This window comes from Vigna radiata, chromosome 9, assembly GCF_000741045.1.
Source record: "Vigna radiata var. radiata cultivar VC1973A chromosome 9, Vradiata_ver6, whole genome shotgun sequence".
Taxonomy (NCBI): domain Eukaryota; kingdom Viridiplantae; phylum Streptophyta; class Magnoliopsida; order Fabales; family Fabaceae; genus Vigna; species Vigna radiata.
The window spans coordinates 11,617,760-11,689,848 of record NC_028359.1 but is presented as its reverse complement, the minus strand read 5'-3'; the positions used below and the strand labels follow the sequence as shown (position 1 = coordinate 11,689,848).

The 72,089-nt window shown below is 32.8% G+C and overlaps 4 protein-coding genes across 4 annotated transcripts; 2 read left to right on the top strand and 2 right to left on the bottom strand.

Annotated features, from left to right (window-relative positions):
- Positions 1-1,089: 1,089 nt before the first annotated feature.
- LOC106772901 (cytochrome b5, seed isoform) lies at positions 1,090-4,114 on the top strand. The gene is made up of 3 exons (XM_014659529.2): positions 1,090-1,366; positions 3,424-3,490; positions 3,598-4,114. The coding sequence occupies exons 1-3, from the start codon at positions 1,277-1,279 to the stop codon at positions 3,846-3,848; spliced, it is 408 nt and encodes a 135-aa protein (XP_014515015.1). The 5' UTR covers positions 1,090-1,276; the 3' UTR covers positions 3,849-4,114.
- Positions 4,115-11,646: 7,532 nt separating this feature from the next.
- LOC106774190 (receptor-like cytoplasmic kinase 176) lies at positions 11,647-15,239 on the top strand. The gene is made up of 6 exons (XM_014661091.2): positions 11,647-12,049; positions 12,563-12,885; positions 13,111-13,246; positions 13,483-13,625; positions 13,722-13,845; positions 14,524-15,239. Exons 1-6 carry the CDS (start codon positions 11,998-12,000, stop codon positions 14,994-14,996), a joined length of 1,251 nt encoding a protein of 416 aa, XP_014516577.1. The 5' UTR covers positions 11,647-11,997; the 3' UTR covers positions 14,997-15,239.
- Positions 15,240-25,239: 10,000 nt separating this feature from the next.
- Positions 25,240-27,391, bottom strand: LOC106773520 (expansin-A4). Its single transcript, XM_014660205.2, has 3 exons — positions 27,174-27,391; positions 26,385-26,703; positions 25,240-25,650 (listed from the first exon to the last, which is right to left on the bottom strand). The coding sequence occupies exons 1-3, from the start codon at positions 27,319-27,321 to the stop codon at positions 25,341-25,343; spliced, it is 777 nt and encodes a 258-aa protein (XP_014515691.1). The 5' UTR covers positions 27,322-27,391; the 3' UTR covers positions 25,240-25,340.
- An 11,202-nt stretch (positions 27,392-38,593) lies between these two features.
- LOC106774033 lies at positions 38,594-64,198 on the bottom strand. The gene is made up of 16 exons (XM_022785917.1): positions 63,847-64,198; positions 63,145-63,301; positions 62,901-63,014; positions 62,726-62,803; positions 62,524-62,655; positions 60,998-61,219; positions 57,643-57,825; positions 55,639-55,701; positions 55,421-55,527; positions 55,183-55,332; positions 50,625-50,784; positions 49,530-49,925; positions 43,565-45,233; positions 42,820-42,872; positions 39,629-39,853; positions 38,594-38,719 (listed from the first exon to the last, which is right to left on the bottom strand). Exons 1-16 carry the CDS (start codon positions 64,071-64,073, stop codon positions 38,594-38,596), a joined length of 4,062 nt encoding a protein of 1,353 aa, XP_022641638.1. The 5' UTR covers positions 64,074-64,198.
- Between the last annotated feature and the right edge of the window lie 7,891 nt (positions 64,199-72,089).

Here is a 72,089-nt window from a genome sequence, read left to right as displayed (position 1 = left end):
AGTATATTTATTTTATATTCTATTAATTAGTTTCATACATGCAATGATTTTATTAATTATTTAAATTTTTTTAATTAATTTCATTATTTAAAACTCTCTACATTTGAATATTTCATCATGAATTATTATTTAATAGATTTTAAATTATTCTATTTCAACGTTATTAGTTCAATGAATTAAAACTGTAATGAATCAATTAATTATCAAACTTTCCATACAAATCGATAAAATTTTCAAATTACATTGCTTGTTTCACAATAATTTTTTTTAATTATTTTAAAAAAATACACCGTAATTCATAATGTAACATATGATTTCTCTCTCCCTTTCTTTTGTCTATTTTACTAAATATTTATAGACTTTTTTTATTAAATATTCATAAATAATTTATTATTCAAAACCAAAAACAATAATAGTTTGTTTATTTTAAATAATTTTAATGTTTGTTTATATTATTTTTATTTATTATATTATTTAAAAACTCTAAAAAGGAAATCATATTACATGTACGTCGTTATTTTTTCAAATTTTTAATATTTTTTTTCTTATATAATATATTCCTTAAATTTTGAAAAAAAAAATGAAAAATGTGTTTGAATACTACTTTCTAACAACCGAGTTCCAACCTATCTTTCTATATCGGGACATTATTCATGGGTTCAGAATTTTTGCTGTAAACATTGAATGAGTTTATTTGAGTAAATAAAATATTGGAGTTGTTTATAGTGTTTTTAATGAGTTTGTTCGGAAAAACAATTTCGAAGACATACTATGAATTTGAATAATTAAAAATATGTGCTTAAAAGACGTTTTTTATTTGTTTTGAAGATTATTGTGAATGGAGAAAATAGAATTATAAAAATTAATAATATCATAATATATTATAAAAATAAAAAATAATATTAAATGAGTGTAAAAATTTTAGGTTGTGAAAAGAATATTTTTCAATTCTAACGGAAAATTCACAATTTTTATAAGTAAATTTGACGCAAATTGACTTAGAAATTTTTTTATAATTCAAGAAAGTTTAGCTAAAATATTTTCGACCACAGTATTGAAAAGTGTCTGGGTTTGGTTGGTTTGAAAAAACCTTCCAGCCTCACCAACCCATTACTATCTTGTGCCAACCAACCAACCATATTTTACAATTCATTTCTCACCAACCACGTTTTTCAATTCCTTTCTCACCAACTACCTCTTATTCAAATCCTCTCAACTCTACCTTTTGGATTTGCTGAGAGAATTAACATCGAGAGCTGCTATTTTCTGCTCAACAATGGGAGGTGAGAGCAACAAGGTCTTCACTTTGGCTGAGGTTTCTCAGCACAATAATGCCAAAGATTGTTGGCTTGTCATTCATGGCAAGGTATTTTGTCTTCTGCTTTCTGGGTTTCGATTTTAGATTCTGTTGGGTTGGCTGATGCTGTTTCAAACATCTAGGATGTGTTAGATCTGTCAAAGTGCTGAGATTTGTTTCGATTTGAAGCATGTGAAGTGTTTCGTGTAATGTTGTTTTTTTTTTTTTTAATCATTATTCGTTTCTAAGCTGTAAGAAACCTATAAATTGTATCTGACTCCGGTAGTGATTGACGAGATTAACTGTCTGAAGGATATACTTGTGTTTTTGAAGTTCAGTTTCTGAAATTCTGTTGGTATTTCACTGTATAAATTGTATCTGACTCTGATAAGAAACCTATAAATTGTCTCTGACTCTGGTACTGATTGATGACATTAATTTTCTTAAGGATATACTTGTGTTTTTGAAGTTCAGTTTCTGAAATTCTGTTCGTATTTCACTATATATTCAGGTTGTGCATTTCTTGTTCTGGATCATGATTGGATGATGGATTGTTGGGAGTTTTTTGTTATGATTAATGGTGCTTTTAGTCCAATCTCTAAATTTTGGTTTTAGTTCCCTAATTTTTGAAACATTGGTTGTACAGGGAAAGAAGTGATAGCTCTAGTGACTGTAGTTTGTAGTTTTAAAAAAAATACAAGGACAAATTTTAAAGTAAGGGAGTAAACGTAAAACCAAGATCTGGTAATTTTCGAGGATCTAAAATTACCATTAATCATTATACTGAAAATGAACTGAATTTGGACGGAATATCTGGCAAATGGAGTGTCATTCATAATTAGGTAGTAGGTTACTTATACCATGTTGTGTTTCTTTAAGGCTATGTTTGTGAGTATAAAGTTGTTTTGAAATAGTATGAAAGTTCATGTCTGCTTTTATTCCTTCGTGGTTGACTTGTAAACTCTGGAAATAAGAAAATTCCTTCATGTTTTCTCTAAGTTGTGCATTCTGTCCATCCTACACCGAGAAAAAGCTTTGGAATTTTTATTGAGTTTTACTGATATTGTCTTTGTGCATGTCTCCCTATTTCCATTTTTACTGTCTTTGTCCGTTGAAATACACAGTAATAATATCTAGGAATGGTTTGGATTCAATTCCACATTCTCGTAAATCATAATAATTTCTAATAATTTTGTGATGCTAGGGAGTACTGAGTCATGTGCCTGTTAGGTTTAAGAAAATAGTCAGAATGAAATTGCGTCATTTGTAAACTTGTTAGGGTAGAGATTTAAGTTCAGATTAGATCAAGTTCTCTACAGGTACTTGGAAGAAGAAAAGAGAGGTAAAATAAATCACACTTTTCATATGTTAAAACCAAGTTTAATCTAAAAGAATACTAAAGTTTGAGTACCAAACAAGTAGCTTATCTTGTACATGAGACTCCTAACATTTTAAGATTCCTTTTAAGGGCTGATATCCAGGGAAGTTTTTACTCTATTGATACTGATCCGGTAGTAGCCCTTTCCATAGTCACTCTCAACAAAAACATCAATTGTTAGCACTTAAGTACAAAACGAGAGCCTAACCCACTAATCTATTAGGTGCGAGAACTTCACAGTTAAAGTACCTCATCACATCAAGTAGCTTATATTCTACTCAAAATGGGATTCCTAACATAGTATTTGAAAGTTAAGGTGCACAAATTATTGTAACTTCAACTTTAGATAAATTCTATTCATTTTATGATTTAATATAAGGTTATAAGGTTGACTTAATGATAAAAGTGGAAGGGAGGGTAGGAGAGCTATGGGTTCAACTCTTCCACTAACACTTAGGAATTACAAGGTTGGTTTTGGTGGGTTTGGAAAGAAAGGTGAGAGAGGTTCTGGGTTCAACTATCTGAAGACAAAGACTAACAACTAGCATTATCGATCTAAAAAGAAAAAAAATTATGATTTAATATACTTTTTTTCTTGCTCAAAGTGTTTATTAAAAAGCTTATCCAAATGGGCATTGGTGGATGGAATTAGATCTAAAAGCTTTCCGTGTAATATGTGCTAGTTGATTAGGAATCTTATGTTTTAGTGGCCATTGTTGCTCTCCCTCACCATATCTTTGTGAAACAGGTTTATAATGTGACAAAATTCTTGGAGGACCACCCTGGTGGTGATGATGTCCTATTGTCTTCCACAGGTATCAAACCTTGTCTGTTAATGCATTTAACTATTCATCATTCCTCATGATCGCAGTGAGGGAGATTTCTGCAAATGGCTTATATCCAAATGACACTTGTTTTGCAGGGAAGGATGCGAGTAATGATTTTGATGATATTGGTCACAGCACCAGTGCCGTAGCCATGATGGATGAGTTCTATGTTGGAGACATTGATACATCATCCATCCCCAGCAAGGTGGCGTACACTCCTCCCAACCAACCTAAGTATAACCAGGACAAGACACCAGAGTTCATCATCAGGATCCTCCAGTTTCTAGTTCCCTTGTGTATCTTGGGTTTGGCAGTTGGTATTCATTTCTACACCAAATCAAAATAATCATCCATCAATGCCTTTGCAATAATGTGTTTCTGCAGCAATGACGAGGGGATGTGGGATATATATTGTGCTGGTTTCTCATTTCAATGTAATCCGTTGTTAAATATCCACAGTCTTTCTGTCATTAGTTTTCTAAAGGAGTATTGTATGTTCACCATTCAAACTTCTAATTTTTTTGGTCATTCTCATAAACTTTTTTTGAAGAAAAAAATGTTATAATTAAACTTGTGGCCGTAATGAAACTACGAATCTTCTTTTCTATGTCATTTTAGTGAACAATTCCATTGGCATGCTCTATGCATGCATTTGCCAATAATGATGGCTAGTTATATTAAGAATCACCTAAAAAAGGTTTCCATCCTATTTCAATCTCGATTCTCTTGCAGAGAGATATTGTTTAACCATCCTTTCGCGAGGTCTTTAGAAAGAGCAAAAAGTAAACAAACTTAAGCACATGTATTTTGTTTACCAAGAAAAGCCAAATGATGTGTGTAATATCCTACCCGTAATTATCCTTATTACATACTCTATATCTTTTAAATCATAGGATTTTCAATATATCCCCTCGTGTCTTTTAGTGAAGTCTTAGTAAATGTAAGTGGTCCAATACATTGATATTAATATACGGCGATCAAACCTTTTTAAAATATACTGCATTTTAGTTATATATTTCTATAAATGTGGAATTTCTAACTTTTAGTGTCTTACATTGTTTATATTTCTATCATCTTTAATGCTCTCACATCGTTTATGAGTCGAGTTCTAAAATAATTTAAATATTTTTTCATTCTTCTATCCTCTGAAGTACCTTTTAAAGAAAAAATAGTGACAGTTTTATGTTCCAAAACAAATAATATCTCAAATTTATTGATATTTTAGGAGATCATGTTTTAATCCTCATTTTGATCTCTTCCATAATCTAGATTTTGACTCCCCTTACCATATTTTAAGTTTTTTTCTTTTCTGAATTAAAAAAATATAAAATAATAAGTACTAAAACATATTAATACAAATATAATAAATATAAACTAATGTTAGTATTTTAAATTATTAAGTCAATAATAACGATTTTAATATCTTTTTTAAAAGTAAAATTAGTTTTTCACATTTGATAATATTAATTGAAGTTGAGGTAACAGGAAACATTTTTTCCGATGCTAATGTTTGGCCATAGTTTTTGGAGATTGGATGATCCTCATGAGAAACTTAATTCTTAAGCTATAAATGTTATTTTGATAGATGTGTTTATGGTCTCGATATTTAGCTTATCTTCATAGCGTTTAGGAGAAGTAACTCTAGGGAAGAAGGTGTCTGTTAACAAGCGTGCATGTTAAGGATTTGTTTTCCACACACGGAGAACGCTTGTAAATCCAAAACATAACACACAGACATTTTATACTAGTTCACTCAACTAAGCTATGTCCAGTCCTCCTTTAAGATAACTTAGAGGGTTTCACTAGATTTTCAATGAACTACATTTGAGAATTCTTACCACTCTTGGTTTCTCTAGTCACTTCAAGTAACCGTTGTTACTTTGACTAGAACCAAGTTTTTTCCACTTCTGGTTGCGCAGTATTCTTCACCAGTCCTAGTACTCCTAAACAATCCAGATATCATCCTTATATGTTGTCTAGTTGAGTTTATCCCACTCCTAGTTGCTCTAGTCAAACTCAATATCCCCTATTATTGTGACTAACACTGAGTATCACTCACTCCTGATTGTGTAGTATTATTCACCACTTCTGGTATTTAACTCATTCCTATTTGTCGTAGTCAACCTAGTAACCTATGTTACTGTGGCCCTAATTGAGTTTTACCCACTTCTAGTTGTACAGTATTCTTCACCAGTCCTAGTATCCCTAGACACTCCTGGTATCCTCCTAATACAGTGTCTAGTTGAGTTTAACCCAATCCTTGTTGTCGTAGTCAACCTAGTAACCTCCTTTACTATGACCCTGACTGACTTTCACCCACTCTTAGTTGTGCAATATTTTTCACCACTCATGGTATCCCTAAATAATCTAGATATTTTCCTAATATCTTGTCTAGTTGAGTTTCACCCATTGCTGGTTGTTAGAAAGATATTGAAGTTAGAAGTTTTGATGATGACAAAATCAAGTCTTAATTGCCCAAGTTGCAAGAAGATCTTCCTAAAGACTTGTGTTATGTCTAAAAGCTTTTATAATAAGAAGATTTATGTATAGGGCTTTATTTGTGGTTGATTCCATGTATTGTATGCTTTAAAATGCATTTTGGAGTTACAAAAACTCTAAAATATTCGATTAACACTTAAGATAATCGATTATCACAAAGGGTTTTTTTAAAGGTTACTAAAATTTTGTCTCTATAATAATCGATTACCAGCTTATGATAATCAATTATCCATAATCAATTATGACTTACCATAAACGATTATCACGACTAGCCGTTGGATTTTTCAGGCATGTTTTTAGTCATTGTGCATTCATTAAATGCATAATTGATTACCATAAGTGGATAATTGATTATCACGCGAGAAAAAGCTCGCAATGGATTTTTGGAGGTGTCCTTGAGTGAGATCTTTATATATTGGTTTGAGACTTTCATTCAAATACACGTAAAACTTATCTGATTGCTTTTGAGTATTGATAAGTGTGATATATGGTTTTTGTAACATTTGTGTTGTGGTTTTGAGAACTTGGTGTTGGCATAGAGTGAGAACTTTCACTTGGAGTGTGATTGAGTGTGGTTGTTGTTGCTGATGATGATATATGGACAACAGTGGTCAAGATCCAGTTAGATAAGGACATTGTTATGCTATCTCAAGGCCTTGAAGGCTTCAAAAAAATTATGGCCTTCCGTTCCTTTTTCAAGGATCCTTGATGGAAGACCATCAAGGAATCACATTGGACCTCATACTAGAGTCATGGCAAAGAAGATTCAAGAAGAAGGATCACCTAACACTTTACTTCTATGGAAGGTTACTTATAAAAATCCTTCTTCTCTTGTCTAAAACATTTATACTATTGTTTTTTAAGGTCTAATAAAGCTTGGAGACCATGGTTGAGCCACCCAAGAAGCTTGAGAAGCCAAGGAAAGGAAATGAGCAAAACCCTAAGAAGAAAAACAAAAAATGAGAAGGAGAAGAGAAGTTCCAATTCTGATTTGGGGTTTTAAAAAACCTATGGACGAAAATGCCTTTCAAATGGGCTTTTAACCAAAAATAGGCCAAAAAGTCAAATTTGGTCAAAAAAAATGAAAATAATTATAATTACAACCGAAATAAAGTGATGTGGCAGCTCTCTTGAAGTTCTAATCATAATTCCAAAATTGTCTTGCAATTAATAACGAGAATAATAAGATTCAGATAATCCAAATTAATTAAAAATATGAATTACTAATCAAATTAAGCCCAATTAGAAAAACTAAGAAAACAATAGACAATTAAGCACAATTGACTAATAAGATTCAGTGCGAAAAGTTAAGTGAATAGTATAAAATAGTGATTCATCAATCATCCAGCCTCCACGGTACTCAAGGTCGTTCCTTATCCTCTAGGGTCGTCCAACCCCTACGGTACAAAACCCTTATCATTAGTTACAAGAAAAATATCATCCATGTATAATATAAGGAAACAAATCTTACTCCCACTAACCTTTTGGTATATACATTGATCCATAATGTTTTCTTCAAAATCGAATGAAGTGATGACATCATGAAATTTTAGATAACATTGGCAAGAGGCTTGTTTTAATCCATAGATGGATTTATTAAGCTTGCAAACTAAGTGGTCATTGTCTTTAGAAGAGAATCATTTAGGTTGTTTCATGTAAACCTCTTCTTCTAGATGACCATTAAGGAATGTTGTTTTCACATCCATTTGATGTAACTCAAAATAAAAATGAGCTACTAATGCCATAATTACTTAGAAAGAATCTTTCTTAGATACAAGAGAAAATGTCTCTGTGTAGTCGATTCCTTCTTTCTGAGTGAACCCTTTGGCAACAAGTTTTGCCTTATGTATGTTGCCTTGTCACTCTTTCTTGGTTTTAAAGACCCTTCTACATCCAACGAATTTTTCACTATTAGGCAACTGAATGAGATCCCAGACTTTGCTAGATGTCATAGAATTCATCTCATCTTTCATGGCATCATACCATAGGTCTGATTCTTTAGAATTCATGACTTGTGAAAACATTTCAAGATCATTTGCAGTTCAAATATTGTAGTCAACTTCTTCCAAATACATAATCACTAGAAATTGCTGATCTTTTGACTCTAGTAGATCTTTTCAATGTTGTCTCATTATTTTCTAGAGGAACTTGTTGCTCAAACAATTCGACATGTTATTCATAATTATTTTGATGAGAAAAAAATAGATGATCACGAGGATTTGGTCTTAATAAAAATTATAATTATTCTTTACTACTTTTACCTTTGTAAATATAATTAAAAATATTACTCACAATAAAAAATTTAAAATTATTATAAAATATAATAAAATATAACTATAATATGTATTGAATATTTAAAATTTTTAATATAATTTTAATAATATTTTTATTTTAATAATTACTATAAAAAGTAATCTCATGATTTGATATATTTTATCATATTAAAAAAAATGGATGCCCATCCCATTCCATTAGTGTAGTTCATACAAACAACAAAACCTAATGATATCAATTGAATTTATTTGAAAATTGGCTGACTCAATCCTTTACTGAATAGCTTGACTATTGCAGTAGACCTTTGACCAGCAATAATGCATCGGGCAGTCAGCAAAAGCATGTTGCGTGGAGGAAAGAACAACAAGAATTAGGAACAGGGACTTGGACCGTCATTAGTTGGTCTACAAAGGCACCACATGATAAGTTTTCCATACTAGATTACACCTATTTCTCTTTTTTTTTTCTTTAGAGAATGATATTTTGACAATACTTTTTGATAATTTTTTTTATAATGAAATATGTGTCATCATTTTATTGATTTATTTAAATTTATTTTTAAAAAATATTTAAAACGGATCAATCACACCCTGCCACGTATGCGTTATCAAAAAATTGTTAAAAAAAATACTGTTAAAAGAAGTTTTTCCTTCTTCTTTATTACTAATTGTTCACTTGTATTTTTTTAAATTTATTTCTTTTTTATGTTCATCCATTTATTTTCCTCCCCTGAAAAGTGACAAAGATAAATGTCATCTATTTTCATAAGAAAAATATTTGTTTAACAGTTTCTTTTAATAATTTTTTTACAAAATCGTTTATATAGTATTTATGATTAGTCTATTTTAAATATATAAATTAATAAAATAATAACACTTAATTTATTATTAAAAAGTTTTTAACATATTGTAATTATTTCCATCCCTTTTCTCTTTATAAAAATTCTCACTTTACTTTTATTCATTTAAAGTTTTTCTTTTGGATTTTCAATTTTAAAGCTTTTTATGTTAAACAATTTGAAAGTCAAACGTATTATTTATATTATATAATTCAGAAGTCATTTTTTTATAAAAGTTAATTTATGAATTGTATAATTTAAAAGGTATTTTGATTTTGGATTATATAATCTATAAGTCATTTTTACATTAATTCTATTTTAAGATTATATAATTTAAAAGTTATTTTAATAAAAGTAGATTGTATAATATGAGAATGTTGCAGTACTTAAAAATTATTTTTTATAAAAAAAAGCTTTTAAATTGTAGAATTTTGGAAATTATTCTGAATTATATAATCTGAACACTATTATTAAATATTAAAAGGATTTTCATGAGAATGTAATATTTTATTTTGAGCAATTTTAAATGAAAAAAAAAACGAGAGATAAAAAAAATATAAGATTAAAGCATAAAGGGGGAAAACATGGGGTTTAAGAATAAATAATAACGTCATGTGAAAAGTAAAGCAAGCATTCTTCATGCAATCTGCATGCATAAAAGTAATTGAAAATTATATGACTATTTCTTGTTTTTTCTTATTGTCTTTTTGGTAGGTTTCAATTTCCCATTTGACATGCTTTGACGCGCTTCCAAATTAACACTAACACATTTCAATTTTCTTTTCTTTTTTATTTTTAAAATTCACTTTTATTTGCACTAAATAATGAAAATCAATTTAAACATCATGTTAATATTGACATTAGTATTTAAAAGTGCATGAACTCCTCTCAAATCATTTAAAACTCAAAGCCAATACTAATTTATATACAATTCATTAACTTTAATGAAATTAAATTAAAATATTGATATAATTTATTGGGATAAAAACTAAATTAAAGTCACTCTTGCTCTATTAATATAATTTATTGGGATAAAAAGTAGATTTTAATATCAATGTTGCTCTTTAATAATTGGTTCACTAAAAAAATCAAATTTTTAGGAATTAAAGTGAAAAGTAATTTATATTTATCATATTTTCCATGAATTAATATGTCTTTCGGAGGAAAAACAAAAGCGGATGAAAGATTACAATCCAAAACTGAAAAACACTTTTAATGTAAAAAATGACCTAAAATTGTTATCCTACGCTAGAACATATAATACTAATATTATACTTATATGTATTTAAATCGTAAAATTAAATTTATAATTATAATTAAGATATATTCGATAATATATTTCAATATATGCAAGAGCAATATATATACGACAAAGGGAATTTTACATTTTCTGTCTACATAAATTCTTGCTAAATTTATTACTGAAATAATATTTTTTTAAACTTTGATGGGTTTACTTTTCTTTACTGTTGAATTATTAAAGATTGGCTTAATACCGTTTTTGGTCTCTAGTTTGGGAGGTTTTGTTCAATATGGTCCTACCTTTTTTTAAGTAACAATTGATCCCACCTTTTTGAAAAAATTGTTCAATTGACTCCTTTTTTGTTACGACGTCAATTTTCTAACGGTGCTGGTTACGACGTCAATAAGTTCTTTCATGCATTCACCTATCCAAATATTATTTTAACAGTCCTGACATAATGTTATGTTAAAAATCATGTCATCATTGTATACAATAAGGACTATAATAAACAATTTCAACTTGAATATGGGACCACTATGAACAAAAAGGACTCAATTAAAGAGTTTTTTCAAAAGGTGAGATCAATGAAAAAAAAAAGTAGAACCATATTAAATGAACCCTCCCAAACTAGGGACCAAAAGCGGTATTAAACCTTAAAGATTCACACAGAAAGATTTCTGATTTGAGTGTCGGAGTATATTTTGTATATCATCTCATGCACCAATGGATTAGCCAAAGGAAGAAGCGGGACAAATAATCGACATAAAACTTTCACACAATCAGTTATCCTCGTACTATTTCAGCAACAACAAAACGTGTTCTTAACATCGGATGTAATCTCTGTCCCTAACCTAACCAAACCAAATTAACTTATCGTTGTAACATGTGAATAGATTGAATCAGATAATGAACACCCATATATGTTCTACCGTTTTAATTCAGAAAAAAACTAATCGTAGATGACTAGAAAGTAGTATTATTAGTGATGCCAGATGCTTAAACGCATGGCCCTATCAAATGAATGGACAGATTATCATGCATGACAGCTTGGTAACTTGAAAGAGCGTGGCCATAGAATCAAAGAATAATATGAAGAAGTGGATTATCACTGGATTGGCTTTAATAATAAGATCAAATAAAGCTGTCACCGATCAATAAAACCAGTAGATAGGTTTTGATATCAGCATTTATTTTTCACCTACCCCTTCTTTTTAAATTGTGAGAGGAATAAATTAGCTAATAAATTCTCATGTTCGTATGCGTTTGGTAGTTAGTATAGACAAAGTTGATGGAAAAAGTAAAGTCAACCAACTAATTCTCTGAATAGTCAAGTGGCTCCATTTACAAAGTCTAACTTTTTATCCTTGTACTTTTTGCTTTATCATTCTTCTATTCCTAACCAAAATTATTTCTAACTTGAAAAGTTTATGAAATCTCAGCTACTCAGTGAGCAATCACTAGCATCACCCAAAAGGCCTAGTGTCTTATCTTTCTCCTGTTTTGGGTATTTCCTTTTGCTTTTTCATTTGGGGTTGCAACTTTTGTACACTCCTAGATTTTGGAGTTGTTTGTTTGCATGCTTGTCTGGTTGTGTTTGAAAGATATAACAGAAGCCTTTTAGTATTGGGGTGATTTTAGTTGATGGGTGCTTGTTGGAGCAGTGGGACGAAGGCTGTGAGCCCTTCCAGTGCAGGTAAGCTGCTTATTGAATTGCATGTTACATCATTTTGTTTCCTCTTGATATCTGAATATGCTAAATTACTAGTCAAGATTTAGTTTTTGGAGTTGGGGTTTGATTCTCTTAATCTTGAAGTTGTCAAGTTGATGAAGATTTGGACTGCATAGACATGCATGCTATACTTCAGATCCGTGCAATATAAGACTGCTATGTCTTATCTTATAGGGTGATCCTTGTTTCTTCATAGTTGAGGAGTCTCACTGAATGCCTAAATTCTAGATTTGTGCCTTAGTCTAAATTTTCGATTTTTTTTTACCCCGTGTGGCGATCACTGTGGTGAATCCTGTTGGGAAAAACTGTGATTTGAGGTTGAGAGAAAATTTAGTCAGCTACATAGGGATAATCTGTGGCCTTAGCTGAAATCCATGTAAATTTGGTGGTAATGAGTGATGATAACCTTGTTTATTTTGTTTGTTACAAGGTACTGTGTGAGTGTATTTTTGATCATTTGTTTTGGTACGTTTACAGGGTTCACTTCTAGAAGTGTGAGCAGAGAGGGCTATGACATCCATTCAAGTAGCAGGAACTCATCAGCCTCCATACCCATGACCCCTCGGAGTGAGGGTGAGATCTTACAATCTTCAAATTTGAAAAGCTACAGTTACAATGACCTAAGAATAGCAACAAAAAATTTCAGCCCAGACAATGTCTTAGGGGAAGGTGGATTTGGTTCAGTTTTTAAGGGTTGGATTGATGAACATTCGCTTTCTGTTACCAAGCCTGGTATAGGCATGGTTGTTGCTGTGAAGAAACTTAACCAAGAAGGGTTCCAGGGTCACAAGGAATGGTTGGTAAGTATCAATTATTTTCTAAACACATTTCTGTTTCCTCATTTGATGGAGATTCTGGCTTTAAGTGGTTTTACATTAACAAGATTCTAGGCAGCTCCAAGCTTTTCTGGTCCTGTTTCACGGATTTCTGTTCAACTTAAACAGCTTCTTTTTTATTTTATTGTCATTACTTTACTAAACACTTTTTTGATAACTTTCTTCTTGTTTTTACACTGTAACTTGCAGGCTGAAATCAACTATCTTGGGCAACTGCAGCATCCCAATCTTGTCAAGTTGATAGGCTACTGCTTAGAGGATCAGCACAGGCTTCTAGTTTATGAATATATGCCAAAGGGCAGTGTGGAGAATCATCTATTCAGGAGTCAGTACCATGTAGTTTATACGAATACATTTAGGGTATCCTAGAATATCTCAGCATATTGTTGAATCAGTTGTGTAATTTCGAAGCAATCTTAGGAGTTGTTTGCTATATTGCCATATTTCTTTCCATATAAGCTTTGTACTAGCTGTGCTATTCCTCTTTCAAAAGAGATTGTAATTTTTGCTTAATCTCCCAAAGTTTCAGTACTAACGTTGAAGATATCATCATTAATGCAGGGGGGTCTCATTTTCAGCAGCTTTCTTGGACATTAAGATTGAAAATATCCCTTGGGGCTGCTAGGGGTCTTGCTTTTCTCCATAACTCAGAAACTAAAGTCATATACAGAGACTTTAAGACTTCTAATATCCTCCTTGATACGGTATGTACTGAAAAATTGGCCATGTCTTTGTATGGTTTAATATGATGGATTTTATGATTCCATAACTAAGCTAGCTAGTTGAGAAATGTTTTGCAGAACTATAATGCCAGACTTTCTGATTTTGGGCTGGCCAGAGATGGACCCACTGGTGATAAGAGCCATGTTTCTACAAGGGTCATGGGAACACATGGATATGCAGCACCAGAGTATCTGGCAACAGGTACAAAAGCCATGTTTCCCTACTAGCTTGTTTTACCTTTCCATGCCACAATTTTCCCTGAAGTAGTATACTTTGTTGATGGACCATATAGATCAAATTCAGGTCATTTTCTGTTTAGACTCTGGAGTGGCTCCACACATTATTGCCTGCATAGCAATGGTTACAAACTCTCTTAGATATACAGTCTTTCAAGCTTTTGCAGAATGCCAACTAATTTTGCCGGCACCATTTTCTTGAGATGTATTATAATATCCTTTACACTACTATGCATGGATTATGGGAACCACGTGTATACGTTGATATGCTTATTTTTAAAATAATAAAATATGATTAGATATTTCATTATAAATATTGATAAATTATCCTAAAATATCAAATATCGGACATCGTTGCATAACACAAATTGAAATATCGATATACAATAGGATAATGATACTTTGACAATATTTTTTTGACAATATTTTAACATCATCTACATGTCATTCTGTGATTAGTTCAAAATTACTTCACAATCAATAATAATAATCATCAACACCACCATAAACCAATCACAGACACTTAAAATATTGTGAAAGTATCATTTTCCTATACAATTTGAGCATAACATACAAACAAGTAGATGATGCATACCAAGCCTTTATATCTAACTATTTTATTTTATTTTTCCATGTTTACTAGGTCACCTGACTGCCAAGAGTGATGTGTATAGTTTTGGAGTAGTTCTTTTGGAAATGTTATCAGGAAGACGTGCCATAGACAAGAATCGGCCATCTGGGGAACAGTGCTTAGTTGAATGGGCAAAACCTTACCTTGCTAACAAAAGAAGGGTTTTTCGTGTAATGGATAGTCGTCTAGAAGGTCAGTATTCCCTCAACCAAGCTCAAAGAGCAGCCACTCTTGCTTTTCAGTGTCTTTCTGTAGAGCCCAAATACAGGCCAAACATGGATGAGGTGGTGAGAATATTGGGGCAACTACGTGAGTCAAATGATCAAGTGAAAAATGGTGATCATACTAAAAAGCATCGACTGAGTGGCTCTGCCTCTGGCCATGGCCACCCCAATGGACTCCCTTCATCTGCTAGCACAGGAAGTTCTGATGCTCCAAAAAAGTTTGCTTATCCAAGGCCTTCTGCTTCCTTTCTTTATGCTTAGTTTTCTAGTCTTAACTCGAGACGTCTATACTTCGATGTGAAGGAGAGATACTGTAAGTCTCAAGAATTTTCTGGTGAGAAAGGAGTAGCTGTTCTTAGATGTGACATGAACCATACCTGTTAAGTAATGTATAGTTCCCTTTAAAATCTTGTATTTTGGCCTACATTTTGTCCTTGTAACACTGATTGTTAACATAGTTCCCATCTGGTTACTTAAAGTTTTTTAATTTTTTTTTTTTTGTTACTCTTGAATCCTTTATGAAAGTACAATGGATCACCAACAAAGTTTATCACTATGATCCTTTAAATCTAACACCCTTTAATTAATTTTCGTTAGAGATTTTATCATTAAGCAGTTTACTCTAATGATAAATTCTTTCAAGTGCAAAACTTCTACTATTAACTTAGGCCATAAGTTCGGCGTTGGCCCTATTACCCAAATGCGTATACACTGAAATTTTTCCACACTTCTTCCTTCTCTCTGTTGCTTTCTTCTCTCATGTTTTGATTGCTAAAACAGCGGACAACAAAGCTAAAGGAGGAGTCCAACTGCTTCAACCCTTCATCTTCCACTTCATTTTTGTTACTTTCCATGTGAGTTTTTTTTTAGGCCTAACTTGTGAAACAATATGCGTAATAAATATCGTTAGGATAGGTTCTAACTATAGTTCTGATACCATGTTTGATACCATGTTAGAAGTGAGTTTTAGGTTTAACTCAATCCCACAAAATCGATTTGTAAGGTGAGGTCTCCATCCCACTTATATATTATAAATTGACCACATCTCTAGTCGATGTGAGACTTCCAACAAATTGGACTGAATTACCTTTACAATTAAGAAAAAAACAAAAATTGGATTACTTTTATATAGATTGAATTCATTTGAAATATTTAAAACTAATTGTTATTTGAATTCGTAAAACTTGGAATGATTTATTAAATTAGCCACATAACTAAGAGCATAAAAATATTAAGAATAGAATGCCAGAAAAAAAAATCCGTACAAAATTAATTTTTTTACTAATTAACTCTATCAATTAGTTATATTCAGTTGTCCAACCACTCCAATCAAACTTATACTAAAATAAGAGTTTATACAAACATATAGTCAATAAACTAGATCTTAATTCCATAAATCCATATAAGTAAGATGTCAACAAGGTGGGGTGTGGGATAGGGTGGGATAGGGTACTAGTTCTCCACTATCCTACCCGATGGATAAATATCATTCCCGTACATTTTCATATCCAGGTATGTGTCATGCGAATATTTGCATATTTTTTTAATATATGTAAATATTTGTTGGTACTTGCGTATTTATAAAGAAAATTTAAAAATATTTTAAAAAGTATTTTAACAATAAAAGTTTATAAAAAAATATTTGTATAAAAATATATAAAAATGGTGTAAAGTTATAAAAAAAATTGTATAAAAAAAAAATATCTATAGTATTAGTTAACGAGATGTTATTTATCAAGTACCTAGTACTATGATACGTTTGATTCCACGAGAACAAGATCTATATAAAAATTTATAAAAGATCTATATATAAAATTGAATTTTAAACATTCAATAAAAAGGTACAAATAAATTCAAATAAAATACAATACATCACTGTCATAACTTTATAACTAGGTCACTCACTTCTTTACTAATATATATATATATATATATATGGGGTAGTTTGGTAAATTAAAAATTAACCGGTATAAATATGCATTTGTACGAATACTATGATACTTACACTCATCTCATTAACATGTAGGTATAAAACTTACTCATACCTGTTACTCACGGGTATCCATTTATAATATTCATTTCCTACCCATTATAGATTTTATCTTCGGATACCCGTAGGTACATCTTTTCTTGACATCCCTACCTTTAAGATAAGTCAGTAAAACTTTCTCACCATACATAATATGAAAACTTAATCTAGAGAGTCTAAGAATTGAAAACAAATACAAAAAGTAAAAACAATATCACCTAGAACAATATAAGTAGAACAGAAAAGAACAAATAAGTGAAGATCAATGTTTCTCTTCAAACACGATATTGATCTGAGATTTTGGACAAAGAAAGCTTCAATAACAATTTTCATCTCTGTTTATACTTTAGTAAGTGTCTAAAACACCATAAAATCAACATCAAAATAGACACTTATCAAGCTTGATTTGAATGAAAATAATATAGAATTGACCCCTTTTAGTTCAAAATACGGAATAGTTATGTGTAAATCTAACATTATCTTACTATTCTACAACAAATAGAAAAATAAATGACAAAAAGCCAGTTGAGCCACAAAATCGATGCTAAGCCACAAAAGGGAGAAGAAGAAAACATAAAGAACATTAGTGGCTAAAGCTTGACAAATCAGAGTTGAGCTTGGGAGAAGAAAGCCTTTGTATAAGGAAAGTTGAGGCACCAAAATTATGAGGAAACCAAGCATGAAGAAACTTTAGTGACTGAGCACAAAATATAAGGCCGAGCACTGACCAAAATCTTATATAAAAGAAAGGTTTTGCCTCTGTTCTAATCATGGCAAATTAGCTAGAGATAGTCATTTCTTTTCTCTATAATTATACAATAGTTGTAGTAAGATCCACAAAGAGGACTTGCCACTCTTAGAGCTTGATTCACATTCATCATGAGTGGCTAACTCTCCTTTTGGAGTGGTTGGATTTAATTAACTCAGATTCTTTGCACTATTATATTTGGTTATGTTTCATTCATCTTCAATCTATAGTTTATGGTTTGATTTAATTTTATTGCACTTTATCTCACGAGTTTAGATTGAGTTGGAAGACTAATCTCAAACTAAGATCCAATAAAATCATCAAACTCTTGCTAGAGGCTCCTATAACATTTAGAGGGTGTGTAAGGCGATGAAAGTCTTGAGAGGTAAAGCAAGGATTTATTCTGCTAGGAGTAGAGGAATTATCGTGGGTTTGGAATCCTTAGATTTTAGTGATTCAGGAATGAACCTAGATCTACAAGAAAGAGAACTTCTAGGACATAAGAACAAAGACGCATTAAGCAAAATCATATCAATATTAGAATAGTAGATGAAGAGGATATGAAATTCAACCTCCTTGCTTAAATAATATTTGAATCACTTTAATTTACTTGCTTAACTTATTTGTTTTCTTCAAATCAATCTTTGACACTGTTTTATTAAAATCTAGACTAAATTATGAGTTTTCTTGATAAATCTCTATGGAAATGACACTTGAGATACTACGAATGAACCAGTACACTAGTTGGATTTGATTATAGAAACACGTCACTAGACTCTCAATAGTAGAAAAGATTTAACAAACTTATATTTTGATGTCATGTAAAATGATTTCAAAATGAGAGAATTAAATAGATTTCAAATGCTTGCTTTTATGTATTAAAACAATGTATTGATATGTTAATTTCATTTACTCATAAAAGTAATCAATTAGCTTATCGATTTAATAGATTAAAGTAGAAGAGTTCAAAGCATTTGCAAAGCTTAATATATTTTAATCTATTAATCACATTTTAACATATATATTAAAACAAATAGTTTAGAACTATTTGCAATTCTAATTGAATACAATTGGTTAAAATTATTTTTGGGGTAAATCCAGACTAGTAAAGAACATTTAACTAATTTAAAACATTTTTTCATCAAGTAAAAAAATATATATCCTATCACAAATATAAGCTCTAACTTAATTTGGAAACCTTTCTAACTAAAATTTTAAGATCAAATCATGAAAGAGAAACTCACAATTAATCTTAATCAACATTATACATCCAAAAACACATCTAAGTCTTCATGAAACAAATCCAATCTTTAAATTTTTCAATAGAGAAATTGGATTCATCAAATACATCATATGATGACAGGCTCAAAAGAGATGAAGTTCCAATCGGTGGAATGTTTAAGGAATGGTGCAAAAACTTGAAGAATAAGATGAGTTGAGGATGAGAAATGAAGGAGCACGAGTATTCTTGAGAGATATTTGACCAACTCTCAAGAAAAAGCCTAATGGTCAGAATTTAAGAGACTTGCCTAAGGAACTCAAGAACAAGTTTCACATGCAATTTCAGGATCAATTCAATACTCATTCCAATTTGAAAATACAATGGGTGAAGACCTCTATTTATAAAGAAAAGGTCAGCCGAAGGAGAAGAAAAAGAGAGAAAAATTCAAATTTGAATTCCTTAAAAAGGTGACATAAAGAGTGGATGAAGTGACACTTGTTCAGTCTTTCTTTCTACACTTTTACACATGTACAAAATGTGGAAGCTATGTGCCTCTTAGTTGCCTTGGAAATTCTACGGTTGCTCTTAGGCTTTGAGTGAGCCTAGTGAAACCCTAAGCACACTAGTTTAAGGGGTTGTTCCCTCCACCTCCCCGTTTTCATCTTCTACCTCCTCAACTTTATTTAATTTTTTTTTATTACAAAAATAACCTTTTTACCTTTTTTATTATTTTCTTTTATTTTTAACCCTATTAAATTAAAAATCCTAAATTTCTAGTTAGTAACAACACTCGACCTCTCCTTCTCTGGGATTCTCACCTCGAAACTCCACATCCGTTTCTTTTCTCAAACTCTTACTTTTGTTTCATTCTCCCAGTCCACTCTAACTCCCCCGTCTCAGTGGTAGGATCAAACCCTTTTGCCGTTTGTCGTTCTCTTTTTTCTTATCACCCTCAATGGTAGGAACAAGAGCATTCAAAGATTTCTGAAAGTTGTCTTCGCGAAACTTTCCCTTATCATCCACAACCAGATATGGACCATCACCCCAGATAGAAAATGTAATGTTGAAGGGGTGTTGGGCGGTAATCAGTATAGACAACATGACAAGGTTGTTTATGCACCTTTGTCACCCAATCAGCAAATTCCTTGGCGTTGGGGATAGTGGCAGACAGAACACAAAATGTGAACACAAACCTGAAGGTTGGCGGGTGGGGCGCCGCAACGCTTAAGTAAAAGGAAAAGGGGATTAAGGTTTTAAAAAGTGTAGGAGTGGAAAGGGGGACAAGAGAAAAAGAGAAGGAGAAGGGGAGGTGGTGGTGTTATGGCATTGTAAGAAGGTTTTAAAAAAAAAGACATTAGAGTTTAAAAAAAAACGTAAAAGTTAAAAAGCAAAAGTAAAATCATTTTTTACTAAAGACTATTTCAATAAAATGGAAAAATTTACTGGGCATGTTAAAAGTAAAAAATAAATAAAAAAAGATAAAAAGGTTATTTTTGTAAATAAAAAAATTAAAAAAGTTGAGGAGGTGGAGGATGGAATCGGGGAGGTGGAGGGATCAACCCCCCTAGTTTAGCCCTAATCTAACCTTATTCTACTTTACTCAAGCCCAAATACAAGTCCCAAAACTTATGGTCTAATAAGGGTTGTTGGAGGCCCAAGATAGTCTTATATTCTATTTTATTTCACTTTGTATATTTTATTATACACTAGAGTTGACATCTTGAAAAGACTACCTTAGGTCTAATAAGGGTTGTTGGAGGCTCAATGATGCCTAGACTTCATGCAACCTTCTTTAAGGTTTTATGTCTTTATTTTATGAGTAGTGTGGCTAGACAATTCCTATCACCATAACATCAACAAACTTCCCCTATTTGATGAAGATTGTCATATAATATAATGAAGAGAATAATCTAATATAATGATGTGTTTATTGTAGACAAATAATTGGAAAGATATGTGAAATGAACAAGTTAAGCATAATAATCACATAAAATAGTGTTTTAGTGTAGAGATAATGGAAACAAAGAAAGTGTAACACCTTAGTTTTCGTCATCTTAAGGTTTATAACTAACATGAATACCCTTATTCAATTTCATAATTAAAAATAAACTTTATCATTCCTTTATTTAAACCTGATGGAAGGAAAAAAAACTTTGTTGAAAATGAAAAATATATGTAAAGCATAAGATTATAAGACTATCCAAACATCTCTCGATCTTGTCCACTTTCTTTTTAATGATATGTATTTCTCAACTCTTTTATTATCATACGCTACCGTGATAAATCACAATCATCGCAGTAAAATAGAAACAAACACCAACACAATAAACAAAAGGGTAAGCTAACATCATCATGCAAAAACCTTAGTTTTGAAAATAAACTCATTCAATGCTTGAAAACTAGGAAATCTAAGAAAAATTAACTTTCCAAAACTCATTTTCTTCAATGAAAGTAAAATACATGAAGTTCACCTCGACAAAAATAAAATACATATAGTTCACCTCGATAAAAGTAAAATACATGAAGTTCACCAAGCTAGACTGTTTGGAAACAGAGGTGAGTCTCAAATGGATAGGCATAAAAAACCTTGTCTTTCTTAGAGATAGCCTTTACTATATCACGTTCATATGTCTCAATAGTTACCTTAAAATTTAAACGATGAAAACTAATTACCAACAATTTTTAAAACATGTTAAATATATAACATTCATGCATCATTATTTCAACAACCTATTGAAAATACTTGTTTACATACACATTCACACCAAACAAAACCCTAGATTGTAGAGTTACCTGCTTGAATGGATTTGATTGTCCTTCAAGATAACCACTATAAGAACCGTCATAAACACAACAAAGTCTTATCTCATAAGTTCTCAATCTAAAGACATTTGTCCTCTAACCTTGACATTGATGAACCAAGTATCAAACACCAACCAATAAATTATTTTGTCCAAAAATATTTGTCCTCTAAATTCGATACTTCAAAGACCCCATAAAAACAATCACACCCGAACATAGTTCGTAGAGTTCTCTGTTTAAAGATATTCGTCCTCTAGCTTCAACACTTGAAGAACCCTTCACTCCACCGAGCTACCCACTAAAAAAGGATCCTTTCAAGGCAACATACACAAGGAACTCGCTCTTAACAAAGCTATTAGAATATTTATCTTATTTATCATCATTATAAGTTGAGAATAAAAAAATATTTTTATTTTATAATTTTATTTTCTTTTTATTGATCTTATATATATATATATATATATATATATATATATATATATATATATATATATATATATATATATATTGCTAACACGCGTATGCTGTTTTTTCAGTTGATACATTTTAACAATATGTACCAGATTTTAGTAGACAAAAATACCCTTATATATCATGAATTCTAAGTTTTCAGGTTAAGGGTATTTTAATAATTTTCATTCTCAAAGCTAAAAAAAAAGAAAAAGAAACCCCCCAAACCCTTAATCACCTATCTCATTCCTCTCAACCCTTTCTCTTTCATCTCTTTCATTCCAACCTTTTCTTTGTCATCTCTATTGTAGTCCCAATTGAAAAAATCAGAAACACTTGTCTAACCCTAATCCACCTTCCTCACTTATCCAATTTGTTTCTCACTCATCTTCATACTCTCTCTCACCCACACACAAAACCCGTGACACAATTTGTTGCTCTTGATCTGTTCGTTCATTTCTTTTCCACTTTAATAACAAAATAATCAAAAGGAGTGTTGTAAGATTATTCATTGTATCTTAATATGTTTATTTATTTTTATTAATTTTATATTACATGAGATTATTCATTACACTTTAATAACAAAATTTTGTTCATTTGTATTACACTAAATGATAAAATAAAAACGAACGCCGTTCAACGCAATTATCGTAGCCAGAAATGCACCCTTCATACATTAACTAGAATAATCTATCTAGATTGTCACCAGTGACAGTTATGTTTTGCTGCTTCTAATAAGAAGAAGATTTTGCTATGTGTGTTTAACTATGCATAAACTTTATATCAATTTTTTTAATTTTAATATTTATCATTAAAAAAAGAGTCATGCATTAATAAATAGACTCAATGTATACTGTGATAAAAATATGATGAAATGTGGTGTAGATGCGCAAATGATACATGAAATTCTTTTATTTGTGAAGGTTTTATTTACCGTGACTTAATTTAAAAATGAAATTTAATAATAATACGAAGGCAAAATATATAACACAATCCTCCAATCAAAAATCAACATCAACATAATCAATTATTTTGTTATTAAAGTGGAAAACAAATGAACGAACATAGCAAAAGCAATAAATTGCGATGTCGTGGGTTGTTGTCTGTAGGTGAGAAAGAGTATGGAGATGAGAGAGAAACAAATTAGATAAATGAGGAAGGTGGATTAGGGTTAGGTAGGTGTTTCTGATTTTTTTGAATTGAGACTACATTAGAGATGACAGAGAAAATGTTGGAGTGAGAAAATGTTGGAGTGAGATAGATGAAAGAGAAATGGTTGAAATGAATAAGAGAGTTGAGTAAGGGTTTAGAGGTTTCTTATTTTCTTTTTTAGTTTTGAGAAAGAAAATTATTCAAATACCTTTGACCTTAAACTTAGAATCCATAATATATAAGAGTTTTTTTTTTTATGTACTAAAACTCAATACACATTGCTAAAATGTACCAACTGAACAAAGAACATACCTATCTATATATATATATNATATATATATATATATATATATATATATATATATATATATATATATATATATATATATATATATATATATATATATATATATATATATAATGATGAGTTGTTTCCTTAATTAAAATAAAACATGAATAGTATGACTCATCAGTTGTTTTATTTTTAATAAAAATCTATTTTTTTTATATATTTCCAAAACTTTCATATTAATTATAAAAATAGTTATTTATGTTATTACTATTTTCTATATAAATTTTAGAAATTGAATTAACACTTACAATTAATTTTTTTCCAAACCAAACTATTTCTTAATAGTTGAGCTTAATAAATTTAAAACAATCTTCTTGTTTAATATAAATATTTTTTATTTCATTAACTACTCACTTGATTTGTGATTATTCTCATTTTAGTTTTATCATTACCACAAAAGATATGTAGCTATTTTATATAATAAGAAAGTCTTTACTCATAAAAAAAAATCTAGCATCTACACTATTATAAGAGAGATCAATATTTTTTTTTTGTCTATATTTTGTTTTTCAAATTTGTTTTTCAATTTTATCCTTTAGTAATAATCTTTTCAAGTTCAAATAATTATTCATAACAAAACAATATTTTTTTTAATAACTATTTTTTAAAATTTAAATAATTTATAATAAAATATTTATATAATAAAAAATTATTAATATGAAAAGTATACAAATTCTTTATTTTATAATTATTTTTATTAAAAATTATTTTATACTTTAATAAATTTTTGTTACAATAAAAAAATTGGATACACAGTTTCCAATAGTTGAAATATAAAGAAAGTTTTGAAACAATAATACTAATATAAAAAATTATAAAATATTTAAAAGTAATACTTACTAATAAATTTATGGTGAAAGATAAAATAAATTTATTAATAAATTTTTTTTCATAAGCTTACTATGACTTAGTCAAATAACATAATTCAAAATATCAAAATATCGAAGAAACATTTAATAAAAAAATGTAAAATTTAAAAATATCTTTTATTTCCGGATCTTCATGTGTCTTTATATTACTAGAATATAATAATCAATATAATAATAAATAATCAAATAATATAATGTCAACGAAATGTAATAGAATTATATAATTCAATTAATTAATTATTCATATATATGTATATGATAATAAATTAAAAATAAATATTTTGTAAAACATCACATTGTTTTTATTTATTTTTAACTTTTTTTTTTCTTTTGCACATTTCAGCTCAAGTCAAAAAACCGTAAGAAGGTGATCAAACTTGTACTAGAAGATAAAGTGCAAAGAAAGAAACATATAAATGAAACATAATTGAAGGAAGTTAAAGAAAGAGACATACATTATAACTGAAACATATTACATAAAGGAGTTGCGGGCTACATCAACTTTGCAGCCTCCTCAGCCCCATTCACTCAGAAAGCATTGCTGAATAATAAATATGCCAGCAACACCCAATTACACTTCACTACTAATTAATAATATCACACACAAATTCACCTTCAAAAATTCCAGGGAAAATAAAGGAAAATTTAAGTGGAAAAAACTCAAAATAAAACTTAGTTATACTTTTAGACCAGAAATTCGAGATAATTCTAATTTTAGTTTTCTTTGAAAAAAAAAACACTTTTTAATCCCTTGAAATTAGAAAAATATATTTTTAATTTCTAAATATAAAAAGAAAGAAATTTTAATCTCTATCTTTTAGCATGTAAAAATTATAATTATATTTTTAATTTCAAGGGATTAAAACACAGTTCTAAATTCAAAAGATCAAAACTAAAATCATCTCAAATTTTAGATATAAAAGATATAATTAAAGAAAAAACTGAAACTAATAAAAGAAACATTTATGTTTAAATTTTCTTTCAGACGCGGAAATTCTTGCCCGTGAAGGTCTGTCCAAACTGCCAATGAGAAGGTGCCACGTTCCACGAAGTTGACGTGCGTCTGTCACTGCCCGTGACTCTAAAGGAAAGGGTCTGGCCCACTAAATTGGCGTTGGATTGCCAATTTTGGCCCCAGTTTCGGCTCATGCTGTTCCACGCACTTTTGCTTCCCTTCACACTCACGCGCACGATATCCCCTGCACCCGCCACGTTGGAGATCAAAACCAGGTTGAAGTAACGAAAGCCGTTGATCGTGAATCTAATTCCACCAGCCTTTCTGCATGCCACCCTGAACCAAAACAAAATATTATTATTATTATTTATGTGCTCATTTTATTAACTCTTTTTATGTTTAAATTCGTTGGAAGATGAGAAAAAAAAGATAGAAAATAAAGATCAATTATTAAAAAGTGGGCATGGTCATGGCTAAAACTTCAAGGTTTGACTGGGATATTTTGGTAATTTAATATTTTACAGAGTCCCAAAATGCTGTTTTTTTGAAGACTGTGTTGTGGGTTGTATGAATGTGACCCAACAAAATCACTGCAGAACTAGGTCTTGTGTATGCTTCTAATAATACACTCTTATTTATTTATTGTATAAAAAGTTAGATTAAAAATTTATCAGAAAATCATAAAGTCAAATATGAGACCATTATTGGTGTGTAATGCAAACAAGACTGGATGAAGCTGCAGATTATATAGATAGGGTTTTTGTATATTTCTCAAGAAAATTACAATGGAAGAACAATCAAACATACAAAAACTGTCATCCTCATCCTCTGAGGTTTGTTTTGGAATAGGCCAAACCACATTATTTCTCAGTTTTCACACTGGAATAAGCATCAAATCACGACAATGCCCTCTAATAATAAGAACAATGAACAAAACAAAATATTTACCCCATCTTCTATATAGTTTTGCAGGAAAATTAATTCTCTGTTTCTTAAATTTTGTTTCATGAATAAATTAAACACTTAGACAAATAAAAACACTGTTATTAAACAAGTGGTAAGGATCTCACCGGCGGTAGCTGACGGGGACAATTCCGGCGCGGTACTGGGCGATCTTGAGGAACATGGGCATGGCTAGGTCGAAGTGGGGGTGCGGAGGGTTGCACCAGCCGCCATTGTCACTGCGAAGGGCGAAGTTGGGAGGGCAGAAGTTGGTGGCTGTGATGATGATGGAAGGCCTTCCAGGGTTGCACCACCGTGGATCCTGGTCGCACTTTATCTCAAAACACGTGCCGCAGCTCAACCCATTGTTGAACAGTGCCGTGCTCAAAGCTGCAGTGTTTACCCCATACCCTTGACTGTATAGGTTCCCATACCCACATGCCCCACCTAAAAAACATAAACAAATTAAAAACATAAATAATCTGCAGTGGTAGAACAAGAAGCAGCACTTTACACTATTTTTGCTCAGGGTGAATTTACCAACATCAGTTTTCAATGCATGCATACTTAAACTTTTCCACATAGTCGAAAAGAATGAAAGGGTGTCTATATTTGAGGTGATTTAAGAGGTTTCAGACAACAGAAATTTTGCTTACCCACTTTTAATGTGAGATTATACAACAAAATCTTCCAAAATAAAACAACTCAATGTGAGTATAAAGTAATCAGAACACTGTATGGAGGAGAAAGGTGAGATTTTTAAGGTTGCTGTGGTGGAACAAGGTACGCCAGCGGTGTACATTTTGAAGAGCAGGGGAATCGGACATCATGGGTTGAAAGAATTGGGCAGTTTAAGGTTTTAAAAAGAGGGTAGAAACTTGGTGGTTGAGAAATGCAAGGTTTATTTGTGTACATACCCATTGTTCCAGAGGCATCGCTTCCACCGTAGAAAGTAGCGTGGGCACCCTGCCATGCACCACCGGTGTACACACCGGGAATTCTGGCACTGGTGGCAAGGAAAAGGGTAACCAACGATGCAATGCATAGTGAAACCGTTCCTGCCATGACTGAGTGAGAGAGAGAGTATGATAAGGCAGAGGTAAGGGGTACTTATTGATGGAGGGAAAGAAGTGGGGGAATCTCCAACAGTCTCAAAATACTTACCATCCAATTAATGCATTCTCTCTCTAACCATGTCATGATGTGATGTAATTGTTTCTGGCAATGGGATAAAATGCATCTTTTTATTTTAAGGTTTAAACCCTTTAATTGTCCTTATTTTAGAGCGTTTTTCTAATTTCATTTTCTTTTTATTAAAACTTTCAATTGAGTTCTTAAAAGAGTCCATTTTAATTAAATTGACTCTTTCTGTTAAAAAAAGTTAATGTCGTGAATTTTTTTTCAGCAGAGTGGATAAGGTGTTAATGTATAGAAACGTGGCAATGAAGTGTGATGAAACATGTCATTTGACAAAAATTAAAATTTAAAATAGATTCCGAAATCTGATTTAAGGGTTTAGGGTTAAATTAATTTGAATTTGGGATTCAATTTGGAGAGAAAATCTGAGAGGAGAGTGCATCGGAAACGAATTTAATATTGTGATGTTTTTGTTGGTATCTGGAGATGCTTTTTACATTGTGGGATTGGGGTTGTGTGAAGATATGTTGTTTTACAGAAGAGATTTGTGTAAGAACCATCAGTGATGTTCCCTTGAGATGCACTTTTTCTGGATCATTAGTGGTGTTTTCTGCAGATCTGAAGTAGGAGATAAACTCCTCGCCGGCACATCCCTGATGCCATAATTTCACCTGCAATATGAAAGCAAGTGGCGGAGGATGATGACGAAAATCCAATGACTGACAGTGGATTTGAATTGGGTAATTGCTTTAGGGGCTAGGAGTTGTCGAAAGGGTTTTTTTATTTATGATTGTGAGTGCATTGGTGACTACTGTTTAAATGACTATTCAAATATGGAAGATGAGATTAGTGATTCCATATTTGTTCAATGATGAATGGTTGAGGACTTAATCTTTCCTGACATAAGTGAAGAAGAAAGCAGATGAAGATAAAGAGGGGTATGAGATTTTCAATCGAAATTGAATCTTAAATTCAATTTAATTTAACCCTAAACCCTTAAATCAGATTTTAGAATACCCTTATTTTAAATTTTATTTTTTGTCAAATGCCATGTCTCATCACTTCCTTGCCACCTTTCAATCCTATAAAAGCCACGTTTAAATAAATTAATACCTCATCTACTCTGCTGTAAAAAACTTAACGGCGTTAACTTGTTTTTAACGGAAATGGTCAATTTGATTAAAATTGGCTCTTTTGAGGACCTAATTGGGAGTTTTAATAAAAAAGGGGATGAAATTGGGAAAACGCCCCAAAAATAAGGACGATTAAAGGGTTTAAACCTTATTTTAATAGGGTAAAGATATTTTGACATATGTGACAAATTTTTTACACTGTCACGTGTCACATTTTGGGTGGTCCACATTTATGAAAAAAAAAACAATGACTTGGATTAGTGGAGGGGTTTGAAGAGAGGGGAAGGAGACATTCAAATTTCAAATTGCAATTTTAGAGATTGAGAAAGAAACGAGAGAAACTCTCCCTCCCAACGAGAAAAGCCCCGTCACATTTCCACCGTCGGTCGTCGTTCAATGGCCACTAGAGGACCACCCAGAGGCTCTGTTGTCGATCATCGATGCTCTTCACGTCTCTTCCCATAAGTCGCATCTCTTTTCACTAAAAATATGCATTACAAAAGAAAGTTAGCCTAAACTACCCACTTATACTGTCTTTGCTACCACTTTCATCTTTGCGTCATGACTTTAAACATAAACGTTTTCTTGGGGGTGAACTTGGATATAAATGTCTTATTAAATGATAATTAATGAATTTTATTCAATATAATTGGTTAATAATAAAATGTCTAGTTCAAAAGAAGTTGTTGATTGAAAGATGCCCTCTTCGTGCAGAAAGTTAGCCTAAACTACCCACTTATACTGCCTTTGCTACCACTTTCGTCTCTGCACCATGACTTTAAACATAAACGTTTTCTTGGGGATGAACTTGGATATAAATGTGTTATTAAATGATAATTAATGAATTTTATTCAATATAATTGGTTAATAATAAAGTGTGGAGTTGTTGTTGATTGAAAGATGCCCTCTTCGTGCAGAAAGTTAGCTTAAACTACCCACTTATACTGCCTTTGCTACCACTTTTGTCTCTGCACCATGACTTTAAACAAAAACGTTTCCTTAGGTATGGAACTGGATATAAATGTGTTATTAATTGATAATAAACTTGTATGAGAAGAGCCGCGACTTGTGAGAAGAGACGCGAAGAGCACCGATGATCGGCAACAGAGCCTTTGGGTGGTCCTCTGGTGGCCGTTGAACGGCGACCAACGGTGGAAATGTGATGGGGCTTTTCTCGTTGGGAGGGAGAGTTTCTCTCTCTGGGGTTTCTTTCTCAATCTCTGAAATTGCAATTTGAAATCTGAATGTCTCCTTCCCTTCTCTTCAGACCCTTCCACTAATTTACGTCATCGTTTATTTTTTTTTTCATAAACGTGGACCACTCAGAATGTGACACGTGGCGGTGTAAAAAATTGTCACATTCTGGGTGTCAAAGTATCATTACCCATTTCAATAAGTGTAAAAGGAATTAGAGTCTTCCACCCCATTTCTTGTTCCCTCCACTTTTTGGATCTTTTACAAAAAAAAATTTAATTATAAAAATAGTTTTTTTTTCTTTTAACCCTATTTATTTATTTTATTTTTAAATCTGAAATTTTTATTTATTTTTATCATCCATTTTCACTTACACAGTTCCACTCTCCCACTCTCCTAAGTCTCATTTTTTCTCTTTCCATATTCCTACCCCTCCAACTCTCACGAGATCAGTTTCTTCTCATTTTCCAATTCTTACTTTTCTTTTTCAAATCCGTTTGATTCTTTTCCATATTTTTGTCTCCATATCCGTTTGGTTTCGTGGTGCATAGTGTGGCTTTTCATGGTGCGACGGTGTTGGGTGTTTGCGATGGTCATTCGGTGGTGCAGCAGTTCCAAACGATAATGAATATTTTATGACTAACATCATAAAAAAATAATTTTGTTAACATTGATAAAAAAATAAAAAATGTATACATGAATTAATTAAAAAAATTTCAAATGATCAAAAATCTTACTATTTAACTATAATTTAAAATTTTTTAAAGGTTAATCATTTCAGAGGTCCCTATTTATGCGGAAATGTATCAATTGGGTCCCTTATTTTGAAAATGCTCAATTGGGTCCCTGTTTGGGTAAAATTGACTCAATAATACCCTTTGCCGTTAAATTTTGTGGATGGTGTTAACTTTCTTGCGAGGTGGCATGGTGATGTGACATTTAATAACCACGTGTCACATAAAAAAGTCATTACGTGGAGTGAAATGATTTTAAATTGAAAAAACTTTTCTTTGATTATTTAATAAAAACAATGAACATTAAGTTTATTTCTCGACAGACCATCACCTTCCTCTTCACAGTCACTGGGCATTGAAAGTTGCAGCATGACCCTCTCCATTTTTTATCCTCTTCTTTGCCAACAACTTCACCTCTTGAATAACATGAATCCCCCAACCATTCTTCAGATCTGGAAAGTACATGTGTCGAATCGCATCGCCTCTCTACAACGAAAGAAAAAAGGAAAAAGTACATCTGGAAAGTTCCTTGTCCAATCTAAAACGAAAGAGAAAAAAAGGAAACAAAGAGAAGAAAACAACCATAGTCAGAAGAAAATATAAGATCCCAAACTATACAAGTTTATCCTATCCACTCAAACAATGCACAAATTCAATTCGAGTTAATCTACCACCAACAAATTACAAACAGATTGACAGTCCACCATGAGTTTCACTTTTGACAACATCGGGGATATAGGATAATCTGTAGCAATGAGTTTGAAACAAACCACATTAGCACATCCAGATTAGGCATGACTTATGATTACAAATGCTTTTCTGTTTCTTAATCACAATGCAATGCTGACCCCCTGTAAATGTTTGGGCAGATTGCTCAGCCTCAGATTCGCCTTCGATCTCCTCCTTTCTCGACTTGAGGGCCTCATCAAGATTGCATATCTGATTTCACTTTGTTCCCTCGTAAAAAGGCAATCTTTTTCGTTTCCAAAAACTTTTCTGTTTGAGACACAATTGGGTAGTTTTGTTTCAGACCATTAACATGGCTGCTATATGCACTCCCGCGGATTACATCACGCGTCCTCTCGACACCATTTACAGCAACTTCATTGACGCGCATCCTGCGGTGCTTGCTACTTTTGTTTTGTTTTGTTTTTTACTTTCTCTCTCTCTCTCTTACTCTATGTGGTTGTGTGGAAGTTGGAATTGAGGATTGGAGTTTTGGGTTCAGGTGAAGTACTGTGTTCAAAACAATAAGCATCTCATTCACTTCTCTACCTGTGAAGTGTTTGGGAAAACGATTGAAAGCTTTCTCCCCAAAGATAGTGCACTTTGTCAGGTAACCTTTCATTTTCCTTGGATGTACTACTATAGATATGTGCTTAACCAACTATGGTTTCAAATTTACACTACATCAATGATTTTTTGTTTAGAAATAGTAGATCTTTTCAATGAATAGTTTTATCTATCTTTTCACTACACGAGAGAACACAATTGTAATCAACAATCAAAATTGAAACAAAAATCAAACCTGACAATATTGGAGCACAAAGAAAAACCAGAAACGTCAATTAGTTCCAGCAAGAATTATACTTTGTCGATTGGGGGATGGGAGTGGATGTAGATGTTGAAGAGGTGTGTGTGGGAGGATGAGAAGAAAGTTTCCCAAAGAGGGGAGATGAGGTTGGAGTTGGTGAGGAAGAGGAAGGGGAGAAGGTTTCCACACAACGAGACTTTATTGTGCCATGTGTTAATTAAAGGACACATCAGCATGCCACCTCGCAAGAAAGTTAACATCATCTGCGGAATTTAACGGCAAGGGTATTATTGAGTCAACTTTACCAAAACAGGGACTCAATTGAGCACTTTCAAAATACGGGGACCCAATTGAGTACTTTCAAAATACGGGGACCCAATTGAGTACTTTCAAAATACGGGGACCCAATTGATACGAATCTGCGGAAATAGGGACCTCCAAAATGATTAAACTTTTTTTAAATTTAAATGATCAAATTCCTGTCTTAAAGTTTTAAAATTTCAATATTTTAATTTTTTTTATTTAAATGATTATATAAAATGTTTCAACCTTTTTATAAAATTAACTATTCTCCACAATATTTTTTCTGACACATTGCGACATATATTTCTTTCTCATGTATCAACATTTTTTTTATGTGAGATTGCTTAACTCTTCGTACGTTGGTGTGGGTAAGATAAACAATCAGAAAGTTCAAAAGATACAACAATGGAAAGAAGCATAAAAAACAGATAGAAAGAAGAAAATGAAATATAGAAACATGGGTCCACTATTAAAATGGTTGTGTTGTTTAGGTGATAAGATCAAAGAGAGAAAGAAGCAGCATGACTGTCAATAACAAATGCTTGTTGGTTAAGCATAAATTAGATCATCGCATTCATGTAAGAGATTGGAGTGGGTAGAAGTTAAAAAAATTAACCCTAAAAATAAAATTGTACTGAAGGGTAAAACAGGAATAGAGAGGTGGAAGGAGGGGTAAAACAGGAATGGGGTGGTGAAGGGAGCAAAGGGTGTTGGTGGAGGGAGCAACACCCATGGAATTACTAATAAATTGGTTTCATATTTTTTTGTTGGGTTTTTACTACTCTCAAAATGGGTCACAGTTCATGAGCCAATCTGGCTTTGACTCACCATAGGTTCAGGTTAGGTTAGGTTTGAAAAAATTATATTTTTTTTTATATAAATCAGATTTCAATCTGATTCATTTAAACCTGTCTCATCCAGATTAAATCTGTGATAGGTCGGGTAGACTCACCAATCCACCTACCTAATTTTATTTTATTAAAATTTAATTTAAATTTTATAAAAAAAATATTTATTATTATTATTTTTTGCTTGAAAAAATTATTTTAAGTTCTATATTTTCAAAACTAATTAAAAATACGGTATTCGAAGTGAAATTGGTTTAGATTTGAATTATAGAAAGTTTGTAATTTCTTTATTTTAAAAAAAATTGTAATTAAATGAGTCAGTGAGCCAACTCATTTACCCACCAACCTGTGGTGGATCGAGTCGGGTTCGAATTTTTCTGACTCGCTAATAAATGAGTCGGGTTGGATTGACTCACTAAGTGATCAACCCATGATGAACTAGACCGGATCGGATTGATGACCTGTTTTGACCGTACTAGTTTTTACAAATTAGTTTGAAACTTTTTTATTTTATATTAATTTATTAAATCAAAAATATATATTATTAAAAATTTACTTTTATATCATAATAAAATTTTGTCAACTAAGAAAATAGATTGCGATAAACAATTTGAAGAGTCCAATAAAAGATTTTTAATTTCTACTCCTCTAACATCTTTTACGGAACAATGTTTGTTGCATATAGGAACGTGAAAATAGTGAAAACAAAGAATTTAAAATAAAAAAAAACAAATGTAAATGATAAAGATATTTAGATTTTAAAAACGTGTAAAGCAAATTAAATATGGATAATAGGATAAAATAATAATGTAAAACATCAATATCTTAAAATGACAAAAAAAAAAATCACTAATGAAAACAATATGAGATTTTAGGAAAGTAAAGGCAAAAACTCAATGAAAGGAACAATTGTTTGCCATATAACAATGGACATTTTGATAAAACATAATTCAAAAGTGACAAGAAAAACCAATAGAAAGAATAGATGTCGCCAAAATAGGAATGAACATTTGAGGAATTTCTCTAGTACATTATTTTCTTATAGTTATAGTAAATGACTGGTGGGCTATGCTTTGCATTTTAAGGAATCTTTATAATTCGAAGTATTAAACTAGTTGATTAATAGAGTTGAACTAAAATATATTCAACTCAATTTAACCTATCTTTTGAAAATTAAAAATTTTGGTGATTCGGTTCTTCTTATGGGTAGTGTATTAAATGTTGTGATTCATTTAGATATAATTTCTTGTCTCATCTTATTTTATATTTATAGTAACATTAAAATGAATTAACTTGACTTATCTATTTATAATAATATAATAAGAATATTCACTTATTTAACTAAATATTAGTCATAGTTAAAAAATGATATAACAAAGAGAGGGAGTAAAAATTAAAGTGTTAAATATTATAATTACACAAATAAACAAAATCATCCTATGATAGTAGTTATTTGTTTATGGTTAAATCAAAGTCATAAGCACAAATGTTTTGGAAAAAGAAATGAAAAGCATCTTTTGTGACAGGGAAACTACATATTCACATTGTAATTGCTACAAGTTTTATATAAAGAGTATATATCGTAAAATGTTTATATTAGACCATGAAAAAGGAAGAAAAAAAAAACATGCGATCTTATTAACTACAATTCAATCTTATCTTTCTTTTTCTTTTTAATTATTTCCTTATAAAAAGAAGTCAAGAACTCCAACTTATCTAAACTCTATTTATCAAGCATATAGTAAGCACACATTAAGAAATGCAATGTTAAAACAATGTAGCACATAAAGATGATTAAAGAAGATCATATGATAACAAATATGTGATGAAACGAAGAACATCTTGAAAATTTTATGTAAAGGAATCAATACGAAGAAGAAGAATACAAACACAAGTATTAAGTGAAGATGTTTTGATGATGAAGCTAAAAAGGGAGATGTTGAAGATGTCTAAAGTGTTTCATTGTATGTTGTCGAGTCTTTTACAAAAGGTTCTAATTAACACAATCTATTAAAATCAATTCAAAAGAAAATGAGTTTTGAAATGTGAAAAAAATGCTTTAAAAATCTCTTTTTGGCTATGACTCTAGAGATGCACTTCATGAATTCTTAGATTCCTAGATGCTCCTTCGATAAACTCTTAGGATTCCATAGTTTAGGCATCTTACAAGTAATTTTAAGTTTTCAAGAAGCTTTGTACTAAGGTCCTGTTTGCATGAGCTGAATTTACTATTGAAGAAGAAAACGTGAGATGAATTTGGGAGATGCTTGGCTTTCGTTTTAGCAAATAGTTGAAGATTTGTAATGATTTGCAAGATATGAAGATTTTTTATCACCTACGATGCACTTGGATTTGGAACGATTTACTTTAAAATGTCGGTTTTGCCCTTAACCTTTTATATAAAATACCACGTCCAAAGCAAATTATTCAACTTGAGGATAATCAATTCTAACTAATAATAAATAAAGAACAAAGCTTGAAGATGCAAATGAAGATCACAGTGTGCTTGAACATGAAGAAGAAGAAGAAGAAAAAAAACTAGTTGAAGATGAATAACAGAACTTGAACTTCATGGGTGTATTCAATTCTAACACAACACACAAATATAAAGGAGGCTGTATTTGATTCCCCTTCTCTTGTATTTGGTTCCCCTTGGTCAAATACACGTTGAATTCGGTTCCCCATTGGCCTTGCATACATAAATTGGGAGCTCTTTCTGAAACCCAGATAACATCACAACACATCAATTGTAGTTAAAATTACAGAAATTACAGCGGGGTGTAATGATAGGATATAGGGTGATAGGTTATAATGGGTTTAGGATAGAAGGAAGAGGAAATGAGAAGGGCGGTTAAAAGGGAAGAGTTATTTGATAGTTAGTTAGTTATTTAATGGGAAGGGGAAGAGAAACTTTATAAAAAGAGAGTGGGTTCTGTACAAGGGAAAATTTATTGAGTGAATTCATTGTAAGTCAGGTCTTTAGCCTATAGAGGAAGGTTATGCTCCTAACCATTCTTTGTATAGTGCCCATTCTTTGTGAAATAAGAGAATTCTTCATTCATCTTTGTATTTTGTTCTGTAAGAGTGTGTTTGGTTAGGTTTCATACTTAGAAACCTAACATCCGCCAACAAATATGAAGCCTCAGATGATTAAGTCTCGAAAGTTCTCTTTGTGGTAACTCTAGATCTATTCGTAGTACTTAGAGTCTAGTATTTTGCCTACTGACTAATATAAAACCTACCCGTGACTGCGTACAACTCATAAAATCCGAAAAAAATAGAGATATTGAAAATAAGGTGGTTCTATGACTTTGATGTTTTTATTTGATGATTAGTGTTATTGAGCGTTTAAAAGAAGAATTACAGTTTTGTGTAATAGTTACAATAACTTAGTTACAATAACTTGCAAGTCATTTTCACATTTCTTATATAATCACCCTGTTCACAACCTAACAACACATGTTTTTCTTCCTAGATGTGTATTTGCAGTATCAAACCTTAACATGAAAATTACCAATCAAAATGCTATCCTATGTGCTTCTTCAAGTATCAAATACCTAAACAAATACATTATAACATAAACGTATGTGTCGTGTCACATTGTTTATATGAATACGATAAAATTCCATATACATGTTATAAAAGGATAATCACAATCTCCTCTACCCAATTCGTTTTTTATTGGCACAAACTTCACAATACCATGTTAGACACCTTATCCATTTCACGCAATAAAGGTATATATATGTTAATAAAAGTACTTTTAATAAAATTATAGTTTGAATTGATTTAAAAATAATCCAAAAATATATAATAAAATATAAATTTTAATAAAAATGTTATTATAACATTCATATAAATATTAAATTTAATCTTAATTTACAAAAGACAAAATAACTCATTTTTGAAAAATATTAAAATTAAATTAAATTAAATTAAATTAATAAACATATAATTGAATTGAATACAAAACAATGAGTAACATGATACAATAATACTCACTAATACGATATTGTTACTACCACATACTCTAACACAAGACTGACTTGACACATGAACTTTTTTAAATATTAAAAAATAAAATAAAAAATAAAAAATCACAAACTAAACGTGATATACCTTTAACCTTCTTAATACAGTACTAACATAAAAAAACTAAATTATATCAATTTTTCAAAAATTAAAACTTAATTAAGATAAAAAATTAAAGGACCAATTTGAAATATCTTCCAAAACTAAGACCGAAACATATTTAAACCAAATACATTTTAATTCTCCGGAAACCAAATTCCCACCACCCACCCTCATTCCAGATCAAAATTTCCATCAGTCTATATTTCCGTGATGGGATGCTAGAAAAATTTTTTGGAGTACAGGAAGAAACAGCCTAAAAGGTATGTACTTCCAGGTTTACTCCATCCCCAAGGAGCCGAAGGGATGTTCAGAAGATTTACATTTATTTTAAAGTGAAATGTATAAGTAAAAGGAGAAAACCGAGTGCAGGAAGAGTCATCCTTATTAGTGAAGTAGAGAAAGTTAAAAAGGTATCTATACCTACCAGATAATGATACTTAGACAACGTTTTTTTTATATTTGAACATTATCTACGTGTCATTCTGTGATTGGTCCAAAATTACTCCACAATCAATCATAATAATCATAAACACCACTATAGACTAATTACAAAATGACATATAAATAATATTCAAATATTGTCAAAAAAATGTTGTCTAAGTATCATTATACATACCTATAAGGTATCCTCTATTTGAAGTTATCAAATTGTATATGCAAAGTTGCTAAAAAAAGTCAACGAACATTAAAATACAAATAAATGTTACAAAAATGTTTATTTTATGTTTTGTTCCATTCACCAAAATTCAATTTTAACCAAAGTAATCTGCAATCAAGTTCACAAACTCTCATCTATATACACAGAAATTGTTAAAAGGAACATTATTTAACATCTGTGATTATGTTAGTAGGAATAATCTACATAATCTCAAAACCTGAGGATGCAAAGCCCTTGATGATCCATTATAGAGGTATGAGTAACTGGGAGTAACATACAAATTACTTTACCATGCCATTTGAATAAAAGAAAAGAGAAAAAAGAAAAGGCTGCTTTTGGTTACATGTATGCTGCTAATACCACACCAAATCAACAGAATGAGAAAATGTTTGGAGGACTGTACACTAGCAGCTGGATGAAGGCTTGATATGTCGGTTCTAACTTCCATAACTACTCTGCCAGAAATGACACTTAAAGATTTGAACAACTTGACAAAGTTTCAAATAATGAAATTCTGGCAGTGAAGTATGATCTTTTTTCCATGCAATTGACAAGCCAGGAGGTTGCATCCTACCAGCCAAGATGAGGGATGTGAGAGATGCTTACCCGTTTTGAATAAATCGCTGAACAATGATAAAGTCTATTCAAAATCCTATCTTAGCTCACTCTTTTACAACCTCCTTCAGAAAAAGAATATCATCACGCGGATGCGCTTCTTCCACTTTAACTAATACTTCATCCCCTATCTGTGATCCAATAGAGACCCAGGCAGAAGCTTGAAATCCAACCTGCAAACCAAAATCACACTACGAAGTAAAAAACAATAGAATATCACAATTTGCATCTTCGCTCCATATTAAACATGGGGCAAGGCACCGTTAAAAGCAATATCTACGAGGACTAAACATGACCATGTAATATCTGCATTATGATACCAAACCACTTTTAAAATCCGCATTATTTGGATAATAAGGCATTTATTTCGAAGAACCTTTTTCTCATTGAAAATATTTTTTATCAAACTAAATTTTCCCAAAAACCACCCTTATGAAAAGTGTACAATGGCAAAAGTAATGTTTCTTAAGCGCATCCTATTAAAAAGTGAGTTTTAAATTTATTTCATTCTTACAAAACTGACTTATAAATTGAGAATTACTTCTACTTCTGAATTATAATTTGATCTAATTTCACGTTAAGGCATTAATATCTCGTGTGTAAGACTAGATATTTGTAGGTGGTCCTATAGCATGTGATAAGCCCATCAAGCTTAGGATATACATATATTCCATCATAAATAGACTATAAATTTAGTTCAAACCCACATAACTAACTTGTAACTTGTAACATGAGGATTTCCCCCCACTTATAAACTGTAACCAAATTTCAGGTAGTCACCAAATAAAAATAGTAAAATTTAATGATTAGCCTCCCTATGATCTTGTTTTGTATTCCACTACATCTAGAGAAGTTAACCTAAGAAATTATTCCATCATTCCTATCAAATTAAGAACATTGAGATTACAATTTTCCGTAGATCTCAAAATAGTAAAGTCATCCATAACTAATCACAGATGCAGCTAAGTTTAGGAAGTTAGCAATTTTATATGCATTATACACTGAGATTTCCTACTGCAACAACCAACAAATAACATGGACAGCCACATAAATTACATAGTGGAAACGAGCCGAGTGCTTACCTCCACCAGCAATAGAGCTGCAATTCGATCTTTCAAAAATCTAAGAACCAATGCACGATACGGTTTCTCTTTTGGTTGTCTTCGTAAATATTCTAATATCCAGTATCGAAGACTACTGTTGCAGAGTTTCCTCACTGTTCTAACATTCTCATTGATAGCAGCTGCTATCCCTTCAAGCTTACCAGCTGTAAAGGGTGGAAGCTCCCCTCTAAGGAATGCCTTTACCTAAAGAAAACAAACATTCCAGACAATGAAAACACAGAAAGAAAAGTGTCTTTAGAATAATAACATACCAAGATGGAGTAGTGTATTTCAGTAACACGAAAATCCAATTAATCAAGTCTTCGAGGCTGTATATTTTGCACAAATACACCTAACTAATACATCTATGACATCGTTACATACAAATAAACCAACGGCATTTAATTTTCCCAGCTATGAGTGATTCATTCAAGATAACCCAAATCGGTATCACTCAAAAGCTGATTCGGAAAAGGAAAATAAATCAGATGAAAAGTTGCGAGCACAATAATTATGACTATGGAATGGAAGTACTCTAAAACTCACTAAATAGCTGATTTTGTTGAGTTCAGCTACATCTAAATCTAAATAATAAAATGGTATCCAAGTCTATTTTAGATCCATAAAATAATCATTTACCACATTATCCATGAACCAAGACAACAGTGTTGAACGTGAGAGTGTATTGGAAAAAAAGTACTCAAGTCTTACATTGATTATAGATAATGGTAAGTATACTCTAATAAAAGTACAGAAAGAAAGTACAGAATAGGGAAATGAAATAAATCCTCAAAAAAAAAATGAGAGAAGGAAAATATAAGAAAACAAAAACAAACATAACAAGAAATGCAACAACGCTATCCAGTCTTTTGAGTAAGCAAACATTCAGACCCTTGAAACAAACATGAACAAAGCATCTAAGAGAAGTCGATAATATCGAGACAGATATACTGGTGAATAGGCTGTGAAGGCATAAATAGTCTGACAAATAAATAAACCCCTTTCATCGACAGTGTAATCCTGATCAACTAATATAATCTTTTCAAAACAACCTATGACTATGGTTTTAATAATAACAAATCAAAGTTTTAATGAGCTCATTGTTGAAATATAGATGTAAATATTGCACATTTACTGTACACTCTATATAGATTGATTGAATAATAAATATAGCTTGTTTGTAAGAAATCCCTAAAATTAAGGGTGGGGATTAGAGGTTTATTTGGTAGATTTGCTCTTGATTTAGATCCTTTTATTACTATTTCCCTTTCCTTTAAATACCAATGTATTTTTTCTTTTTGATAAAAAAAGAAATCATAATTGTTGCTTACTACCTACACATTTGTTCACACTAATTTTAATCTCTCTACAATTCTGTATCGCGAAAAACAAGTCCTTATTTTTGAAGAGAAGAATACAAGCCCACATAAAGACTATCAGAACATCAAGCAAGGTTGTCTACGTTATGTAATAAACAATGACTATAAGTTGTCAACATTAATACACTAGAGGCTGAAACTGTTAGAACCATAAGATACAAACCCCATTAGACGAAACCTCAAGAGGAATCTCTATTAGATTTTGATGATAACAAAATCTATATAATGAAGACATATGTTAAGAGTCATTCACGTACTTAAGTCTTAAAAGTGTTTTGCATAGACTAGACAGAGCAAGAGTAATTCTGTCTTACACTAATGTTATACTATAAGTAACCCATCAGACATTACAAAAGACTGTACTGATTAGACCTGGTAAAATAATGTTTAGACAAATATTGCTATTCATAGTCTGATGCTTATATGAGTGCACCTGATATATTTGCAATGTATCTAACATCTGATCACAAAGTACACATAAGTTTGTCAAAGTTTACTCTGACTGAGAACAGACTATACAAGTCAAACAGTACTTATCAGAAGATGTAAAGACAAACACCATCAAATAATGAAAGCCCAAAGTAGCACTCGTCAGACGTAACAAAGATAAAGTGACTCGTTAGATGAATCAAGTATGAGTTGACCAGACAACTAAAAAAGTCAAAACTGAACAGATGACATCCTTAGAATAACAAAGTTCATTAGACGAATCTACTAAAAAATGACTCAATAGTCAAAGTTGAACAGATGAAGTGAAGCGCTAATCAGAAGAGAAAATGACTCAATAGCCAAGAAACCTTCATATGGAGGGGAAAATTCAAACAATTGGGAGAAGGAAAGATAAACAATTATCAGTGTAGAGGATAGGGTTGACCAAGACCATGAGGGGGATGTTGTTACCATTACATCAGGGAGTAGAATCTCAAAAGTTGTTGTTTTAAGTGTTGATTGTTTTGCAGGAATTCAAGGGCAAGATAGTAGAGAAGAAAATACATGTGAAGGGGAAGGAAAAGATGAAAACTGTGATGGAGACATTATTGTTGCTGCTGAGAAAGTGGCAAACACTGTTTTTAGGGGAGATAGTGGGGTAGGTTGCGGTGTGTATGTCAAAACAGTAAAGAAGGGTGAAAACAGAAGAAAGAAAGCAAAATATGGTGGGAACATGGTGACTATTATGGCTGGGAATAAAGTAGAAGATGAAGTTGTTGAGTGGGGAAAATTCATCCAAGAATTCAAGATATGGTTGTCACAAACATATAAAATACCAGAAGACCAACGACAAAGATATTTCTTTGCAGGTCTGCAATATAACATTCAAAGGAAACAATTAGCTCAACATGATGATGATGATTATGAAATAGTAAAAGAGATGAGGAGAAATCTCCCTTGTGTCTTTGCATACAAATGAACATGTAAATGAAATAAACACAATATCTAACACTCCCCCTCAAGCTGGAGCATATAAATCATATGTTAACAAACTCAGTCTTGATATCTCCAGATATGATTTTTTCTCTAATAAAATGGCAATCAACTTCAATGTGCTTGGTTCTCTCATGGAAGACAGGGTTAGAGCTAATATGAAGAGCAAATATGAAGAGCAGCTTGATTATCACATATAAGTGTCATGTGAGTGATATCTCCAAATTTCAATTCACTAAGTAATTGTTTAAGCCACACAAGCTCACAAGTAGCTGATGTCATAGCTCTATATTCTGCTTCTGCACTGGACCTAGCCACAACACTTTGCTTCTTACTTTTCCAAGATATCAGGTTGCCACCAATAGAGACACAATATCCAGAANTAGACCTCCTATCAGAAGGGGAACCAACCCAATCAGCATCTGAATAGCACACGATTTTTGTATCGTTGTAGGACCATATAGCAAACCTTTTCCAGGTGATCCTTTAATATACTTTAGTATGCGAACCACTGCATCCCAATGGTCTTCACATGGGGAGTTAAGGAATTGACTCACCACACTAACTACGAAGGAAATGTCAGGACGTGTAATAGTAAGATAGTTTAATTTACCAACTAATCTTATGTAACGTTCAGGATTTGAGAAAGGCTCCCCCTGATTTGGTAGGAGCTTGATGTTAGGATCCATAGGTGTCTCAACAGACTTACAATTCATTAACCCTGTTTCCTCCAAGATGTCTAACGCATACTTCCTCTGAGATATGACAATACCATCATTGGATTGTGCTACTTCAATACCCAAAAAATACCGGAGTTTGCCAAGATCTTTGGTTTGAAAATGGTGACAAAGGTGCTGTTTCATCTGAGAGATGCCAAGGTAGTCGCTTCCTGTGAGAATAATGTCATAGACATACACTATTAAGTAGATACATCCAGCACTTGAGTGGTGATAGAACACTGAATGATCCGCTTCACTGCGAGACATACCAAATTGTTGAACAACATTGCTGAATTTACCAAACCAGGCTCGAGGAGACTGTTTTAGGCCATATAGGGATTTGCGAAGACGACATACCAATCCAGATGACTCCCCCTGAGCAACAAAGTCAGGCGGTTGCTCCATGTAAATTTCTTCCTGCAAATCACCATTAAGGAAAGCATTTTTGACATCAAGTTGGTAAAGAGGCCATTGACGAAGAGCGGCCATGGTAATGAAAAGGCGAACAGAGGTCATTTTCGCCACTGGAGAAAAAGTATCACCATAATCCAAACCAAAAATTTGTGTGTATCCTTTGGCAACAAGTCGAGCCTTCAAACGATCAATTGTACCATCAGGGCCAACTTTGATAGCATACACCCACCTGCAACCAACAACAGACTTTCCAGATGGTAATTGGACAAGCTCCCAAGTTCCACTTTTCTGTAAAGCACTTAATTCATCCAGCATGGCTTGACGCCAACCAGGATGAGTTAAGGCATCACCCACAGACTTGGGAATGGACACAGAAGAAATGGATGAGAGACATGTGTCAAAAGATGGAGATAATTTGTGGTAACTAAGAACAGTATAATGGGGGGAAGGGTTATGAGTAGAGCGTATACCTTTACGAAGGGCAATAGGCAGGTCAGACTCATTTGCTGGAGCCGGAGGAGACACAGGAGGCGGCACAGGAGGTGAGTCATGAGGGAGACGATTGCGGCGACTATAAACTTGAAGGGGTGGAGTTGAAGGATGATCATGTGGGGAATGAGAATCTAAAGGATCACCGACAATAGGAATATCAACAGTAGGAGGTGGAGCTACAGAACTAGAGGATAGATGAGAAAAATAAAACGAAGATTCATCAAAGGTGACATCAGCGGAGATGAAATGACGATTGAGGGAAGGGGAAAAACACTTATAGCCCTTTTGTGACCGAGGAAATCCTAAGAAGACACATTTGTGAGATCTAGGAGATAACTTATCAAGACCAGGACTAAAATCATGNACAAAACATGTAGACCCAAAAACTCTAAGAGGTAATGGATGTAAAGGGTCTTGAGGGAATAAGACGGAATGAGGGATTTTGTTATCTAGGACAGAAGACGGCATNCGGTTTATGAGATAACATGCAGTGAGAACTGCATCACCCCAAAAACGCGAGGGNACTTGGCCATGGATTAGAAGTGTACGAGTTGTTTCAATAAGGTGTCTATTNTTGCGCTCAGCNACCCCATTTTGTTGAGGAGTATAAGCACATGAGGTCTGGTGAAGAATGCCATGAGAAGCCATAAAATGTTTAAATGGTGAAGAAAGGTATTCACGGCCATTATCACTGCGTAAAGTTCGAATAGAAACCCCAAACTGTGTTTTTATTTCATTGAAAAATGATTGGAAAATAAAAAACAACTCAGAATGATTCTTCATTAAAAACAACCAAGTACATCTTGAATAGTCATCAATAAAAGTAACAAAATACTGAAAGCCTAAAGTGGACTTAACACGACTAGGACCCCAAATATCAGAATGGACTAATGAAAAAGGAGAAGATGCTCTTTGTGACACACTACGAGGAAAGGAACTACAAGTATGCTTTCCTAACTGACAAGACTCACACGACAAACTTGATAACTTCGACAAACTCGGAACAAGTTGCTGTAGTTTGGCAAGGCTGGGATGACCTAACTGAGCATGAAGAAGGGATGGTGACTCCATGATTATGCCAGCATGTGGAGAAGGGCGTAGAAGATAGAGGCCATGAGACTCACATCCTGTGCCAATCATGTGTTTCGAACTCCGGTCCTGCAAATAAACAGAATCTTTGGTAAATGAAATAACACAATTAAGGGAATGAGTTAGACGACTTATGGACAATAAATTGAAAGGAGATCCAAGGACATAGAGTACATGATCAATGGATATGGACGGAAAAATATGAACAGTACCAATACCATGAGATGAGACTATAGACCCATCAGCCATTGTTACCGAGGGTAAATTATTCGGACATNNCAANNAAGAAAANAAGGACTTGTTACCAGTTATATGATCGGTGGCGCCTGAGTCAAGGACCCAAGATCCGAGGGAAGTTAAACCAACAAAAGGTCTACCTGTGCGTGCAACAGATGCAGATGTAGTGGAACTAGATTGCTGACGATCCTCATACCATCTGAGAAATTCATTGAAGACTGCAGGGTTGTCTACAGTATTTGATGAAGTAGGATGATCTGCAGACGGGGGTTGAGGAGGTGGACCAGAATTCGCCATTGCTACAGATCGAGGAGGACGTCCATGAAGCGCATAACATCTATCAATTCTGTGGCCTAGTTTGCCACAGTGGTCACATTTTGGCCGTCCTCTACCTGGCTTGCGAGTCCGACTTCGATCATCCCGTTGGGCAGCCATAGCCGAGGAATCATCAATATGAAATGTCTCAATGACTGGTTTGCTCGGAATACGCAAAAGAGCAGAACAAGTAGAAGTAAAGTTGGGTATGACAGGAGAACCCAAAATCTGATCACGGACATGGGAGGAATCATCAGAGAGTCTGTATAAAGCCAACAACATGAAGAACTTTGATCGTTGTTCTAGTTCTTCAACAGGAGTGGAAGCAGGAGGTAATAGCTCATTAAAGTCATGCAGGAGGACATGAACTTTACCCAAATATTCTGCCATGGGACCAGGACTACACGGACCAATAACAGTGAATAGGTCCTGACAGACACCATAAAGACGCTGGGTGTCATTTGTATATAATAGCTTTGCTTGTGCCCATACTTCTGAACATGTTTCATAGGATCGAAACATTTGTTTCAAAGAGGAGTGAATGGTGGACTTCATGACGACGCATAATTGGGCATCAATTTTCATCCAGCGGGAAGTGTCATCTGTGGTAACACTAGTCACATTATTAGTGAGGTGATCTACATACCCCTGACTTTTCAACCAAAGTTTGATGTCGGATGCCCATGTTGCATAATTTGTTCCATCTAACTTGTCAATGGACAAGTGTACATTCACAAAATTAGTATATATTGGGGAATCAGACGAGGAGGCACCAGCAGAGGAGGTGGTTGTTGACGANGAAGACGCCATGGAGAGGGAGAAACCCTAAAAACCCAAAGTGCTCCAATTGATGCAACGACAACAGATCCAGAAAGAGGGCGAGGAGGCGATCACGGCGGTGCTGGTCGGCGGCGAAACCCTCCGGCAAAGCGCCGGCACGCGCGACGGGAAGTGGCGGATCTGCGAGCTTTGCGGCGGCGCATGGAGGCGCGTGAGTGCTCCGATCACCGCGATCTTTGGACCACGGTGGTTGCCCGGCCGAGACGATTCGGATGGAGTGGTCGCCGGTCGATTCTGAAACTCCGGCGACGGTGGCGGCGACGGCGGCTACGGCGGCGATTGCGTCAGTGAAGAGTACCGGAGACGACTGGAACAAAATCTAAGCTCTAGATACCATATGAAATAGTAAAAGAGATGAGGAGAAATCTCCCTTGTGTCTTTGCATACACATAGGGTAATGTATTTATAATAATAAGAGTGTGGACTAAGCCCAAATACAAATGAACATGTAAATGAAATAAACACAATACCTAACAATGATGATGAAATTGGATGGTCACATCAACAAGCTCTTTCCTTTTTAGCTTCTAGGATGAACAAATCTAGACAAGAAAAGGGTTTAGCCAGTGCTGCTGCTATAAAAGTACAGAAAAAGTTTCGGGGTTGGAAGAAGAGAAAAGAATTACTGATCATTCATTAGAGAATTGTTAAAATCCAGGCCCATGTAAGTGGTCACCAGGTCAGAAAGCAGTATAGAACAATCATATGGTCCATGGAAATTCTAGAAAAAAAGCAACTCTTATCATTAATGGAACAAAAGGAGTCAACAATTCTCTCATATCGACCACCACCCAAGCCTCCAAACTTAAATTGCATGGCAATAGCCAGTGGGTTCCCTTCCTACGATAGAAGATGACCCATGAGATCAAGTTTCACGGTTCAAACCTTGAGAACAAGGTTGTTTTGCAGAGGGGTGTAATGATAAGATATAATATGATAGGTTATAATGGGTAGTAGGTGCAAGACAAAGGAAATAGTTAGGAATTAATTGTTAGTTGGTTAGTTGGTTGGGAGGGCAACGCAGGCAAGGAGGTCTTGTGTGAAGGTAGCTTTTGATATTCAGTGTATTGAGAGGAGGTTGTTCTTGTGGAAGGAGAGCGCTCCCTTGAGAGTAAGATTGTAAACACTTGATTCTTTGATTACAGAAGCAATATACATGCATATTCTTTCTTTTGTGAGTGAGTGGGTACTGTGAGGAGTGAAAGATTGGTTTCTTGACTAAAGAAACTGTTAGAAGTGGGTTTTAGGCCTAACTCAATCCCACAAAACCGGCTTGTAATGTGAGGTTTGCATCCCACTTATATATTATAAATTGGTCTTATCTCTAGTCGATGTGGGACTTCCAACACACCCCCCTCACGCCGAGGTATATACATCTCGAGCGTGAAACTAGATATTAATGGGTGGTCCGATAACGGCCCAATAGCGGGTGGAACAATCTGCCCAACAAATATCGCTAGGATAGACTCTAACCATAGCTCTGATACCATGTTAGAAGTGGGTTTTAGGCCTAACTCCATCCCACAAAACCGGCTTGTAAGGTGAGGTTTGCACCTCACTTATATATTATAAATTGACCTTATCTCTAGTCGATGTGGGACTTCCAACAGAAACCTATCAAAAAGCCTCAACGGTCATAATCCCAAAATGCCTATAAATTGAGGAGCAAGGTTATGAAGAAACACACAAGAAATATACAATAGATGGCAAGTTAATCAAGAGAGACACAAAATGAAAAGCAATATATAGACATACTCAAATACACAAAAGAGAAGAGAAAAAATATACAAAGAATACACTAGAGAAAAGAATACTCAGAAAGACAAAAGCTTATGACATGCATTAAAATGGTTTGCTTCATTAAAGGGTTGTGAGAAAAGCCATTGTAGCATTCTTCATATTATGAAGTTTACCCTGGCAAATTAATTGTACTCTCTTTGAGAGTGTTTTTTCATTACTCAATTGAGAGTTCTTGATCTCAGAGTTCAATTGAGAGGTTGTACACACTTGGAGAGGTTGATACATATGATTCCTAAAGAGGTTGATACTCATAACTTACAGAGGTTTGTACTTACCGTGACCAAAATTGGTATTAAGGTTGTTAAATCAAGAGTTCAGTAAACTCGTAATAATTTAAAAATAAAATATCTATAAATAATATAATATTTTATTGTTATATGATTCTATAAATAAATTTTAATTCTTTTTTAATAAAACATTATTATTATTACTATTAGATTATTATGTTATATTATTTAAATGTTTTTTATATTTTTCTAATATTATTATTCTCTTATAATAACTTTAAATATTCTTTTATATAACTTTAATTAGTTACATTATATACTATATTTTATATAATAAAAAGGTTGATGGAAGCCCATAATAGAAGAAAGGAAATCCTAAAACATCATCTCTCACGAAACTTTACTCCTACACTTAGGGGCATAGCACCAGCACAATAGTGGCATAAGTGTTCCTTTAGTTGAGTTTATAAGTTCCAAGCTTGGAACATACAATTTTTATGTTCCAACTGGAGGGAAAGTGTTGAAATAAGTAATAAGTAGTGCATTGGGAACCATTTATCAGATATAATTATGATTAGTACCTAGTTTGTACCTAGGAATTTAGTGCACTCTATGAATTGTACCTAGGAGTCTAGGGTGGTCTTTTGATCTTTTATCTCCTCATTGTATCATTTTTCTATCATTATAAATAGAAGATCATAGGAAGGGTCTTTCAAGCCCTCCAATTTTATATTCTCTCTTATTAATCTCAAGTGAGATCTTTTTAATAATACCTAGTGATGTCCGCATCCTGTCCCTCGTTGATGGGAACATGTATCATGATATTTTCATTTTGTTTCACTTTCCTCATTCCTTCTTAAAAATTCAAATTGCATAGCAAGTATCTAGAAGCAGCAATATCTGCAATCTATTATAACTATGAAGTATAAAATTGAAAACGACTTACTTGATAATGTGCAAGAAGATCCAAATATCTACGGATGGGAGATGTAAACTGAACATAACCAGGAATCCCCAAAACACCATGGCGTGCTGGCTTCCTAAAATCAATTTCAGCCGCACGCATTACCTTGACCAGTGCAAAGCTCCTAACAGGTCCTTCTGGAAGATGGGAAAATTCGGAAACATTTATATCTGATTGCGGCTGTCCCCTGTATGGTAAGGGAATGTCATTCTGAGATCCAAACATGGCAATAGCTTCTCCACAGAGTATCATCATCTCAAAGACTAAACGCATGGCAGGATCTGCCTGGTTTTCCACATAAAGTTTTAATGAAGGCTCTGGATCCTCTGGATTAAATACTTTAATCCGAGTATCTAAAGTTGACGTCTCAATTGCACCCTGAACATGCGCATGAAGAGGAAATGTTTACTAATCGAAAATATTGATTCTCAACAATTTTTAATGCTTTTATGAATTCACATGCATGGAATTCAATCACTGCCAAATCCATTCAAGGACACTCAGATAAAAACTATTATTGAACAATAATCAATAGTATAGACATTCCTATATGTGTGTTGTTAGATCAAAGAAGCTTTTCTGCAGCAACAAAAAAAAAAGGTAAAAAATGAAATTCATCCCTCAAATCATGATACAATTAACAACATTTGTGGTTCCTTTGCTAAATAACAAAAGATTAAACAATAAAGCATATTTGTGTAACTTATCAGAGGGTGATAAACTTCCAAGTTATGAGACAAATTCCAGAACAGAGTAGTACTAGCATTGTTATTGGGAAATATAATACTAGATTCCGTAGAATGGACCAAAGACTCTTGACATAATATATTGATGGACAAATAATTGACAGTTCTAAGGTTTTAAGGCAGTGTTAGAACCTGCAATACTTGGAATCATTGATGAAGTTAATGGAAGCCTTCCTTAACTGAATACTAGATATATGATTTTTCAAATAAAGAACATTATCTGACGTAGGCTAGAATGAATTCCCTCTATCAAAAGGAAGAAAGAAAAAACTCAAATACTTCCAAACACAAATTTTATATGCCTGAGTTAAAAGAACAAACTACAATATACCTGTTGACGACGCCAATTTGATCTAAGGTTTGCAGCCTCAGACAAAATTCTGAGCTCACCCTCCTCCTGAAGATTCAAATGGAGTAGCTCGGATGCACTCTCATATGTCAGCATGTATGTTGGTTTAATCACTGAGTTAAAAACTGAATATTCTGCAATGCTGTTACACCCACAGTGGGCATCAATATTAGAATGTCATTTAGTTATTATTGTCACTGCGATGTCTTCTCATTGACAGGAAAAATTAAGCAGGGGTTCAGCACATATTTCAAATGACCCTTCTATGCCTGTATGTTAACTTGTTTCAACAGAAAAGGAATTAGTAATTCAGGACTTGAGTACATAGAAAAACAAAGACTTGACTTACTACAGAGCTTCAAAAGTTAACAGTTTTATATCATTAACACTTCATTAATTTTTGTTAAAGGTCTTGCATTAACTAGAGATAAAGCCAAGTTTCAGTATATAAGATCTCACTTCATAACCCAGGTTTGAGATTAAATTACATTTAAAGTTCACTTCTTAAAATAGTAAGAAAGCATATCTCATCCAAGTTTCTTGTTGTCGAACTATCTACAAATATCTAGTCTCATGCTCGATATGTCTAGTTCTCGAAGTGATCAGGTGTACTAGAGATCACACAATAACTAGAAATAAGATTAAATTAAAATACATAAGTAGATGCAAACTTCACCTTACAAGTTGATTTTGAGATTAAATTAAGCTTAAAGTCTACTTTCTAAGATAGTATCAAAGCCTATTAGAGTTTATCCTAGTGAGGGGACGTGAGGGCCTATCATGCCACTGGCTATGGGACCTCACTTTATTCCTATGCTCAATATCTTTGCCATCATTAGAGGTTGGTGGTGAGCCAGAAAGGTGTAAACCATATGTCACCGCCCTAGACAAGGAAGTAGGGACCTCTTGAGCACCAGGGGTGATTTCTCATGACTTTGATTTAGTTCAACTTCCAAACATGTCTCTTTTTGTTATAAATCAATGTGATAATTGTTAACTCTTTATTATCTCTTTGTTTTGTGTTTTTCAATGTTTAGTATGAAAGCTTTTAAAGAAGAACTTGATCATTTGAAAATAATGATTGGATCAATGACTAAGTCTTCGGATTGTATAACCTACCCATCTAAGGTAAGAGTACATTCAATGCTATTGGCTCTTTGTCTCAAGGCGTTTGGCTTATTGATTCAAGGCAACTAATCATATGACTCTTAGTCACAATCTCTTCAATTCATAGGTCAAAATGACTAAAGAACAAAAAAAATTGCAGTTGCAGATGGTGATAGAGTAACCATATGCAAATGCAAGAATATAACTCTAGAATCATCTATTGTATTATAAATTGCACAGGCACGGTAGAATAAATATAAAATAATTTAATAATAAACATAAATTTGTTCGTAAGAAACTCTTAAAATTAAGGGATGGAGATTAGGAGTTTATTTGGTAGATTTGCTCTTGATTTAGAGTCATTATTATGTCTGGAAATTTATTTTGATTAATATATTGTGTTTTATGTTAATTCGGAAAACATAGTTCTTATGTTAATTATGTTATCTTTTATATATCCATCTTTATTTGGGCTTAACCCACATTCTCATTATTATAAATACTTTACCCTATGTGTATTTTCTACACAAAGGAGATTAATTTATATGTGATAATCAGACTGCTCTTCATATCAATTCTAATATTGTCTTTTATGAGAGAACCAAACATATTGGAATTGAATGTCATTTCATTCTATGAGTTAGCAGACATTTTCACTATCTTTACAATGACTGGGAATTCATTATATTTGTAACAAACTTAATACATATTGTTAGCATGTAATTAGCTATTACAGATTTGTAGGAAATTAAAACTTACATATTCTAGGAAATTAGGATGATTGATTTTTTATTATTAGGTGAACATTTATTATACTTGATTCTGTAAATTAGTATAAATACGTACTGTGTGGTATGTATTAGACACACAATACATTCAACAAATATATTTTTCTATATGGTATTAGCAGTTTAAGGTTTCGATCTTCGATCTCCAGTTTTCTTCTTTCTTTTTTTGGTGAACTGTACACACAGCCATTGTGTGCCCCTTTTTTCTATTACCAAGCTTCCCTTCACTCAGGTGACCACGGTAACCAATACCGCCTTTACAATGATATCCATCGCCTTTACAATGTTGTCTCCAACCTCATCACTGTGAAGCTGGAAAATCATGATATTAGCATTAGTCAAACACAACCTTCTTCATCTTACAGTAGACTTTGTGCTATATATTGCTAGGTTGTCCTTTTAATTTAATTTTCATAAGCAACCTCACTCACAATTGGAACAAGACATGAGTCTTGAGGATTATACTATCTGTCATAAACAATTGCTTGTATCTCCGCTATGTCTCAAGATCTTGAGCATCAACACTTAGGTCATCCTAGTTCTACCAAAATGCATCTAATGCTTCCAAGTTTTTCTCATAGTTTGTCTTTTCAATGCGAGTCTTGTCAATTAGAAAAACACACTCGTCATACCTATAGTACTCGAGTTAATTGAAGGGTTTCATCACCTTTTGCCTTTGTTCATTCTGATATTTAGGATCCTAGTCACGTCCATTCAACTTTGGGTTTTTATTACTTCATTACTTTCATCGATGGTTATTTTTCATGAAAAATCTTTTTGATGTTTTTTCTATATTCCAAGGTTTCTCGACTATAAATCAAAATCAATTTGGCACTTCTATTAAAAATTTTCCACACTGACAGTGCTTGTGAATATATGTTGTTAGATATATTATATTATTAGATACTTTATCTCTATCTTATCTTTATCTTTTATCTTTTATCTTTAGTTAATTTGTAATTATTCTTTCTTTGTATATTGGACTTAGTCCAAATTTCTTCTATTATAAATAGAATATCCTACGTGTATATTCAACATACGGGAGATTAAACCCATACATAATTTTTACCATATTGAACAAAAGCTCTAGAGCCCAAGGTTCTTTTCTATAAAATTTTCGTTGCCTATGCCCTTGCACCCGCCGCAGCCATCGTAGTTCTTATTTCGACCAGCAACCACACGGTTTTGATCGTCTCAGTTAACCGACCACCGTGTCTTTAACAACACCTTCATCAGAGCTCCTACGCACCCTCAACACCTTTCGAAGTTGTGGATCTACTCCCTTTTCCGTCATGCGTGGTGGCCCTCTCAGGCAGCGATTCAGAGCATTGAGGTCACTCTTTTTCCTCTTTCAGGTCCACTATGCATGGTCGCGCATCTCATCTCCTCTCGCGCAAAGATTTAGAGCATCAAGGTCACCTATTTTTCCTCTTTCAGGTACCTTAATTGGAGAGTCTTGGATTTTTAGGCTTTCTCTCTCTTTTGTTCATCCATAGCTTCTTCGGCTACTGTCTCTTCTGACCTCTCTTCTGTCACTGATGCGTTTGATCCATCCATATGTTTTTTCTCCAACGGCAAAATGGCTTTTGTTAGTTTATTTATACTTTATCCACTAGATGTCAACAATACATTCCTAAACGACAATTTGCAAGAAATTTATACGGAACAACCTTCCAAATTTGTTGCTTAAGGGGAGTCTTATGGATTGGTATTTCGTCTTCTATATCGTCTTCGTAAATCATTAACAATTTTGTGTCACTCGAGTGCAGAAGCGGATATTTTCACTAAGTCTATTGATTATATCAGTAACAAGCTTGGTACATATGATTTGTATGCACCAATTTAAGGGAAAGTGTTAGATATACTATATTATTAGATATCTTAGATACATACCTTATCTTTATCTTTAGTTAGTTTATTATTATTCCTTATTTTTATTTTGGGCTTAGCCCATATTTCTTCTATTATAAATATATGTGTATATTCAACATAAGGAAGATTAAACTCATACATATTTTTCACTATATTGAACATATGTCTTTCTAATTTCAGTCCTTTCTGAGTTCATAGGGTATCCTTCATCATACATCTTTCTCTCACACACCACAACAAAATGGTGCCGTCGAAAGAAAGAATCGACACTTGGTTGAAACTACTTGTATCCTTCTTCTTAACCACAATGTTCCTCCTCAATTCTAGGGAGATGCCATTCTGACAATATGTTATTTGATCAACTGCATGCCTTCCTCCTTCCTTAATAAGGTTCTTCACTCTCTCTTATATCCAAGACAAGATCTTTACTCCATTCCTCTTTGTGTTTGTGGTTGCACATGCTTTGTCCATGACCTTACTCCATGTAAAGATAAACTTTCTGCAAAATCTCCTAAGCATATTTTTCTTGGTAACTCACGCCTTCAAAAGTGCTATCGTTTTTTTCCTCAACTTCAACACTATATAGTTCCTGTGATTTCTCTAAACTCGTGAGCTCACACAACATTCCTCTAACCTATTAAATATGGGGTTCTATTAATTCCTCCCTCCAACAGACAAGTTCTAACAGGTTATCTCACTTGTTAGTGAAATATTCTACTCCAAGTAAAGAAGGTGAATTTATACCACACAATGCTACAGTGCATTTTAATTACCTGCCATCATTATGCAGCACAACTGATACAGTAACAGCATTACAAAGCTCTCCTTGTCGCAAACTCATGCCCCCCATGGCAAGATTTTCTGGAAACATAGAATAGGTAGCAGTGGGCAAGAAAACAGAAGTTCCTCTTCTCATAGCCTCTCTGCAAGTCATGAAGTACATTTATATTATAGAGAAACACACAACACTAAATATTCAATTAAATTTCTCTTTGAATATCAACCAGATACCTGTCCACTATACTTCCAGGTTGAACATATCTAGTTGGATCTGCAACATGTATCCAAACTTGAATCCGGCCATCTTGCAACTTTGTTGCACTCAAAGCATCATCAAGCTAAATATTATGCATCATCAGTTAATAAACTTGTAAGCTTCCAAAGATAAATGGAGTAACACTTGAAATAATATCAACCAAATCAAATAATAAAAAGGTTTGACTGTTCACCTCATCAGCCTCATCAACATCAATGGCATAGACCTTTAAATCAGTAAGATTCTTCCTGTCAATCTGAACAAAATGAAAACACAAATTTATATAAAAACAAGATATTAACATGTGATGAATAACAATTACAATAATTACGAGCGTAGAGCAAGATGTAAGAAAAGTTTGAGTCCAGCCTCAACAGCAATTTAAAACAACCATGGTGGCTGTGCAGGTCAAGTATTTAACAGAAGAATTTGGTTAATCCATCGTTCTAAAGTATTTAGGTACACAGACATCACGTAATGCAAGGGAGTGAAACATTGGAAAATAAGAAATCTAGATATTTAGAATTACCATTATTTTACAATAATTGTTAATCAATTCAAATTCCTAAATCATAATCAAAATCCCACGATTTATGCTTCACTTAATATTTCCTTCTACAGCTTTAATTATATAATTAGGATTTAATTGCATTCCATATTCAAGAGGATAACTAGGAGGATTAATAGGTAGACAGTGTATTTTATATTTATTGTACAGGATCGTTGATCCTGTATTGTAGGGATAGATTATATCCATCATAAATTAGGATTTTTCAGTTACTATGTCTTTGTATTCTATTTATGAGCAATTGCTCCTCTAATAATAACGTCAGAAACAGTTTTTCTAACAAATATAAATGATTGATGATGCCCTCGTTTTAAATCCCCATATCGTCACTGTGACCAATGTTTCCAATGTGGCTTCTCAAGATATTTGTAGAGTTCCTTTATCTCCTTTAAATCCTAATTCTATCTTGTATATTCCACATTGTCCTTATATTTGAATCTCTCTAAACTAATCAACTTGCTCTTTAAATTGTTTTGTAACCTTTTACGCTAATTCCTTTGTCATATGGAAACATGGCATGGGTCATCTAACTAGCAAAGGACATGAATCACAAGGACTATACACTGAGCGTCTACTTGTCCCCTGTTTTCCCACATCAACCTAAGAAAATGAAAACAGAAAAAGGGATACAACTGAATAGAAAATAAGAAAATACAAACAACAACAAACAAAAAACATATAACATTAATAGATTTGATAGTCAATTGATGAGGAATTCTCACATTGATGACTGGAATGTTGTAATTTGCATTCTAAGATGCATCAAAAAGACTCCAAGACAAGGATTGTTGTATGAGGACAAAGGAAATACTCAAATTATAGGGTGCAGATTGGGTCAGTTGCCCCATTAACAATTGATCAACTACGATATTTTGTATTCATTGGAGGGAATATTGTCCTCTAGAAGAGCAAAAAACAAAATGTCGTTGCCAAATCCAGTGCAAAAGCTTAATATAGATCTATGGCTTTGACCACTTAGAACTTGTGTGAGTTAAACAATTTCAAGAACTGAAATTTTGTAATGTTGTGCAGATCAAGTTGTATTTTGATAATCACGCAGCACTTCATATTGCTTATAATCCTGTTTAATGAGAGAACAAAACAGATAGAGAGATTGGTTGTCATATTATCAGGGAGAAGTTGTTGTCCAAGGAACTCCCTGCTGGATTTATCAGTTATAACTATCTGTTCACACTAAGTGTTTGAGAAGGCCTAAAATTCAGCTTATATGTTCCACGTTTGGTGCATAGAATTTATATGCTCCGGATTAAGGGAAGTGTTAAACTTATGATTGCTATTGTATTTTACAGCTTTCATTACGCTACTTTTTTAGGGTATATGTAACTAGCCAAGAGTTGAATGTTATAGGATATAATGTTTTCTTATATTGTACTATTCTCTGTTCATATATATATATATATATATATATATATATATATATATATACACACACACACACAGAAGCTGAGCAAGATGCTCATTCATTTCTTTATCATATCCAAATTCAAGAAGTGTCAAAAAGTTGCATTTAATTCCATGGAACTTAAAATATCATATAAAGAATCCTGTCATTAAAACATATATGATCAATCTCATCTGAGCAACATTGTAAAGGAAATTAAAACCTACCTTGTCTGGATCAGATATGTCCAATAAAAGACACTGTGCAGCAGATATGATTTCTTCTGAATGATCAGTGGGAATTCCGGATCTCAATAGATCAAGATTGATATGTACAGGAAAATATCCAATATCTATCAGAAGTTTAACGGCTGAGGAACTTGTCTTTGCCAGACCCAATTCCTTCAGTATCTGCTAGCAACACAGAAGATGAATTTATTAAATTCATCTTTAATAATAAACAACATTCTAGAGATGCATTATTATTCATTGATTTTATACTGAACTACCAAACAAGGATCCACCAAAATCATCCTTTCTCATGCCAAGATAAGTAATGGCTACTGGGATATGCATAGCTTCGCACTGTTTTATTTGATCCAATTCTTAGTTATATAAATATATATTAGTAGTCTAACTAAAACATGTTCAGTAATCTCATGCAAAGTTCTCCACTTCACTGTTTTCTTATCTCTTCGTATTGTTTGCAAACAAGAAGAAAATGTAAAATCCCCGAAAATGGTATTTTAGAAGTGATATTAATTTAAAAATAGTAAGACTCTATTATTTTAACATTAAATGGTTTAATTATAAATAGTTTTATTATAAACGAGTTTCATTATTTTAAAACGTACCATCTCTCTAGAAACTACTTTTCTAGAGTTTTTTACCTTCTCTCTAAGAGTTGTGACTCCTGAATCATCTCTTTGACGATTAGGAGGTGTCTAATCGATCAGGTAACGAGATCTATATTTCTAGCCGATCAATTTTTGTCATAGAGCAAATAAGTTTCTACTCTTACTTTTGTTATATTTCAATATGCGATTCTGTCCAAGAATCCTCCTTCCCATGTGGCTTTTCTGTTTTCCCATTCTTTACTAAATTGAGGTCCTAAGGACTCTATTTGACCATCATTCAGTGTTTCGTAGGTTCATCTAGATTTTCCTTGCGTCGGCAGAATGTTCTTTGAGTTGAGCAGTGGTCTTGTGAGGTAAGAGAAGTTAGACTTTATAGATTATGTTTGTGGCGTGAAATTTATGGTCTAATTGAATGATAAATTGATTTTAGTGATAATTTATAAGGTGATGTTTCTTCTATTTTCCGTCATGATGATAAATGATTAAATAACGTTTGAATGCATGGTATGGAGTGCTTAAATGTTTCTGCAATTTTGATTGTGTATGATGAAGATGTTTGACTGTTTGCAATGGAAAGCAAAGGGGTTGAATTGAAAAAGAGTCGGTTACTTGAGTTTTAAGCATAAAAAGGGGGTGTTGATAGATGAAATTTTGAGGAACTGGTTGGTTGAAGGGCACAACAGTTTGAGGTCATTTGGGAAGTCATTTAGGACTTATGTAAGCTTTCAAACCAGTAAAATCTGGTATACGAGGTTGTGAATGGTTTGTGAGTGAGTTTTTACATGTTTTTGGTTTTAACTTTGGGTTTTGAGTAGTGAAATTGTGAGGGAAGGATTGTAAACTGTTTTGGAGAGTTTTTGATAAGTTAGGAGATCAATTAGGACTTGTTAGAAGGTTTATATCAGAAAAATCTGTCATAAAAATGAAAATTGTTTCATAGGTTGAGTTCTTTAGTCACTTTATAGAGGTTTTAAGTGATGGAAATGGAAAGTAGGATAACTGGGATGAAACTGAGGTATTGGAAGGTGCTAACAAGTGTAATTAGACTTGGTTATGCAGTTGATAAACTGATATAGGGATTAGAAAGTGTTATTTTGAGTTTAAGTACTTTTGGAGCTATCAAATGGACTTAATGCTCCTAATTTTGGGTCTAATGATCAAATGGGTACTTTGTTTTAATTCTATAATTGTTTTTGCATCAATTCTAGTGTGTAAGGAATCCATTTGATCATTAGAACAAGTCTCAAGTGCATCAAAGCCCACGAAAACAGTGTACTGTCAACTAATATGGCACTGAGGGGTAGTTTCCTAGTGTTGAGCGCCACCATTCCAGGGGCGCCAACATTCCAGTGGCTCTGGCGCTGAGGGGTAGCTTCTGGGCGTTAAGCGCTATCGCAACAGTTTTGTTTTCTTTTTCAGGATTTGGAAATACCGAATTCAGGGTTTCGGGTATCAGTTTTGGATGTTCTTTAGGTCGTTTTGGGGGGTTTTGGACCCTTTCGGAGCTGTTAGTGAGAGTTTCCAAGCTGTTTTCCTTACCTAAATGTGGGTAATAAGATGTCTTAAAGAAAATTGTGTTATTATGTGAATTTTGATGACTGTTTGCTTGATTTTGGTTCTTTGAATTATAATTAGTATCTTATATGATGTTAGTCAATGTAAAATAAATGGATTTGTATATGATTTACATGTGAATGGAAATGATGTATATGAATATTGTGATGAAAAGTTTGTGAATTAAGTGAATGGTTTGTTGGGCGTAATTCCATGACTGTGAAGTGGTTGCATGGTCGTGCTTGTTGTAGTTGTTGTATGAGTGTATGGAGCTTTGGACGGATGGTCTATTCCGACACTCTAAGGATCATCTATTCTCAAGTAGAGAAGGATGAGTCATGTGGTCAAAATACTAGATGGTTCTTGTCTATAGGCTTTGATTATGGCCCTAGGCAACTGAAATGGACTAACCTTGTATGGTAGCTTGGTTTCAACCAGTTGTATTACCATTACAAGTGCACAGACTACCAATAGTTCGACATTCATAACTAATCTATATGAGTCTTGTCTAGGTTATGGCATGTATAGGATGAATGGATTGTTATGGTTTATTTTATTTTTTTTTAACTAATGTTTGAAATTGTAATATAATATATATATATATATATATATATATATAAATTGTCTTGTTTATCTAACTTACCCTTCTTGTTTATCTTTGTATATGTTTTTCCTTTTGTGATGATCACCTAAATGGCATGAGCTTAGGAAGAACATCTTTTCAGTCGTTTTAACGTGAAGTTGAGAGTGAAGCAACCGCATAGATACGGTGTTGTTCTTCAAGTGTAAGATCTTCTTCATCAGATGTTAGTAGTTTCTCATAAGTTATCATCTATGTAATGTTTTATTTGGTAGTTTTATTCTACTAAAATAGGATGTTACAAAAACACTACACACCTATATGGATAAACTTCTTTATAAACACTTAGAGGAAAGAAAAATAAGAAAAATTTAAATAAAACTCTCCATAAAGCATAGAAGCTATAATATGTAGAAGTTCTCTCTTATCTCTAAATTTCCTTCTTTAACTTGAGCATAAGCTAATTTTAGCTTATGGAGAAGTCCATTTCATTTTTTTCTTCTTATTTTCTCTAGAAATGCTTGTAGTCCAAACAAACCCTAATTGGTGCAATGGTAAATTAAATCAAAAAACAATTTGAGGGAAAAGTTACCATCCCAGCTGTTTTTCTTTGTTCATCACTTTTACATGAATCAATAGCATATGCTACAAGTGACTCAATTCTCCTCCAATTTTTTTCATCATTGGTCCAGGAAGATTTTGGAGGTTTATCTTGTAAAGACATGGACTTCACAGAGGCCAGTAATTCAATAAACTCTAAAAATTCTTTCTCAGCAGCCTCCTTTGCAAGCTTCCTGCGAATGAGCTCCTCAACCTGTTGTTTCCAAAAATAATATTAGACTTTTATTTCCATTTCTCAAAACAGCTAGTAAATCAAACCAGTTTTGTGAGGATGAGTTAGATTTGAGGTCCACTTTCTAAGGACAGTCCACACAGTAAGTTATCATCACATCCAAGTTAGGAGGTAGTTAATAATTAAGATTACGTGATAGAAAATAACTTGTTTTGTAATGGCAAATCTATTTTAGTAACTCTATGATGACACCTAAGCATAGAAAATAATTCTTGCAGTTATGTATGATAACCACAGCCCAAATCAAATATAGTTTGATCGAGTCTAGGTCATATCAGAATTATTTGTAATTATAATTTGTAATATTTTTATTTAATTATAGCATTTATAGGGCCAATATTCTCCTGGTTCTAAGTGCTAGATTAGTGTACTTATTTATTTACCCTTTCTAATTTTACTGTATTAAGTATGATTCGGGGAAACATAATCCATATTCTTCAAGTCTCTATTAATATATCTTTTGGGCCTAACAGTTGCAATTTGATAGAAATCCGAGAAAGGATTTGGGTATAATCCTATTAACAAACAAAAAGATGACAAGAGCCCATTGCTCCTATCCAAAGAGGGGCTCTCCTTACTAACTCAATACAATCAGAATCAATACCCCATCGTCTTTCCCCCACTGACCTATTGACTTATTAGCAACATCATACTAACAGAGTCTCCTCTAAAAGAATTCCCCCTCCCGGCCCCAACATATGGATCGACTGAAAGCTAACTCAACATTAATTCTATTTTTCAACTAGACTCATTTTCCTCCTTCTCGAGTACGTAACATCTTTTGGTTCAGATCCCGTGCTCGTTGTTCACCATAATTAGGCAATTTATATCTAACAAAAGGCTGTGTAATTGAGGAGGGTGAAGTTATTTAAAGTTTAAGAACAAGGAATACTCACTGTAAGAGACTTTCATCTTTGGGACAATAAGTGGATTGAAGTATTGTACCTGACAAGGAGACTTTTGTCTCTGGGGAAGTAAGTATATCTCAGTGTGATTACAGTGTTTGATATTGTATTTTATTATTTTATCAATAGATGTTTTATTAGATTGTTGATCTATCGTAGTAATTACCTAGTGCTCGCTCTCTGATCCTAGTTTACAAGTAATTCATAACAAGTAAGAATAAAACACCTAAAGCAATAGAAGACTCTCCCAGGAGCCAATGTGTATATGTTATGAGAATACTCCACAGAGGAGCTACATAACTTACGAGAAAAGAAGAATCAATTTTCAAAACTACCTAAACATGATACTAAAACGTCTACCTGCCTACTTGGTCGAGGTCCGTAAATGGAACGAGATCCTTTAGTCTCCAATACAGTAAAGTATACTTCATCTTTTGATAGCAAGAGATGAGCAGAATAGCTGTCAAGGGGCTCGGTGCTACCAAAAATTATCTGCAGAACAAGCAACTCGAGTAAGGATAAAAATAACATTATTTGACATTTAGTCAATAAATCATATTACCTCGGCCAACTCTTCAACTGTGACAGACTTATTCTTTTCTAGGAGCTCAATCCAAGCATATTCAAGTAGAGACAGGTCCTGTTGCATATCATCCAGAATTTAGTAATGGGCAAATGTAATAAGTTACAAATTAGCTTATCTGTTACCATCGCTATTGTGGAACACTTGAACTGACCATGTTATCCTGAGCCTTTAGAGCAAAATCTGTGATATCTGCTTGGTCAAAATTATCAATACCAGGAACAATATATGTCACTTGCTGCAGTTTGATGGAAGAAGTGACACCATTCTTCAACCCAACAAAACCAACAAAAAGTTAGACTACACAAAATTCAGAAAAATTTAGCATTTATAAAAATGCAAGATCCAACACCTAGCAACCTATTAAACATGCCGCATTATGTTGTTTCTACTAGAACCTGATCAGAAACCATCCAGTTCTTCTTGCCATCAGGTCTTTGAGCTACTGCTAGCAATACTCTATCAGAATCCTTCTTGAATTCCAAAAGCAACCCTTTCTGCAATGAACGGTTTACAAGTCTATCTTCAACAAGCTCTTCATTCAAGAATCCCGTGCTGCCAAATCCATAAAAAAAAATAAAAAAAAAAAATAAAAAAAAAAAAAAATCAATAATTGATGCGATCAAAAAGCTCGAAAATACAAGACCAAGCTTTCCACAAAACACCACTTTTGGAGCTTTGAACATGAAGCAAGATTGTGTTTGTATATTCTTTAAAGTCACTAGCTTACAAAGTCTTTGCATGACAGACAACATCAGCCTTGCTCCTTTGGGATTCGCAATAGCATGTTAGAAACTGTTATTTTTTACTGGGCAACAAGGTTCAAATTAATTTAATGCTCTCTTCTGTTATGGAGAGAATGTGATGAAGTTGATATTGAAAAGTTTCTAGCTATTTGTTTATATATAGAATAACTTGCAGAAAAACTAATTTTGTTTCTTTTTTATTTATAATCTAAGAAGTGTTTATGAAGACAAAGAAAACTTTAACCAAAAGTGCCTTATGTTTCAAGTCTGCAGTTTATGAAGGCACAAACGATTTGAAATAGATAATATGCCAATAAGCCTTCCTAGGGAGAGAGAGAGAGAGTAGTAGAGTACCTGGAACCCGCGGCGGAGACACGCTTGTGGCGGCTTCTGCGAGCCGCACGGAGCTCTTCCATGACGCTGTCGAAGACGGAGTGGAAGGAGCGGTGGTAGGTTTTGGCGCCATGACGGAGGGAGCAGGAGCAGCGGAAGGGAGAGGAGAAGAGGCGGAGGGCGGAGGGTAAGAGGGGCGGAGAGGGAGGGCGGAAGAGGGAGCAGGTGGCAACTGCCCGTACGGCCATGGTTAAAGAAAATTTCAGAGAAGCATGGGTGGAGTGGTGAGGGTGGTATTGTTTTGTGGTCTGTGACTGAGTGGTGCAGATTCAAGCAAGCTTGGGTTTATTATATCTTAGTTTTCTGGAATCATGTATTCAAATAAATAAAAATATAAAATAATTTGATAATTTTCTCTTTTTAAATTTCCTTAGTAGATAATTAAAACAATAATAAAAAGTAAGAATGAGAAAATTCCACAAATAATTTTATATTGGTTGAGGTCATAACTATCTTACATCTAGTTGTTAATCTTAAAGGGAGACTAACATTCTATTATCACAAAAACAATAAACCATTACAATCACATAGAAAGACAAGTTTAAGTATTTAGAAAATATTCCTCTTGTTATCACAAAAGATGAAACTCAATTCCTAAAGATCAAAGGAATGAACACCTCCTTTAATAGTGGTGATCTCTTGATGGAAGCACCCTCAGCATAGACTTGGTTATAACCGGACATTTTTTATACCAATTGTTGAGATTGGTATCACGCAGCAGAAAGTTTAATAGAACGCAATAAACGGTCAATAACCAATAAGGGATGGGTGAATTGGTTATTTTAAAATTATGATTTTCTTTCGCAAATTATATCGAACAGTTTATAAGCAACAGTTGTAAAGATACAGAAAATCACACAAGAGATTTTATCCTCATTCAAATCAACGGATTCTACGTCTAGTTGTTAATCACTGTAAAGAGTGATTAACCTTTTTCACTATAAATCAGTTTTAAGTACAATCAAAATAATGTGCAAATTAAAAACAGAACACACCTTCATTCGACACACGGTGGAATGATTATCAGCTCAATCAACTTGAAAAGAACCGCTTGCACCTTTAGATACACTAAACACAAGTTTCTCCTTTCACAAGACTAGATTGAACTCACTCTTAAACTTAAAGAACTTCCTCATAACTATTCTACGCTCTCAAGTAGTTTAGGTAACCTGTTAAAGATTTAGGAAGAGTGTATATATAGGTCAGGGGTCAGGAAATAAAAAGATAGCTCCTAACTGCCTGATAATGGATTACCATAAGTGATAATCGATTATTCAGGTCGTTAGTTTTTAGAAGACGTGATAATCAATTATCCTTTATAATAATCGATTATTGTCGAATCCTGAAAAGTAGCAAAATTGCAGTGATAATCGATTATTGTCACGACAAACTCTTTTCAATTTTGACTTGTGATAATCGATTATTCCCTGTAATAATCGATTATTGTCATAAGGAATCACTAAGTTATGAGACTTCTAAGTGCTTTACAATTGCAAAAATGATTCCTATATAATGAATTTTATAATGTATGCTTTTAACATTTACAATATAGGTTTTTCAAGTCTTTAAGTGTATCAAAATTAATATAAATATATATATATAAATATAAATATATATATAAATATAAATATAAATATATATATATATATATATATATATATATATATATATATATATATAAAATCTATTATTGATTGCTAGGAATGTAAATATAAAAGAGTAGTAATTAGTGAGTTAAAAATTATATAAAAAAGTTCAACAACATAAATCTAATTTCTTATTATAAAATGATAATAGAAAAGACGAATTTACTAAAGAATATGGTTTGGTTGTAGACTTAACAATTAATATTTGAGGAAATTGGATTTAAAGGGAATTGAGTAAAATCAAATACTAACAAATAATTATATTTAAACAACATTTTTTTTACTAACATTTGAACATTGATTATGTGTCAATTTATGATTGATCAAAAATTATTCTACATTAGTGTTTATGAATATTATTATTGATTATGGAGTAATTTTTGACCAATCACATATTAACATGTATGTTTAAATGTTGTCAAAAAATATTGTCTAAATATCATTATTCAATATTATACATCGTTAAAGAGAGGTTTACCCGTGTTAACAAGGGAAACATCACCTAAAACTTTCAAAAATGAAGGGTCAACTGCTTCAACCGTTTAAAATCCTTTGCAATTTGCACATTGGTTTGAACACATGCTCACTGATTTGTGATAGTCACAATCCATTCTCGTTTTGCATTTACTTTATGTCCCGTTCCATTTTGAACTACATGGATGTCGCTTAAAGAGCATTGATTATTACCTGAAATCATCATGCATCACACAAATTATCAACAATATTCCATAGACAAAAAACTTAGGTTTCTTTCAAGACAGTGAGACAAGGGCAAGTAAGATAGTTGCGATCAAAATCTTCACCATTTCGGATCTTACAAATACAAGTTTCAATTCTTCAATTTGTTTAAACATTGAATAACAAAATATATATATATATATATATATATATATATATATATATATATATATGATATTAGTTATAGACCTATTTGAATTTAATCCAATTAATTTCTTTTTTCATTTCAAAACATATGCAATAAAAAAATAGAATTTGAATTTAGTGATCATAAACTAGGAAAATAATACAGATTAGGAAAGATAAAATATACATTTAATTACATACCCGATTATATATCTTCATCATGTTTCTCTGATAATGTTCTTATTTCTTTAAAAATAGGCTTAATACCTCCATTGGTCCTCATATTTGTGTGCAAATCTCAGCTTGGTCCTCAAGTTTTGAACTGTCTCAATTAAGTTATAATTTTTGTAAAAATGCACACATTTTACCCTAACCGTTAAGTTGTCTCAAACGGCATTAATTGATGTTGAGATGATTTTTTTATTTTAGGCTTAATCACTCTCTTGGTCCTTATGTTTGTGTGAAAATCTCAGTTGGGTCCTCAAGTTTTGAACTGTCTCAATTGGGTCATAATTTTTGAACCGTCGACAACGACGACATTTTTTAGTTTGAGAGGGAGAAAAGGTGTGAGTCAGGGGGTTTGAAGGTTTGAGGATGGAGGAATGAGTGAAATGTGATCAGTGATTGGAAGGAAAAAGAAAGACCATAACCACGTGGATTTAATGATTTTAAAACATTAAAAAAATAATTACAGCTTAGTTCAAAGTTAACGCCATCTCAATATATTTAACAGTTGGGGTAAAATGTTGTAAAATGTTTGCATTCATAAGGACTTGAGGAAAAAGTGTGATAAGTGATTGGAAGGAAAAAGAAATACAATAGCAACGTGGATTTAATGATTTTAAAACATAAAAAAAATAAAATTACAACTCAATTCAAAGTTAATGTCATCTCAATACACTTAATGGTTGGGGTAAAATGTTGTAAAATGTTTGCATTTCATAAGGACTTGAGGAAAAACTTGAAGACCGAATTGAGATTTTCACACAAACATAAGGACCAAGGGAGAAATTAAGCCTAAAATAAAAAATTCATCTCAGCATCAATTAACGTCGTTTGAGACAACTTAACGGTTACGGTAAAATGAGTGCATTTTCACAAAAATTATGACCCAATTAAAACAGTTCAAAACTTAAGGATCAAACTAAGATTGACATACAAATATGAAGACCAATGGAGGTATTAAGCCTTAAAAATAATTATTATAAAGGTAATAAATCAATGAATCCGTATTCCTTTTAAATAACATGTGTATTAATTAATTTCAATTCAAATTCCTCTGTAAAAATAAATTTTTCCTCTTTATATAAAATACTAAACTATTTAAGTAATTCACAAGAATTTAATAAATTAGTTAATTAATTTAGTTTTTATTTTTCATTTAATGTTTTTATTATTTATCCAAAATCATCTTTAAAATCTTTGTGGCTAATAATATTAAATTAAGATTTTTTTATAATAAAATAGTGTTTAGAGACATAGAATGATTATATATATTAGATCATATAATCACTTTAATCAATATAGAATCTGATCATATAACCATATATTCATACATTGAATAAATGACTTAGACCGATAAATAGTTTAAAAGAATAATATAGTATTTTTTTATATGTATACCTGATATGATGGATCTTATCAATAAAAATAAGGGTTGCTCCCTCCATCTTCCCATTTCCATCCTTCACCTTTCCAACTTTTTGTTTCTTCTTTTTTATTATAAAAATATCTTTTTTCTTTATTTTTTTAACCTTTTTATTTTTTTACTTTTTTTTTATTTTTAATATTATTTATTAGAGTAACCTCAATCCTTACTTTTACTTTGCTGAGCCCCACCTCTCCCACATTTTGAGATCCATCACTTCTTAATGTTTCAAAATGCTGTTTATTTAGTATAGTAACCATCAACCCTCAACTCTTACTTTTATCTTTAAACACTGTTTATTTACAGTTATTTTATTTTGCAGGTGATAGCATACTATAGCATCGAACGAACGCGAAGAGAAAGAGAATGTCAAAGATACATAGCGGAGTGATTTTATATTTGTATGGAAGCAAAAGCGAGAAAAAACAGAGAAAGCAATCTGGTAAAAAATCTTAATTTAACGTGAAACGGATATGACCATCCGTCAACGGATGTTAATGTCCGTTTAAGGCGAAACGCATGTCAACATCCGTTTTTAGAGATTTTTCGCATTGATTTAAAGCGTCGACCATTTCACGGTGACCATGGAGATGGTCCAGTGGGTTATCAGGGTCACGTGCTGCGGGAAGGCCGGGGGCGCTATGCACGTGAGGGAGGCGAGTCTGACGATGGAGGACACGGAAGAGAGACACGCGACCGGCAGGGACAACTTCGTGATTTTGCAAGATGCCATGGAGAACGACGAGGGACAAAAACTCGATCCCGAAGAAGCCAAAGCAAGGTTCGATAAATTCAGTCGCTTGAAGAGAGAGATCAAAGAGAGAAAACTCTGGAGAGACAGTGTAATGGACACGATTGCCATGTTGGTCTCTTTCACCATTTTCGTTTCCCTCTTTTGGTTCATGGTCTTTGGTTTTAGACCAAAAACAAAACAGTTCTTGAGGTTGTTGTTTGAGTTTGGTCGGTTGTACTTACGCAAGCTTGGACGGAAAAGGAAAAGAAAAAAGAGAAGCTGAATAGAAACGTTAAAGGGAGAAGATATACAGCATATACGACATAACAACGTGTGTATTTTATTCTAGTTAGGTAATTCATTTTTTCTTGACCAATACCATGTCACCTAATTCGTTTTATGAATAAATTTATGCATATTTTTTAACCCTAAAATATATACTGAAGGATAAATTAGGAATAGAAAAATAGGATAAATTAGGAATAGAAAAATAGGGTGGGAGGGTAAAAGAGGAAATAGGGGGTGGAGGGAGGAAATGGGGAGGTGTAGGGAGCAATCCCCATAGAAATAGAATAACTAAAATTAGAGCCGTCAAAATGGGTCACAACCCGCGAGCCAACCTAACTCACCGTGGGTTTGGGTCGGGTTGGGTTTGAAAAAATTGAATTTTTTTATGCGGGTCAGATTTCAATCTGGCTCATTTAAACCCGGCTCATGCGGGTTGAACCGTGGTGGGCCGGGTTGGCCCGCCAACCCACCTACCTAATTTTATTTTTTTAATTTATTATTTTATTTATGAAACCCTAAAAAATAAAATACTCTCTTCACTTACTGTGTATACAAAAAAGTAACATCTACTCTCACAAATCACTCTCACGGAACTTGCTCTCATTTATGGTGTTGTCACTCTCACTTCTTCACTGAAATTCTTCAGGTAAAACACCCTCCCTTTTTTTTTTCTCTTTTCTCCATATTTTTGTTTTCTCACTTATCTTTCTTTTTTTTTGTAAACTTTATAATGACAAAAATAGGAGTTTTCGAAAACCCTATATATTAGAGTTTGTTCATTTTATTTAAACAATTTGAGTATATATTATTTGAACAAGCTGCTTTTGATATCCTTGCATTTGGGAAATTGTGTTACAGATTAAATTGTTTTTTATTATTATTTTGAATTGTCTTCAATTTAACATCATTTTTTGGGAGTGAAATTTGTTTAAATTTGAATATAGAAAGTTTGTAATCTTTTTATTTAAAAAAATTGTAATTAAATGGGCTAGTGAGCCAACCCGTTTACCCACCAACCCGTGGTGGGTCGAACCAGATTTAGATTTTTCTGGATCGTTAATAAATGAGCCAGGTTGGGTTGGCTCACTAAGTGACCAACCCATGGTGGGTCGGGCCGGGTCGAGCCGGATTACCCGTTTTGACAACTCTAACTAAAATAATATATAGAGTCATCAAAATGGGTCACAACCCGCGAGCCAACCCGGCCCGTCACGGGTTCGGGCCGGGTTGGGTTTGAAAAATACAACCCACTTATGTGTGGGTCAGATTTCAACCCAGCTCATTTAGACCCGGCTCATGCGAGTTGAACCCGTGGTGAGCCGGGTTGGTGGCCAACCCACCTACCTAATTTTATTTTTTTAATTTATTATTTTATTTATGAAACCCTAAAAAATAAAATATTATCTTCACTCATTATGTATACCAAAAAAGCAACCTCTACTCTCACAAATCACTCTCACGGTACTTCTCTCATTTGATGGTGCTCTCACCCTCACTTTACTGAAATTCTTCAAGGAGCAGGTAAAACACAATTCCTTTATTCTTCTCTTTTCTCCACATTTTTGTTTTCTCACTTCTCTTTCTTTTTTTTTCAAAAACCCTATAATGACAAAAATAGGGGTTTGCGAATTTGTTTTTTGTTTTGGGGGATTTGAAGACATGAATTGATTTTTTTCATGTTCTGACATGCTTGTATCAGTTTTTGTTCATTTTATTTAAACAATTTAAGTATACATTATTTGAACAAACTCTTTTTGATATTTTTGAATTTGGAAATTTATGTTACAGATTAAACTATTATTTTTTTGTTGATATTATTGAGTACTGATTCTCCTTTTTTTACTAATACTTTTTTATTGATTGTCAGAATTGGTCTTTAACATAATTTTTTAGGAGTGAAATTTGTTTAAATTTAAATTATAGAAAGTTTGTATTTTTTTTATTTAAAAAAGATATAATTAAATGGGATAGTGAGCCAACCCGTTTACCCACCAACCCGTGGTGGGTCGGACCGGGTTCAAGTTTTTCTGGCTCGCTAATAAATGAGCCGGGTTGGGTTGGCTCACTAAGTGACCAACCCATGGTGGGCCGGGCTGGGTTGAGCCGGGTTACCCGTTTTGACAGCTCTAATAATATATATGGCACTAGTTCTCTCAATAGTCGAGGCATAGGTTTGCTTTAGAATCAGAATAGTCTAAAGTTCCTTCTATAGGATGCAAACTCAAGACCATAAGGCAGTGATTATAGAAAGAACCGATGTCATAGATCTATTCAGAATCTAAAAAATCTAACATATCTCTTTGTTGGGGGAATGTTAGGATCGTATGGCATTAGTTCTAATGCGAATCGAGACCATATATCTTGATCAACTTGTACAAAGTTGGATAGTTTAAATTGATCCTTATGTGACTTATCTTTAGGCTTCGATTGTTTTTTAACCAATGTCAAAAGAGGAATATAACCTCGATTTTTTTCCTGGTATGTTTGAAAAATTACAAAAAGGTCGGTGCGTCTTTTTATGATTTGTTCTCGACAATACCAAAGTTTAATAGACAAATTAGAAACCATATTTTGTACTAGTGATAATTTAAATAAGTAATTAATTTAGTTATCATTTTAAAAATTCTTAATAGTGGTATCATTTTCCCAAAATTATCTCCAGAGGGACTAATATATAAAATATTAAATTAAGATCAATTATAATTTCTTTGAATAATATAAAGGTTTAATCATTTAGAATATTCCTGTTTATGTAAGGTTTTCTCAATTAGGTCCTCATTTTGTAAAATGTCTCAATTAAGTCCTTAAATGTGAAAAATTGGATCAATTAAGGGCTTGCCGTTAAATTGAGTGGATGACGTTAAAATTTGATATGCATAACTGAGTGACATTATCAACTTTTTACTGAAGTAACGTGCTGAGTTGGATTTGTTTTATTTACATATTTAAAAAAAAAAATAATGAAATCAAAGCACCTAATTTCTTCTCCAAACTTTAGTTAATTCCCATGGAAGATTGAGAGAAC

Coding starts and splice junctions, on each gene's coding strand:
- LOC106772901 (XM_014659529.2), top strand. CDS start 1,277: ATGGGAGGTGAGAGCAACAAGGTCTTCACTTTGGCTGAGGTTTCTCAG. Junction 1,367..3,423: donor GGCTTGTCATTCATGGCAAG/GTATTTTGTCTT, acceptor TTTGTGAAACAG/GTTTATAATGTGACAAAATT. Junction 3,491..3,597: donor TGTCCTATTGTCTTCCACAG/GTATCAAACCTT, acceptor CTTGTTTTGCAG/GGAAGGATGCGAGTAATGAT.
- LOC106773520 (XM_014660205.2), bottom strand. CDS start 27,321: ATGGCAGGAACGGTTTCACTATGCATTGCATCGTTGGTTACCCTTTTC. Junction 26,704..27,173: donor CGATGCCTCTGGAACAATGG/GTATGTACACAA, acceptor TATGTTTTTTAG/GTGGGGCATGTGGGTATGGG. Junction 25,651..26,384: donor GTCCCCGTCAGCTACCGCCG/GTGAGATCCTTA, acceptor GTTTTGGTTCAG/GGTGGCATGCAGAAAGGCTG.
- LOC106774190 (XM_014661091.2), top strand. CDS start 11,998: ATGGGTGCTTGTTGGAGCAGTGGGACGAAGGCTGTGAGCCCTTCCAGT. Junction 13,626..13,721: donor CTAATATCCTCCTTGATACG/GTATGTACTGAA, acceptor AATGTTTTGCAG/AACTATAATGCCAGACTTTC. Junction 13,846..14,523: donor ACCAGAGTATCTGGCAACAG/GTACAAAAGCCA, acceptor CATGTTTACTAG/GTCACCTGACTGCCAAGAGT.